This window comes from Eptesicus fuscus, chromosome 14 (genome assembly GCF_027574615.1).
Source record: "Eptesicus fuscus isolate TK198812 chromosome 14, DD_ASM_mEF_20220401, whole genome shotgun sequence".
Taxonomy (NCBI): Eukaryota; Metazoa; Chordata; class Mammalia; order Chiroptera; family Vespertilionidae; genus Eptesicus; species Eptesicus fuscus.
The window spans coordinates 8,120,941-8,190,162 of record NC_072486.1 but is presented as its reverse complement, the minus strand read 5'-3'; the positions used below and the strand labels follow the sequence as shown (position 1 = coordinate 8,190,162).

Sequence of the window (69,222 nt, the reverse complement as noted above, 5' to 3'; positions counted from 1 at the left end):
GGCACGTGCGCATGCGGCATGGGGAAGCTCACATGCCATCTCCTGGCAGGGAGGACCCGTGTTCTCTGTGCTCAGGCGCTTCCTTCGTCGGGGACCTGGTGGGAGGCACAGGCTTGGAGACCCCTTCTCCAGCCCCCACAAATCCCCCTGTGTCCTCTCTCCCTGGTCACGCAGACGGCCCCCCTCCTTTGCAGAGAAGTGGGGCGTTTCTGGAACACAAGAAAGAGCTAGAAGAGACAGTCTCCGGGTGACAGGACCATCGCTGGCTCATTGTGAGCAATGAGCGACGCCTCCCCCTCCCCCTCCCAAGGCCTAGTGTGAAACAGTGATGACTTCATCCCCTGGGAAGGACGGCAGCGGCGGCCAAGCAGCCTTGACCACGGGCACACGGGCCTTTGGACGCTGCTCTCAGTCTGTCCCGCCTGCAGACACGGCCGCGCACACAGCGGAGAAAGGGACTTCAGGGACGCTGGGATCAAGCGGAGTGGGCGAGCTCCTGGCTTTGCGATTGGGACACAGCACCTTCGGGCAAGTTACTTCCCCTCCGAGATGGGGTCTCTCTCTGTAAACCTGAGATACTCACAACCCCTCAGCATACGGCTCCAGGAACACCCGAGGAGCTGGTGAAAGCACCCAGCAAGGCGCCTGGCATACAGTCAGTGCTCAACAGTCGTCACTGTTTCAACCTGTCATCTGTTGCCTGGGGTGGCCTGACACATTCCTTCCCTTTCTCCGGGCCTCGGCTTCCCCACCGGACAATGGAGGTCGGAGCAGGTGACTCACTTTTTCAACCAATCGGTATTTCCCGAGCTTCTTGCCAAGCACCCGGGTGGAACAGACTGACACAGGCTCGGACCTCAGGGAGCTTTGCGCACTTGGTTGCCCCCATGCCGTCCCTCACCTTCCAGTCTCTATCAGTGGTTGGCAAACTGCGGCTCGCGAGCCACAGGCGGCTGGCGAGCCACGGTTTGCCGCTCTGTTGACTAATGAGTTTGCCGACCACTGGGATAGGGCCTTAATCACAAGGAACAACAACAGCCTGTAATTATTGGAATCGAGAGTCTAGGTCAGTGGTCGGCAAACTCATTCGTCACAGAGCGGCAAACTGCGGCTCGCCAGCCGCAAGTGGCTCGAGAGCCGAAGTTTGCCGACCACTGCTCTAGGTGATGGGGACTGCGGTGGGCAGAGTTCAAGGCCCAAGGTTCCTGCCGTCGAGTGCACAAACCCATGCAAGCCCCTCTCCCTGAACATGGCCAGGACCTGTACAGAGAAATGGCTCTTACATTCCCGGTGAGACCAGTTATGTGGCCAAGGGAAGGGTCTTTGCCGATGTTACCAACGTCCCTGATGGGTTCGCTTTAAATCTGCCAAACTTGAGCTGATCAGATGAGCCCTTTGAAGAGGGTCCGAGGTTAAAGAGAGGCAGCTGTCCCTCTGTTGGCCTCGGGGAGGTGAAGGGCCATGTGGTGGAGCGCTGAGGGCCCCGCCCAGGACCCGAGGGACAGACTCTGCCACCACCTGGGCTGAAGACCCCAAGCCTCACATGAGACCCCAGGCCCAGCTGACACACTTGGATTTCAGTCTGGGACACACTCCTGCTCTAGGGAAACTGAGAACATCCATGTGCCTCGTTTTCAGCTAAGTTGGTGGTGACTTGGTACACGGCAACAGACACCTGATTACAAACCCTGCCCCTGAGCGAATGTGTGTGTGCAAGGCCCCGGATCAACCCCATCTCACCATCTCCAGCTATCTTCCCAGCCCCTGCTCAGGGCTGGAGCCCCCCTCCCCCACCGTGCCAGGTGAATTCCTCACAGATAGTGATCCCGCCCGCGGTGGTGGCAAAGGATTGTCTCATCACCCCCAACCTGCTCCCAAAGTTGGTTGTCAAAGAACGTTCTATTTGCCCTACTTTTAATGTAATTATCAGCATCAGTGTTTGCACGACTCTGACTCCGAGTCAGGGCCCAGCCAGTTACAGGCCCCCTATTATCCTGAGCTGCTTTGATGGGAAGGGCTGTAGCCGTGCCTCATGCTTGCTGCCGCCTCCCACACGAATTATCTGTAATTTCCACACCTCCGTGCTGGCTGGAGCCCTGCGTTACAGCCAGGACGTGGGGCCCGTGCGCTGTCATTTTCAAGGCAGCCAAGTCAGGAAACTGGAGCAAGTGGGACCCGGACTTGACTGTGAGACCTGCAGGGGGAGGGGAGGGCAGGCCTAGGGGTGCAGGCAGCCACCCCAGCAGGAGCTGGGGCCAGATGGAGGGCAGTGACCAAGCCCCTAATAATCAGAGGCAGGGCATGTGAAACGTGGCTCTTGAACACACACCATGGGGCCCGTTTGTAGGATGCCCAGGAAGGGTCCTTTCCTCCTGCCTCCTGCAGTGCTGCAGGAGAGAAGACGCCTCTGTCTTGACAGAGAGGGTATCGCTTTGTACTGCAGAGCTGTGAATGGCGCCGGGTACGTGTGGGCGTGGGCGTGCTTACTCCCTTTGTGAATGCACCGCGGGGCACCGTATCGGAGGGAAAGGCACGTGTGTAGGTGTGCAGAGTAGACTCATGCACGGCAGTAACTGTGCAGAGTCGGTGTGTGCTGATCCGGCCCCGAGGCTGCACTGGAGTATTTCTGCACATAGTGAGGAGGCTGAGGGCATGGGGCTCTTCTCACGCATCTCTCCCCTTTCCTCCAAGCTTTGCCACCCCATTCCCACTCTTTCGAACTCCCTGGAAGCGTGTCTTTTCTCCTAAGAGTTACCATGGTGCAGGGCAGGGGGCACAGGTCTAAAAAGCCCAGAGACCGGGTATGCGGCCCTGACTCTGCCCCAGTCAGCCTGTTCACTTTGAGACAATCGTTTCTGTTCTCTGAGCCTCATTTGCTTCATCTGTGAAATGGGGTGCTAACCAGTCCAGTCAACACTTAGAATTTAGGGTTTCAAACCCCTGATCCCACCTCCCTTACTCGGCACAAGTCCTCCCCTTGCTCATCCTTACCTATCATCATACCCTGGGGAGGGGGGTGCGGAACAGGAAGACTCAGGACTCCCCAGCTCTGAGTAGCTCCCCGGTGGTTCTGAAGATGGGTCTCCCTTCCTCCTGTACCCCAGGTCCTGGTGGGGGGGGGGGGCGGGGGTGGCAGCTGCAGGGATTTCTAGAGCTCCTGGAACACAGCTCAAAAACCACGGATCTAGGCAGCCCAACATCATTGCCGTGGTTTCTGGGAGCACCCCCAGGGTTCAGGGCCCAGGTGCATGGGTACCTAGCGAGGCTCTTGATGGCAGTGTTTCTGATGAAGATGCAGCCTCCTGGATGAGAGGCAGGGGATCTGAGCCCCTGACCTGCAGCACCTGCTTCTGGAATGGGTGCCGTCCCAGGGCAGGGCAGGCTCTGCCGCCTGGAACGTCCCTGCAGCTGTGCATCTGGGGAAGGGCAGACCTCGATGGGGCAATGCGCTTACACACCTTCAGGGCGCTCAGCATTCCAAGCCTCCCTGACTCTGCCGGGTTGTGCTGGCGGCCCTTCCAGGGGGCCTCCCTCAGGTGCCTGGGCTCCTCGGAGCCGCCCTGGCCAGCTGACGCAGGAAGGGACCAGAGAGCCTTCTGAATCAAACTTGCCTCAGAGCTGCCCAGTTTCGGCCTGTGGCTCCCGCTGGCGTGAGTGAGAAGTGACCCGGCACGTTTCTTCCTCTGTGGCAAGAAACCCATTCTCCACAGCCTGGCCCTCAAGGCCCGGGACACTCTCCAGATGTGAACGACAGAGGCTAATGCACGTGAGGCAGTGAGTCCCCACCCTCTTCATGCCCTGGAGCGTGTGGAAAACACCAGCGTTTATATAGCTCCTGGGGACAATAGAACAGGCTGCCTATGATGCCACGGCCTGAGGGACAGTGTCTGAGGACCCCTCTCCGGGGCCCTGGGCACGTGCGCATGCGGCATGGGGAAGCTCACGTGCAAAGCCGTTAGTGGAGGGCCTACCGCAGCGCTTCTGAACGCTGGCTGCGCATTACTATCCCCGGGGAGCGTTAAAAAATACTTCTGCTCAGGCCTCACCACAGACCGATTGTCTAATGATCTTGGGTGGGGAGGCGTGTTTAGAGCTCCCCGGGGGTTCTACAGCACCAGGAAGGGTTAGAGTCACTGGGCCTAGACGCGGTGAGCATTCGGCAGATGTCAGCTCTTTGCCATGGACACCTCACGCCAGCTGTTTACAGGAGACGCCTCTGTGCCATGGGAGGTGCCGTTCTTGCCTGTGCAGGGGGAGGGCTGGACTGGGGGGGGGGGGGGGCGGTTGGCCGGCCGGACCTCACAGGGCACTGCTGTTCAGGAGAGATGAATGCTGGGTAGGGCAGCCTGGCATCTATCTCCCTCAGCCAGGTCTCAGCAAATTGAATTAAAACCCATATTTCTTAGCTGCTGCCCGCCTGGCTGGCTGGCCGGCTGTGGAAGGAGCCGAGGCAGTGAGCACCTCAGGGGAAGGAAAGCTGTTGAGGAGACCCCAGCCTCCCCCCGAGGGGGGAGGAGGCACGCAAGGGGTCCTTCTGGGAGACAAATCTCAAGGCTGGTCCCTCGGCCTCTAGTGGCCCTGAAGCCAGGCAGGCAGGCTGAGTAAGGGCGGCTGCCTTGGAAAAAGGGGGAGAGGCTGGCCCTGTCCTGGGGAGGCCCGGTCTGGGGAACAGCAGCGGCTGGAGTGCGTCCTGCCCAAGAAGAACCACGGTTTTTTGGAAGGACCACAGCCATAAGCCCGGCTGGGCAGAAAGTAGTCCAGGACAAGGAAGCCCAGCCTGGGCTCCAGCAGGAGGGGGGCAGCCCTCCAGGGAGAATGCTGAGGTGGGCACCAGGACACGGGCCTCAGTTCCCAATCCGGAAGTTACCTGTATGTCCTTGGGCTGGTCCTGGGCCCCTGGGGGCTTAGGCACTTCATTCCCAGGGAAGGGGACTAGGCAAACCCCTAGACCCCAGCTCTGATGTTCACTTTCACATCCCTGCGGGCCGATGTTACGAGGTGGGGCTCGCATGAGATCCATCTTTAAGAACTGGTGGCCTCTATAGCACCTTGGGGAGATTAGAGAGGTGCCACCCCCGCCCCCCAGAACTTACTAGAAACCTGTCCTTTTTGGGTGGACTCTGTGTGTCAGGACTGGTGGGCAGTGGGCAGAGCAGGAGCTGGACGTCTAACCCCACTCACCCCTTGGCCACATCCCTTTGTGTGGGGCACACATTGCACAGTGGTACCCGGAGCCCTGGCTGCCCCCTGCTTGTGCTCGGCCCGGATCTCACCCTCTGGCCGGGGCCGTGAAGCAAAGCGAGACGAGGTGACGGAAAGGCTGTGAGTAGAGCATGGCTGGGCTTCTGCCCCGGCCGGCTGCTGCCCAGGTAGACAGGAAGGCGTGCCCATGCCAGCCTGCTCACCGCCCACACCATGACATGCATCTGCGACGTAGGACAGAGTGCATGGGATACAGGACCCACTGTGGGACCTGGGGAACTCAGAGTGTGGAAAAGGGAGAAAACCTGGAACTGAGTGTAAACCTCAGAGCCAAGGTTGGAGTGCCTCCAGCCCCATGGACAGTTCCAGGTGGACTGGCCTGCCGTACGGGACTGATCTCCACCCTGCCTTCCACTCCGGGCCCCCCCGCGTTCCTCACTCCGCGTTTCCCTCCTGACTCCGAGGCCCCTGCAGCCTCCCCTCCCCTCTAAGGACCGTTCACAGTTTACAGAGCACTTTCACACTCCGCATCTCATTGGATCTCCACAATGCCAGGGCTGTCCGAAGGAAGGAAGCAGGCGCCCAGGGGTTAGGGCAGCCAGCCAGGCCCAGAGGCAAGTCCTAGCTGCGTGTCTGGCTCTAGCACAGCACCAGGCCCTCTTCTCCCCAGAAGGGGTGGTAGGTGGGGAGGGGTCCGCTCTTTTTGATGCAGAGGACTGATGTTCTCCTCCACCAGGAAGCGTTCCTGGACGGGAAGGCGTGTGAGTCCTGGTGACCAGCAGTGGGGGTACCAGCGCGGCCAGTGCTCACGATGCGGTAAAAAGAAACCATCAGCCCACTGTGTGGACCTGGGGAACTCCTTGCATCTTTCTGGGGCCGCAGGTACTTCCTTTAGTTTCCATCATGGACTCCTGCTCTGTCTTCCAGTCCTCTTTTCCTCAGTTGGATGGGGGTCCTTGAGGAAAGACCCCAGTCACGCATCCCCCCTCTTCCCCGAGACTTCCGCAGCAAGGTGGCCAGAGCAAGACTCGGGCCCACAGGGGGGGTGGATGACAGCTGATGTAAAGGGGGAAGGCCAGAGTCTGGTTGCAGAAGATGAATGTGTGTGTGTGTGTGTGTGTGTGTGTGTGTGTGTGTGTGTAGGGGGCTCTAGGGATGCTGGCATGTGGGGCAGTGACCAGAGCAGGGATGGCCGGTTGGGGTGGGCAGAGGGTGAATACATTGTCGGGAGGGGGTTCTCAAGAGTTGGCTCCATCACTGATTCTGGCTGCATGACCTGTTCGGTTCTCCTTATTAAGCCTCGGTTTACCCATCCGTACCAGGAGGAGGTTCATTCAGTAGGATCACGGTAACAGCAGCCATAGTCACTTGTTCTCCAGCGGATAAATACGTTCAGGGAAAACCTATGAGGTATGTCAAGGCACATGAAGAAGCTGAGGCTCAAAGCCATCCAGCCCGGGGGGCCCACGCTTACCGAGCTGGCCAGGCTCTGGGAACCAGAGCCAGGAGTCTGACTCCGAAGCGGCGTCATTTAAGCTGCGGGAGCCCCCCGCGGGAGCCCCCCCCCACCCCCACCCCCGTGTGTGCCCCTACCACGTTTCTGAAATAGAGGCATTCTCCAGGAGATCACCTTTGATGACACCCAGGCAGGCTCCCCAAAGCCAGCTGATATTTCAGGCCGGGCTGCGGGGACACTGACCCAGGAGAGTCAGGACTTGCCGGGTAAGGAAGGCTTCGCGGAGGAGGAGGAGCAGACACGGAATCGTGAGGGTGTGGGAGGGAGAAAGAACAGGGCTTTCACGCTCTGGATATCACGGGGAGGCTAAAAAGGAGGGCGGTGAGCCCTGGGGAAGGCCCCACTCGGAAGCCCCAGCGACAAAGGGGGAGCGGTGCCCCGCACCCTGGCCTCCAGGGTCTGCCTTGCAGCTATCGGCTCCCGCTGGTGTCTCTGCCCCGGCGAACGCGGCGGGCGGGGTCCCGCTCCCCACCTACCACCGCTCCCGGCCTAAGCCCTCCCCCGGGCGCCCATTGGCCTGCACCCCAGCCCCAGCCTGCGGAGCGCGTGGGGAGGGGGCGGGGAGGTGGTGGTCTGTCGCCTCCCTCCCGCCCGCAGCCTGGCGGAGGCGGCGCCTCTCCCGGAGGGCAGACCGGGCTGGGCTGCGCGCGGCGCGGGGCGGGAGAGGGACGGCGTGGGCCACCGCGCTCGGGCGGTGACAGCGGCGGCTTTAGGCGAGTGCGGTCCCCACGTACGCACACGCACACGCCTGCGGGCAGGGACCGCACGCGGGCACCCGGGATCGGCGCGCACTCCTCGGCGCACACGCTCCCCAGCCCTGCGCGGCGCCGGGCGCGGACTCGCCGCTGCGCGCCTCCCCGCGGAGTCTGCCCCGGGCCGACCCGCCGCAGCCCGCATCCCCGCAGGCCCCACCGGGAGCAGGTAAGGCCCGCCCTGATGCCCCTGTTCCTCCACACCCTGTCCACCCTCCCAGACCCCAGAATCCTCGCCCCTCGGGGACTTCGGACCCCCTCCTCCAGAGCGGGCCAGGGCAGCGCGGGGCCAGCCTCCGGATCTAAAAGGAAGCCCCCCTCCCGTCACTGCTCCCGTCCAGCGCGACAGTCTGACACCCCCACCTCCACCCCAATGTCTGGGCTGGGTTTGGGGCGACCGATCCCTGCAGCCCTTAGGGGGTGGGGTCGACTTAGCTACCTCTCGCCCCTTCCCCTTCCGGTGCCAGAAGAGAGGACCTCGGGTTGGGAACGCACTGCGGCCGGAGAGACCTATAAGAACCTTAAGGACCTGCCTCTCTACTCCCGAGGCACAAGGACGCGCTGCGTGAACTGGGAAGGTGACGCTGAGGGTCCCCGGGTGCTGGATGCCGCCGGTCTCGGGAGGTTTGAGGGCTGAGCAAGCGATGTGCTCGGTAGGAGGTGGGATAGGAGCCAGGACAGAATGCCCCGCGGTGGTGACACATTTGGGATCGTTGTCTCTCGGTTTCCCGCAGCGTGGAGGGGCTGGGTCAGGATGGTTTTGGTGGTCCCACTGGGAAACGCCATCGGGGCCTGTGGGAGAAGGGCACCTGCCTCCCAGGCTGAAGTGGGCCTGCCCGAGACCCCTGCTGCTGCCTTAAAGGCACAGGTTCCTGCCGCAGGGGTGGGAGGAGGGGGCCTCATCCTGGTGAGTTGGGGCATCAGAAGGGGCCAGGGCGCCAATGGATGGAGCTAGACGCTCAGAAGGGAGCCCAGCAGAAGCTGATTCTATGTCACATGGAGTTGGGGAGTGGAGCCTGGCCCCTGGAAGGAGCTCAGGCCTCCTTTGGAAGGTGCTGGGGGAGGGGGGTAGACCCCCCCGCTAATGCTCCAGGCCATGTGCATGCTTTTCATGCAAGTGCGTCAGTTCGCCTTTCTCCACCTCCCCCAGCCTCACAGTGCCCCACAAAGCCCTGGAAAACCCACGCAGGCAAAAACAAAAAACCAGGCACGCATTTGGCTTTTCCGGTGAGCAGCCCTGTGTGGTGGGGGGCTGGGTGAAGGGGGCTTGGGATGGATGGGGCTACACACATCTGCGGAGAGCTACCTGCCTTGAGGCTGCCGTTGGGCCCCGGCGGAGAAGCATCCTGAAGGCCAGGCTAGAGGCGTTTGAGTGGCTGTGGGCTTCAGAAGGGGATGCAACACTGTTTGAGTCTGGGGGTGGCCGTGGGGTGGGGGGAGGTAGCAGCAGCACCCAGATTTTCCCAGGAGGCCCCAATCTGAGTTGGGTGCTGGGTGCAGGTGGGTTGTGTTGGTAGAGCCCACAGGTCCAGATGAATCGGGCTCCTGATCCCCACTGACCTTGGAGAGGGCAAGCAGAGGTGCCAGTCTGGACAGAAGCCGAAATGTGAACGTATACATTCGAGACAGGCCCCGGGCCAGACCTGCCAACCAATCCATCAACAAGTGTGTGGGGGGTGACCAGGAGGCAGCCCATCCCTTCCGCCCCCACCATGGGCACGTCACCCGTGGTGCTGCGTCTGGGACAAGACCCGGGAGTCTGCCCCCCTGTTCACAATGAGGGGACATGGCTGTGGGGAGTCTCTGGAAGGACCCTTTTCTGCATTCTCAGGGCTAATCAGGCTAAAGACTGGCAGGGGGTTGAAACTGGAGAAAGCTTCAGAACCCATTTTCTCTCCTGCGGCCACCCTCTCGGGCATGCCCCTGCTTTGGGGTACTCTCTCAATTTGTGTCGAATAAGCAAACACACAAAATGGGTATTTACCGTCAGCATGTGGAACTAAGAGGCGAGGAGAGACAGGCGCTAAGGTGGCTTTCTTTCTGGGGACATGGCCTCAGGTCTCCAGGTCTCTGGCCTCCCGGGGCGGAAGGTTTCATTGACCAAGGGCTGGCAGTGGCTAAGGAGAGGACAGACACCTCGTGCCGTCTGCCGGAGGGCAGAGCCAAGGCTCAGCGCAGCACCGGGAAGGGCACCCAGCATGACCCCCACACCTGCGTGACCGCGGGTTTCTCGCCCCGGAGGTGTGTGAACCCAAGTCCGGTGCCCAGACAGGGCTGCCTCGGGGATGTTCTACTCGGGGAGGGTAGAGGAATCCGAGTCCGGAGTCTGAACGGCTGGGCCTAGTGGTCCAGCTGCCAGGCAACACGCAGGCAGCAAATCAACTGCGATGTGTTTGCACCGAGCCCTGGATGCCGTCACAGGCACATGCCGTCACAGGCCCATGGTGACAGCCACCCCCACAGTGACACACACAGAGGGGGTGACACACAGCCGGGGAAGCAGACAGGCTTCCCGTGACACCTGCCAGAGCGCTGGCACAGAACATGCGACAGCAGAAAGACAAAGGGACGCTGGGGCACACACCCTCAGCTCTCCATGTGCCTGGGACCCCGACGTTTGCCCTAGGAAGGTCACAAGAGTCCTCCTAATGCAAGCCCAGGTGCCCGGGAACGAACGCAGGAAGTGCGTGTGGCACGAGACGAGGACAAGGGCTGGCGACCTTTCTGCAAAGGGCCGGATCGTCCGTGTTTGCGGCTTTGCTGGCCACATGCTGTCCCAGCCACTCCGTTCTGCGGTTGCAGCGTAGAAGCAGCCACCGATGAGATGGAAACAAATGGGCATCGCTGTGTTTGATGAGCTTATTTATGGGCTGAGACTTTGAATTTCGTCGTTTTTCATGTGTCGTGAAATGGGAGTCTTTTCATTCCCCCCTCCCCCCCCCCGACCCTTTAAAACTGTAAACATCATTCTTGGCTCACTGGCTGTCCAAAACAGGGTGCCGGGCTGGATCGGACCCGCCGGAGGGGCTGCCAAGACCTGCGCTGGAAGGGAGAGGTGGTTTCAGAGGTTGAAGAATGGAGGAGCTGAGTGCTGAGGGCTGGAGCTTCCCCGGGACGTGGGGGGGAGCCTGGAATGCCACCCTCCACTCAGCCTGGAGCTCAGAGGGCCCCTCTGTTTCATGGGTCAGTGCCCGGAGAGGCTCCCCCCGTGGCCTGAGCGCCCCACCCCAGACAGGCCTCCACTATGTCCATGTGATGGGTCTCCCACTCTGAGGACCCCTGGGGACCACATTCAGGACTGAAAACAAACCAGCATCACATCCCTGGGGTTCACCGGAGCCTCCTTTCCCATTCACCCCGTGCCCAGGTTTGTGCCCACCTCCACCAGGAGGGCGCCCACAGGGAAACCTGTGCACCCCCCTGGAAGGGGGGATGAGGGGCTGCTCTCCCACTGTGGGGCGCCCAGGAGGCTAAAGAATGCCTGGGAAGACACATTGGAAAGATACTAGAGCTTCTCCCCAGGGACCTGCTGGAGAGGGGCGAGTGTCCCATCCCAGGAGCCGGGCCGTCTTCAGCTGCGGTGCTGTAGAGAGGGTGCTGCGGGGCGTGGGGCAGTGGGGGGTGGCTGAAGGGTCTCTGAGGAAAGTGGGGAGCCCGGTGAGTCACCACTAGCCCGGTGTGCTGACTGATGACGCTGTTTTCGTGTGTGTCTGGCAAAGTGGCTCATCCGAGGACTCGGCTGCTCTTGTCAGTTCCCCATCCAGGTCTGTCGCTGCGCTGATGGGGCCTGAGGCGGGCAGGCCTCCCCGAATCTAGATGGGGAAGCGGACTCCCTTCCAGCCCAGATATCTGTCACACGCCCGTTCCTGCCAGGCGGAGGGGGGGGACTTTGGGAAGTGTCGCCCCCTCTCTAGTCTGTTTCCCCACAGGTCACTCAGTACCACTGGGAGGTGGCTTTTAAAGTCCAGTTGAGGTTGGAAATGCTGTGCTTGGAGTCGCATCTTCCTAAGGAGAGAAGCATGGGCAGGGGACAGCAGAAGGCCTGACCCGTCCCCAAGGGCGTGAGAAGGGTCACTGGTGGGGTATCCGTGGGTTTTGAGCTGGTCTTCCTTTCAGCAGTCGCAGAGGCTGGCAGGAGCATAGGGGTGGAGTGCACACCTCTGGAGCCGGGTGGCTTGGGTTCACTTCCCAGCTCTACCACATCTTTGCTGTGTGACCTTAGGGAAGCTGCGTAGCCTCTCTGTGCCTCAGTGACCCCAGCTATCGAGTGAGGATAATGCTGGTAACTACTTCACAGGTTTGAGTAGGTGAGATGAGTTAATGAGCATTTATTGCTTGGAAGCGTGCCTGGCACATACTGAATGTTTAATAAATGTTAGTCATTAGTAAAGAAAGGTGCAGCTGGCCTGCTGTTTCCATTCTGAATGTGACACAGGGCTGAACGCAAGTGGTAAGGGAACAATAATAGTTAACATGTGGATAGTCCTCCCTGGGAGCCAGGCTAATCCTATAGACTCCATAGTTTCCCTTCCATAAGTGTGTTGATGTCTCACAGCAATATCGATGAGGTAGATATTACCATGATTCCCATTTTACAGACAATCCAACTGAAGCCCAGAAGGGCTAAGTGGCTTGTCCCTAAGGCCAACACAGTAAATGTCAGGAGACAGGGGTCCTTGTCCTCAGATCAGGTGCTAAGTTGCCCCAGCAGAGCCTGGACCCAAGAGCGAGCCTGGGCAGATCGGTGGCCAGGTCATCCTGACCACTGTGTGGCTGGGCCAGAGGGCCCAGGCCCACCCCGAAGGAGGGGAGAGTCCCACCCCAGGCTGCAGTAAAAGGGCCCTGATCTGTGAGGGGGGTCCCTGGCAGCTGGGGGGAGTCAGACGAGGGAGGCAGCCAGGACGAGGAGCGGCAGCCGCTGGCAGGGCCGTGACTGGCAGACCCAGGGGTGCATCTACAGGGCAGAAGAGCCATTCGCATGGCCCGGGGAGTACCGGGTTTGGGGCAGGTGGTCTAATATTGTAAACTCTAAGAGCGGTCCAGCAAGGGTGCTGGGAGGGGCTGAGAGGCCGCCGTCTTGGAGAGGTTGCAGGAGGTGACCCTTGAGGTCCCCAGTGGAGGTGGGGGCGTGGGAAGGCCAGGGCTTGGGAGCTTCTGCTGGTGTGTCCGCATCCAGTTGGGCAGGGGCGGATGTGGTGGGGGAGGGTGAACACGTGAGGACAACAGTGGGCTAAGAGAATAAATCATGAATGTTGGCATTACCAGGAAAAAATGGTATAACTAGGTGATGGATGTTTACCAGGCTTACGTGGCAATCACTTGCAATATATAGCTATTGGATCATGATGTGGTATGCTTGAAGCTCATATAATGTCCCACAGCGATTACATCTCAATGAAAGAAAGAGAGAGGGGCCAATAGTGGGAATGGGGAACCTGGCCAGGTCTGGTTCCACGGCAGGATCGTGTTGAGAGGCTCCCACCCGTCCACGCTGTGTCCCTGGGCTTCGGCCACACCTGCTCACCTCGTGGCCTGAGCAGCCCGGTGACGAAGCAGGGCCCTGGGGGAAGATTGGGTCCCCAGCGTGTGTTCAGTCCGCTGCAGTGGTGACGGCGGAGCTGCCCTGCCCGGAGCGGGGTGAGCACCTGCCTGTCCGCCTCCCCGCGTGAACATGTGTGTGTGCACGTGCACGCGCACAGGCCTGGAGTGCGTATGTCTGCGTGTGTCCCTCCTGCACCAGAATCCAGACAGATCTCGTTGCCTCTGCAGAGCGGAGTGCCTTTGCGCAATGCGTGTGCGAAGCGTGTGTTATGATACATGTCACTGGTCCGGTAAACACACCGGTGCGATCGCATCGGCACACATCTTTGTTCTCGGTTTGGGCGAGCGTGCTTCTGCATTGCTGGGAAGGCGTGTGTGTGTGTGTGTGTGTGTGTGTGTGTGTGTGTGTGTGTGTGTGGTGGTCTGTCAGCCCCTGAAGGCATCCCCTCCTCTCCTCCTTTGTGTATTCCACACAGGGCTGTTTGCATTTTGTATTGATGCTTTCAAGTGGGTGCCCTGGGGATAAACGTCTTTATGATCTTCTCTGTGGACCTGTGTGTGTGTGTGTGTGTGTGTGTGTGTGTGTGAGAGAGAGAGAGAGAGAGAGAGAGAGAGGGAGAGAGAGAGGGAGAGAGAGAGAATCGGGCATCAGCCAGTCCTCAATGCACTAACCCCTTGCTTGCCAGCTGCCACCTGCTTGCCTGTCGAGCAGCCAGAGCCAAGGAAGCCCCTCTCCCTTCGGGGCAGCACTCTTGGTGCTGATGAAGGTTGAACCTACATGAGAGTCGCCTGGAGAGCTTTAATCAGCCCCAACGCCGTCCCGGCCCTAGAGCGCCCCGCTCAGCTGGGCAGGGGTATTTTAAACACACCTCAGTGGTTCGGGGGGTCGGGGGTGGGGAGAGGGCAGGTTGAGCGCAGGGCTAATAGGTCAGAGCGCATCTTGGGACCAGAGTCGGCCCAGGCTGCTGGCCTCCGGGCCAGAGGGGCTGACAGAGGTACTGGCGGCCTTGCCTTGCGTGGAGGCCTCCCTGCCTTTGCGCCTCACCATGCTTTGGCCTACGTGCGGGAGAGTCAGCTCCAGATCTCAGAGACCTCTGCCTGTGGTTCTCCTCGGAGCCCTCTGCTGGCGGGGACAGCCAGCCTCCTGCACGTGCTGCGGGTGGGCCCGGCATTCCCGGGGTCCCGCCAGGCATGGCAGACAGGGCCTGGAGCTCTCCAGGGGTAGTGGAGGTGACCGGGCCTCCGGGGACCGCTAATGCCAGGTCATCCACAGGCAGCCTGTGACAGCAGGGATGGGAGAGCCCTGTGCACAGCTGGCACCCAGGGGTGCTGGCCAGGGACTGCCCAGCCCGGGTAGTCTTTCCTGAACCACAGGGCAGAGGCTGGGCCGGCATCCCCATGGCCACTGGGCTTCTCAGAGCATCTCTTGGGGGTACCGAGGCCTCCTTGAGCATCTCTGAGTGGGACCTAAGCAGGCAGAGCAGCAGGGGGCTAAGACGGCCCCTTTCCTGGAGCCTGCCTGTGGCTGTTTTTCTTTCACTGCTTTGGGCACTTGTTTGTCCCCCAATTTAGCTTGGAGGGGCTGAGGACAGCTTGGAGGGGCAGAGAGAGGGATGGAGGCATGGATGGGCAGAGAGCCTGGGCACAATGGCCCTAGGGCCGTGGTCGGCAAACTCATTAGTCAACAGAGCCAAATATCAACAGTACAACGACTGAAATTTCTTTGGAGAGCCAAATTTTTTAAACGTAAACTTCTTCTAACGCCACTTCTTCAAAATAGACTTGCCCAGGCCGTGGTATTTTGTGGAAGAGCCACACTCAAGGGGCCAAAGAGCCGCATGTGGCTCGCGAGCCGCAGTTTGCCCACCACGGCCCTAGGGTCACAGCAGCTCTGCCCACTGGTGGGGTGTGCAAGGCTAGTGGTCCGGATGTAGCCCGCATGGGCCTCCTGAACCAGGCACCTGTGGGCTAGGGGTGACCCTGACACAGGCCTACTCAGTCATTATGTAATTGAATAGTAATAAACACGCTTTTTAAATGGCTGTGTAGTGTTGCATTGCATGGCTGTGCCGGGCCTGTTAGCAGCGCCTGCGGGATGGAGGCCTTGTGGGCCCGGCTTCGTGGGGATGCTGTTGTACATGGCGCTGCAGTGAGTAACCTCGCCGTGCCAGTTTCTGTTCACGTGCAAACGTTTCTCCAGGAGAGACTTCCAGGTGCGGAGTTCCTGGGTGGACGGGACTCTGTGCTAACGACCACTTTTAGAGGCAGACCAGACTCATCCCCTGCGACGGGCAGGCCGCCCCAGCCTCTTCACCCGACTCCCCGCACACTGTCGGCCTCCGTCCTGGAGGACCGGGAGCCCCGGCAGTGCGGAGGCCCAGCTCCCTCGGCAGCCACTGGGCTGTGCATGTCGGAGGCGAGGGCTCTGTCCTGGAGGCCCCGCGGGCAGAGGCCAGTGCAGGAGGCAGGGGGGTTAGGGGACCAGCGCGGCAGCTGGAACCAAGCGGCCTTCCGTGAGTGAGCAAGTTAGAGGTTCGCTCCTTTCTCACGTAGCAGCCTGGAGCTGGGGTGGCCCCGCTCCACGAGCTCCCCCAGGCATCCTGGTTCCCCCCGGAGGGTTGCCCCCCCCCCCTCCCCCCGCTCAGGGCTTATCCTGGCTGCCCTGTCAAAGCGGGCGGGTCCGGCGCTGGGAAGGGCGTAGGAGCAGGGGGACAGCGTGTGATGCTGTATGGACAAGTGCACATGTCACTGCCGCCCCTTCCATAGGCGGGAACGTTCACATGCCCTCACCTGAGCAAGAGGGACAGGCGGGCACACGTGTGACAGCTAAAGCTGTCGTGGAGGGAGCTGGGGGAGGCAGCGCCGGCCGCAGTGGGCCAGGGGGGGCCTGCGCCGGCGTGCTCCCACCCTGTCCCCTGTGCCTCGCAGATGGGGGTGCTCAGCAGGTGGTTGTGGGACAGAGAATAAAGAACAGCCTGGACGAAGGCATGAGGGGCTCCCCGTGGAGGCTGAGAGCCTTGCCGCGGGAAGGGGAGGCGGTCGGGGGGAGGGCAGGCTGTCCCGCAGGACTCATGCCTTTCCTTTCTCTCGAACCCTAGGCACCTTGGGGCTGACCAGCGGCTGCTCTGAGTGGGAAGCGAGTGGTGCTGGCCTGAGCCTCCTTGTGGCTGAGAAGCGCCATGGCCAGCATCGTACCGGCCTCCCTGGCTGCTCTCCTGCTGCTGCCTCTGGTAAGGCCCCAGGTCCATACCCTGGCCCCTCCCACCTGCTGGAGCCCCCAGCTCACCTGAGCCCCCACCCCAGAGAACCCTGTCTTTGGCGTGCCCTCAGCTGGTATCTCTGCCAGCACCCCCACTGGACCATCCAGCACTTCTGTGAGTTAGAAAGGGTGTCCCATCCTCAAGACCTTCAACTGACTTGGCCAGAAATCCTTGCACAGTTTACGAATGTATCGCGATGCTGACGTGGGGCAGTCTTCAGAGCTGTGCATCCTGCGCACCGTGCAGGACCCCGGCCCGGCTGCAGAAGGTTCTTTGACCCCAGGCCCCTGCTCCAGGTCAGAGCTCAGGAGCCTGCTCTCTGCTCATGTCTCTCCCAGAGCGAGGGCGGTGGGGAGGGCTCCAGGCCTTGGCCCCCGCCCCGAGCTGGGACTTCACACCAGCACTGGCTCTAGCGGCCTCCGAGCCCTGGACCCGAGCCTGCCTCTGCCCTGCCTCACCGTGTGGCCACAGACAGCCTGTCCCCGCCCTGGAAGCTGTCTGCACCTCTGAACAGTCAGGGCTAGACCGAGCACGGCCCTTGCCGCTCAGATGCCTTGTGCCTGCCTCCGTGCTCCCGACATCCCCTTACACAACTGTTCCTGCCCCCACATTTTGAGTTAGAGGCGACAGCCACGTCAGGGCTTTGAAGTTACTTGTTCCTGCCCTTGAATCCAGCCTCTGCCACTAACCAGCTGTGGGACCTTGGGCAGGAGTTTCTTAACTTCTCTGAGCCTCAGTTTCCTCTTCTGTAAAATGGGGCAAGAGTAAATGGGAGTGGTTCACAGGCCCACTGAATGCTGCCACTGCTCCCTCGCTTGTATCTCCTTCCCCAGCCCCCAGAGGAGAGAGACAATGAGCTGTCAGCCCCTCCTCTCCCCCAGCCCCTGCTGGCTCCCTTAAAGTGCAGCAGTAGCCTTGTGGCCTCTGGAGCTACACTGCCTGGGGCCAAATCCTGGCTGTATAGTCTACTAAGCTGTGTGGCTTTGAGCAAGTTACTTAACATCTCTGGGCTTAAGTTTCACATGTGTAAAATGAGAGAAATGGCAAAAATACTACCTACCTTGTAGTCCTCTGGATGTATATGTACACACATATAGTATATGACAGAATAGCACATGTAGGTTGTAAAGTGCTATATATATGTGTTTGCTGCTGTTTTTATAAGACTTGGAACCTGAGGCCCAGGGTCAGGGTGGGATCCACCCAAGGCCACACATGGAGTTGGTAAAGAAGAACCTCATGGTGTCAGTGACAGAGCGGATGTCAGGGTCCCTGCTGGCCCTGAAGTCTCTGTCACTATCCTCATCCTGCTTCTGCCCCTCCCCCCTGGCCCCAGGGCTTAGGGAAAGTGCTTATGGTGAGCCTTGCTGCCCCCTCCCACCGTCCCTCCTGTTCCCTGCAGACGGCCGCCATGCACTCCGACTGCATGTTCAAGCAGGAGCAGATCCTGTGCCTGGAGAAGATCCGGAAGGCCAACGAGCTGATGGGCTTGAACGCCTCCTCCCTCGGTGAGTCGGCTGGCGGGGAGGACATGGTCTCCCAGCACATCCGTAGCCGTTAGAACTGGTGCCCCAGCCTGCGGCCACCTTGGGAAGAAAGGTGGAGGGGACGGGTCCCTGGGTCCTTCAGAGAGCCCTGTGGGGCGGGGGAGTCCTGGATCTGCTCTGGGCAGCGGCCCTGGGTTGCCCTCCTTGGGGACAGCCTGCCCGGGATGCCTCCCTGTGGGAGGGCTGTTCTGGGTGGCTGGGTATGGCTGCCTTAGATCCCAGGGGGCTGGGCTAGAGCTGGGGTTGGCTGTCAGAGAGCTCGTTAGCAGGCGGCCTGGGCCTGGCGGCAGCAGGGACACAGCTGCTGCGGGTGCCCGAGCTGGAGAGCATGTGGGCAACCCCAAGCAGGAGGTATGGAGCCCTTTCCACCTCCTCTGCCTCCTCTGCTCACTCCGCCAGAAGCTAGAGATGAGGCAGCAGTGGGGACCCCACCTCGGCCTGTCTGGGCAGTACTTCTCCTGGGGCTGCTCTTAGCCTGGGGCGGGGTGCTGCCTCCTCTGCGGGAGGGGCCCCGCACTGCAGGACAGTTAGCAGCCTTAGCTTCCCCATCAGATGCCACGGCTCCCCTGATCCCAGTGACAACCCAGAATGCCTCGTAACATTTCCAGATGTTCCCAGGCAGTGGCGTGGCCCTGGCTGAGAACTAGGGGTCCTGTGTGGCCCCCTCCTCCTAACTCCCTCGCTGTGCAGAGAGGACGCTGAGGCCCACAGGGAAAGGGCACCCTGGACTTCCTGACTCCCAGCGACCAGGGCGAGGGTCTGCGTGGGAAGCCAGGGACTTGGGGGAGGGGGCATCCCTGGAGGCCTGGCCAGCCTCACACCTCAGTCGCTGGAGGGTGGGGCTCTCTGCCCAGACTAGAAGGATCCACCTCTCCCTCCGGATCCTCCCTGTTCATAGGGAGCTCTTCTGAGCACCATCTGTTTAAATACTCGATTAATCTGCAGCCCAGTTATGTGTAACGGTCCCTCCAGGCCAAGCTCCCCGGCCAGACAGTGAACATTAACTGCTAATGGAGCCGCTCCGGCCATGCTGGACTCGCCCGCCCTCCAGCCGAGCTCTGGCTCAGCCCTAACCAAGGCTGGAAGTGGATTCTAGGCCTCACCAGCCAGGGAAACTGAGGCAGGGGCCCCAAACAGGTGCCCAGTTGCAGGAGACCAAAATAATATCTGGTCCAAGGCTCTGGTCTAGGGGATGGGAAATGGGGCCAATGAGGTGGACCGGGAGCCCAGGTGTCCTGCCTCCTAGCCCAGGGCCATTGTTCCTGCATCACAGGAGTCAGGGGCATGTGGGGTGGGGCCTAAGAAGCATCCAGGAGGGAAGGGTAGAGGTGGGAGGCGGGGCTATTGCACAGATGTTTGTGGAGCCCCAGCTGGGGGAGGGCAAGAAGGCTAGCCCACAGGGGCGACGTGAGCGTGAGACAGAGGTGAGGATGGACACCCTCCCAGGAGGGGGCAGGCAGGTGCTGGGAAGAGGATTGCACCCAGGTGTGCTCAGGAGAGGAAGCGAGGAATTCTGGGAGGGTTCATGGACAAGACGGTATTTATACTAGGTCCGTGGTTCTCAAACCTTGCTGCCCATCAGAGTCACCAGGAGCTTTTAGGACCATGTGCTCACGCTACAGTCCAAACCTGAACCGCAGCCCCTCACAGTCACCATGACTCTAAAGGCTCTGAGGCGGCGCTGACAAGCAGCTGGTCTGAGAACCGCTGCGTTAGGCCCTAGGGAGGTGAGTAGGCCCTGACGGCAGGTGAGAGCTGAGGGGTGGGTGGGGAGAGCGTCCTCGGTGGGGGCACCACAGCAGCAAGAGGGGAAAGGCTCTTCCCTGCTCTGTGCCTCAGAAGCTCCACTATGAAAATGAGCAGGTGGGACGAACCATTAGCCAGTACTTACATAGGTTTTCCATGTGCCAGGCACTTGACTAGTGCTTTCTCTCCCACTGCAGCCACCGAGAGGGCAGGCTCTGTTATTACCCCTGTCTTATAGACGAAGACACAGAGGCACCTGCACCCCTTAAATCCTTGTCCCTCCCTGGTCCCAGGACCTCCGCCCCCCAGAGAACTCCAGGTGGTAATGTGCATAGTGGCCTCCAGGGGGAAGCTGAGGGACAGGGTCACGCTGGGGAGGCATGGGAGCCGAGCAGGCAGGTGAAGGGGGAGGCTGCACCGGCAAGGTGGTGGAGAGCGAAAGCAAGCCCTCTGGCCCGGCGCTTCTGTCGGCACCATCCTCGGCATGTTCTGAAGATGTTTGTTGGGACCGTTACTGAAGAGCTGTGTTTAGTGGTTTTGTCCCTCATTCCAAACCTCTGAATGCTAAGTGGGACTCAAGACAACATAGAGTCCAGCTCTGTCACGTGACACTCAGAGAGGCGGAGGCCAGAGGTGGCAGGCAGTCCCTGGCCAAGTTACACCGAGGGCCCGAGCCAGCTCTGGGACAGGCCCCAGGCCTGCGGCCCCAGCCAGGGGTGCCCTTTGTGCTGCAGTGCCCTGTGCCAGAGAGAAGGAAAACGGACCCCTGGGCGTGGGAACCTGACTCTCCACTCCCGAGGGTCCCAGACCCACGCAGGTCACGGGCCCTGCCTGCTGGGCGGGCCGGTTTGCTCTCTGCTCCGCCCAGGCAGCCTGGCTGCCCCATGTGAGTCCGGCCAGAACCTCCCCTTTGCAGGGTGGCAGGCTTCCGTCAGCCTGGAGGCCTGGCCTGCATTTAAGCAGGGCCGGTCAGGTGTGGTCCTCGGGGGCCCCCAGACTCTGGAGGAGATGGGAGAGGGGCGCCTGCAGCGGCCCTGCCAGGGGCAGAGGAAGGAGACTTGTACAGAAGACGAGAGCCTGCTCCCTGCTCTTCTGACCCGGCCTCTGAGGCCAGTCCAGGGTGCACAGTGCCTGGTCCCAGCCACTCCCCCCTCCCCCCCACAAGAGGAGAGGCCTGGTCCCAGCCACAGTGCCTGGTCCCAGCCACTCCCCCCTCCCCCCCCCACAAGAGGAGAGGCCTGGGGAGGGAGCCACTGCAGGGCTGGGCCCAGGCTCCCATCCTTGGAGCAGAATCAGCCTCTTGCCTGCCCCTCCCAGCTGCTGTGAGACTAAACAGGCGCCCAGCGTGGGGGAGGAGTGGGGTCTGCAGGGACCCCTCGCCCCCCAAACCTGACTTGAGCCTGCATCAGAATCTTCTGGAAGGCTTGTTAAAACACAGGTGGCTAGCCCTAGCACCAGAGTTTCTGACTCGGTGGGTCTGGTGGGGCCTGGGCACCTGCATTCTGGTCTGGGGTCCCCGCTTTGAGAGCCGCTGAGCTCGAGGGGAAAAATAACTTTCAATCGATTGAAATCACGTGTTACCCCCGGACTGTGTGCTAAAATGGGGGGGCTCAGTGTACCCACGCGTCCTCGGCGGCTTCTCAAAGGGACGACGGCGCCTGTGTGAGCCCCTGCGGTGCCGCTGCTCTCGCGGTTTTGAACACACTGTGAAACTGGACAGAATCGTCACCATGACAACCCGGGATGAGCGCCGCGTTCTGTTCCAATTGAGGCTAATGGCTCCCGCGTCCTCTCTGTTCTGCCTGCCCGAGTGGTCTCTCCTCCCGCTGCTGTCACGAGGCGCTGCCTCTCCTTGCTGCTTTGTGTGGGCGGCGGAGGGGGAGCCGCCCCGGAGATGGGGCATCTCCCACCACTGGCATCCCCACCCCTGGCCTGAATCCCTCTGACCAAGTTCCAGAGAGGCTTGGGGGGGGGGGGGGGGGGGGAGAGGCAGAGCCAGGAGGGCACAGGCAGGCAGTGTAGAGTTGGGCTACAGCAGGAGAGGAGTAGGGAGGCGGGGTGTCCCCCGTGGAGAGACCTGCTCTGCAGGGGCGAGGAGAGGAGGGAACGTTCCCAGCCTCTCAGCAGTGGCCGATGCACTGGACCATCGCCGCCTGGAAGCGCGTTCCTGGCTGCTGTCACTCACCTCCCCTGTTTTCCTCCTGCCTCTGGCCTCCCCTCCCCAGTCCTCCCCGCCAGCTGCCCTTCTGCTGTTGGCATGCCTTGTTCTGTTGGGGCCAGGCCCTCTTTTCTCCTCTTCTTCTCAAATCTGTGCCTTCTCCTGAGACATATCAGCCAGGTCCACGGCCCCACATATTATAGCATCCCTGTGCTGACACCCCCTGTTCTCCCTCCTTTCCACTCCCCCTCCGCACTCCACACCGTCATCTCACGGCCTGTTGGGAGTCTGGGCGGATGTGCCTTGGGAGACACTTGTCCTGGCGGTGGGGCCAGAGAGGCGCCCCGGCTTCTGGGCATTGGCAGATCGCGAGTGAAATCTCTGTTCCTCATTGGAGCTCTCGTTGCTCCGAGTCTGGAGTACCCTCAGAGACGCCCAGCCCTCAGTGTGCACACAGGGAAACTGAGTCAGGGTGGAGGGGTAGAGACTTACCAGAGTCACGCAGTGAGCCCTGGGCTGCAGTAGACACAACTCCAGTCTCGTGGCCGACGTGCAGGCTGAGGGACACCCTGCCCTCTCCCACTCGGCCCTCAAATGCAAACTTCCCAAATGTCTTCTCCACCTCTGTAGCCCTGGCCCATGGGCCCTGGCACATGGCAGGAGCTCAGAAAATAGCTAAGAGAATGAATCGCCTGCCCTGCCTCCAGGCCTGGGACCCCACCCTGCGAGCCCCTTCTTCCCTGTGCCATCCTCAGCGGAGCCCCGCACCCCTCGCCGTCCCTCCGTCCCGCCGTCCCGCCATCCTTGTGACTGCTCACCTCCATCTGAAGTGCCCCGGGCCCTCAGGAACGTCAGCTGGCAGTGGCAGCTGGCTGTGCCAGGGCCCGCTGTTCCACGATAAGGGAACATCTGTTAACGGGAACCTGGGACATGGGCTGGACGTGACCATGCTCCGTGATGTTCCCGGTCAGCAGGGGCCCCGCAGCCCACGCTGAGCTGCTGGGCCCCCTTTCAAGTACCGATGTCACAGCCAGGCGTGTGCGGCTGGAGCCCTGCTGGGTGGGCGGTGGGAACCATCAGTGGCTGGCCTGCTGCTGTGAGACCTGGGACACGGTTCCTCTCCTGTGGCCTCCAGTGACCTTGCCTTCTTGGTTTGTGGTCCTTAGAACTTTCTTCTTTTCTTTAAAAAAAATATATGCTTTATTGATTTTAGAGAGAGAGGAAGGGAGAGAGAGAAACATCTACTGAGAGTGAAACATTGGTCAGTTGCCTCCTGCATGCTCCCTACCAGGGACTGAGCCAGAAACCCCGCAACCCGGGCATGTGCCCCTGACTGGGAATCGAACTGGCGACCCTCTGGTGCCTGAGACAATGCTCAACCAACTGAGCCACCCCAGCCAGGGCCCTCTAGGATGTTTCCAGCTACCAGGCTGGGTCAGTCCGGGAGCAGGATGCTATAGGTTACTGTGATGGGGGATGAATTCTAAAATAGCCAGGTCCCAATTCCGAGAGACAGACCACTTCTGGTCCACACAGCACCCAACAGAGCTCACGAGGCGGCCAGGCCCCTCTCTGCCCAGGCTTCCCCCGGGACCTGTCGGCGGCCCTCCGCTGGCCCTCGCCCCTTGCAGGCCTCGGGTCTGTGTCCCTGCCCAGGCCTCTCTCCAGGGAATGATTCCCAGGGACACCTAAGTGACGTGAAGTTATTGATGATAACAGTAGGGGGCGTGCACCGAGTGAGCTTGGCGCTCCGCTGGGAGCTTTACTGTGTGAACTCATTACTCCTCCCAGCAGCCCTGGGGGTCGGGGTGGGGGGTGAGAGGTGGCGGGGGGTGGGGGGTCAGTTCCACTGGCTGTACCTTACCTGGCAGAATGGCCCTCTCTGCACCCATGTGTATAGATCCCTCTGCAGCATGCGGACCCTCTCCCGACACTCCATGCTCTGCTGTCACTTCCCCCCTCATCCTCCTCCATCTCTCTGTTCTGATCAGTCATGGTCATTACGGGCATTTCCTCTGGCGTCCCCGCCCCAGTAAACAAAGTCCACAGGGTGCTCTCCTCCCCGTCGATTCCTGGTGGACTCCCATCCATCGCCTCCCCGATGCCCATGAAGCTGGGCCTAGGGGCCGTCCAGGGAACTGAGGGGACCTGCCCACTGAGGTGCTCGCGGCCAGGGCCTGGCTCACGGCTCTCTTCCCCACAGGCTGCCCCGGGATGTGGGACAACATCACGTGCTGGAAGCCCGCCCACGTGGGCGAGATAGTCCTGGTCAGCTGCCCCAAGTTCTTCCAGATCTTCGATCCAGACCAAGGTGGGTTTCGCCCGGGCCTCTTCCGGCCACGCTCAGCCCCGCCCGCTCCCCGGGTGGGCCCCAGACCTCCCTGGGATCCAAGCACCGCTGCCCTACAGGCTGATAGCTGTTCCCGGGGGCGCGGGGATGGAACCACACGCTCCCGACACACGGGGACACACAGGCTTCCCTCAGGCGTGGCTGCCCGGTCCACGTGGGGGTGTGTCATCGTGGGTGGGCACAGCTGGGCTCACACACGGCCTCCATCACTCACCCTGCCGCGGACCTTGGGCGAGGCCCTCACCCCTCTGTCCCCTAGTCTGTCCAACAGGAATGTGGTGGGTCACTGGGGACTCAAGTGATACATGGGGGAGTCACTTAGGGCAGGACTGGGCACGTTTTAATACTCAGTGGTAATTGTTAACTGATGTTCTTGCCATCATCACTCATCTGGAGACACGGAGAGGCCCGGAGAGACACACAGGGAGACACCCTCAGGCAGTGGACACAGGACGCTCCCCCACGTCCACACTCGCCCGCGTCCACACGCACACACCACTCAGATCCAGGCACAGGGCCCGGCCCTCACCGTCAGGCAGGTGCACTCGTGCGCATTAAGCAGAGTGTGTTCTTAGTCCTTGCTGACCGTGGGCAGCGATGCGGGCTCAGGAGAGGAGGAGCGGGGCTGCCTGTGGGAGGACACTGGGCACACGGGAGCCGGGTGACTTGCAGATGCCGGCCTGGGTGTCTGTTGGCTCCCTCCCTGCGAGGAGAGGCTGGGTGGGTGCAGTGTCGTAAGGAGCTCAGCCTGCGGCGTGTCTGTTCAGGTGTGTGTGTGTGTGTGTGTGTGTGTGTGTGTGGGCTACTGCAGCGCCCTGGAGCTACTCAGGGACCCCAGCCGATGTGGGAGACCTTGGGGTGGGCAGGGCTGGGCCCTGTGACTCAGGATATAGGGCGGCGGGGCGGGGAGGAGGCAGTGGGCTCTCTGCAGGCCCCAGGCCGTGGTGACCACATCTCTGTGGGGAGCGGTCTGACACCGCATCTCTCCTTTGGGTGTGATTGTTTCCGCCTTCCCTTGAGGCCTTGTGGGCTCCCAAAGAAGGTTGGTGTCTGGCCAGGTCACTGAGACCCAGAGAAGAGCCTAGAGCCAGGAGCCTGTGGGTGTCCAGGGTGAGCTGAGGGCACTGTTGGGGGCAGGGCTCCAGGCAGGTGGTTTTCTGAGAACGGTGCCGGCCGGTGCTGACCGCTGGGCCCTGGAAGGAGGGTCTGAGTCACGGGTGTGGTCATGCACAGGTCACTTGCGGCCTGGGCCTCGCTTCCTCCTTCACCCGAGGCTTCGGTTGATGTCCTGGAAGTAGAGTTCCCAGACCCCCGTCCACTACAGAGTCCTGCCCGCCCGTCCCCTGTCCTGCCTGAGATAGAGGCAAAGTCTGATTTTCCTGGAATCCTGCCAACCTTGACTCTGCCTGGATGGCAGGTGCCTGCGGGGGACGGTGGCAGCCTGTTGGGGTGCCAGGCCTGTGTCTCAGGGTTCCATCCTAAGACCAGAGAAGGCAGGGTGTAGCTGCAGTACCCCCCCACCTCGCCTCTCCCTTCCCCGGCTTCTCCTCCTGGGGCCTGTTAGCCACACCCCCCACCTCCAGACCTCCTGCCAGCCCAGAAGGAGGGTGGCAGACAAACTCTCCCATCCTGACACCTCGGGACTGGGCGTGACCACGTGCTGTCTAGAACAGGACAGGAGGTGAGTTTTGGAAGAGGAGCAGAGGAGGGAAGTGCAGTGTGAGTGGCATGTGGCAGCCCCGCGATGCAGCCCGATCTCTAATTCCTTCCTCTAGAAGCCAGGTTAGTCACATCCTCCGGTCACGGACTCCTGTCCTTCATTCATCCGCTTCAAGTTTACTGAACATCTTCTGTGGGTCAGGCACCATGGCAAGACTGCTTCTTTCCAACAATAAAAATAAGGCAACGTGAATAGGCAGCAAAATAAGATCTTCTTGAGATAAACTTCCCTTCGGGCGCCATCCCTCCCTCCCTCTGGCAGTTGCACAAGGAGTGTGTTATTTACACCTGACTCTTAAGAGCTCATTAAGGCAGGCCTTTTAGCACCTCCATTCGCACAGCTGAATTAGTGAGACTTGCAGCCAGCGACATGGAAAGTTGAGAATGGCATTTCGCATGTTTGCTCTGGGTTCCCAGGGCCGCCCCTGGCGTTCATGGGGTGGTTGCTGCGTTGCAGGCTATGGAGCGACAGGAGAACGCTGCGCTCTCACACGCCTCTGCGCATTTCTCTAACCGTGTCCTGTTCCCGAGGGAGAGGTGGATGTCTCCAGTGTCTGGCCGGCCCCCAACGTGTAGTCCTCATGGCTCTGGGCCCCAGCAGACCCTCGCTTCAGTGTTTGGGGGTGAGGTGGGGAAGAAGGAGGGGGAGGAATTGGGGCCCAGAGAGAGCAGACCCCACTTCAGCCCTTGCTCACCTCTGCGTTCTCTCCCTTTCTCTGTTTCAGTCTGGGAGACAGAAACCATCGGTAAGAGGAACCCTGGAGAGGACAGACTGCTGCTCATCTGTCCATCTGCCCACCCAGCTTGATAATCTGTCCATCTGTCCATCCAGCTGGAGCCCAGCTCTGACTGCTGGGAATGGGTGGGGGTGGCATGAGAGGCTTATCAGGGACCAGGTTCTCCCCCCCTCCCCCTTTACACCTTGGCCATCCTCGAGTGGGGTGGGGGCACACAGGAAGATGGAAGATGCAGCCCTTGGCCTCAGGGTGCTCATGGACTTGTGTGGGAGGACGAGACTCACTCATGGAGGGGTTAACATGAGAGGCTTATCAGGGACCAGGTTCTCCCCCCCTCCCCCTTTACACCTTGGCCATCCTCGAGTGGGGTGGGGGCACACAGGAAGATGGAAGATGCAGCCCTTGGCCTCAGGGTGCTCATGGACTTGTGTGGGAGGACGAGACTCACTCGTGGAGGGGTTAACAAGCCCGCCACACACATATGTGCAGGCCTGAGTGTATGTGTGCGCCCACACAGATACTGACATCCCCAAGTGGCTGCAGAGTTGGAATGCACAGCAAGCTCTAGAACAAAAGAGATCTAAGGGTGCCGCATGCGGGCAGAGCCATGTAAAGGTCCAGGGAGAAGTCCTGGGGGAGGTGGCATGTCAGCTGGACCTTGGGGACAGAATTTGGAGAAGTAGAGGGGAAATGGAGATGCACTGCTAGTAGGGGAGTCAGCATGGGTGGGGGTGGGAAGAAAGAGTCGGGAAAGAGAAAAAGGCCTGAGGATCAAGTCTTTGAAGTTCTGGGTTCTCTTTGATGAGAGTGGTTTGGAGGGGTGAGCGTCAAAGAGGAAACCTCAGGCCCAGGACGTGGGTGGCTGTTTCTTGCCTTGTCCTTGAAAAGGCCCAATCATCCCCTTTCCTTCCTCTCCCACTCCGGGGGAGGCCCTCTCACCAATGACAATGTCCAATTTCCACTTCCTGTGGTCCAGGGAGGAGAACTGAGTCATCGGCATCATTAGATTGCAGAAACACAAAGCAAATGGGATTGCCGGTAGGATGCTCAGTGTGTCAGGAAGGTGTGGGTGCAGTGCTAGGCTGCCTCCTGGCTGAGACCCCGCCCCTCGTCCTCCAGACCAGGGGAGCTTGGCCTTCCCGCGTGGAGGGCCAGCAGTGAACAGCCCTGGCAAGCTGGTGGCTGGGTGTTCTGACTCATGCCCATGTCTGTGTTTTGCAGGAGAGTTTGGTTTTGAAGACATTAACTCCTTGGACTTCGCAGGTACGTTGGGATCAACCACCTGCTGGCTAGAGGTGGGGCATCTGCTGACGTGTGAGCAGGGGGACCCCTCTAGCAGGCCTGGCTCTGCCTCTCTGTGGCTGTGTGGCCTCTGGCAGTTCCTTTTCCTTCTCTGATAAGCTGTGGATCTTCTCCGTGGACATTTGTCCTCAAGTGCCAGACAGAACACTGAGCATACGATTTTAGGGGAACACAGATCTCTTGAAGCCCCATCGTGGACTCCAAATAAAAACCTTCTGGTTTAAGTGGCCCTGACAGCTTGGAACTCCCCTGTGTAGAGTGGTGGTTCTCACACTTTCATGGTGGCCATGACCCCCAGTGGGCTTGTGAAAACCCAGATTCCTGGGCCCCCACCCAGAGCCACTAATCCTGTGGGGTGGGGTCTGAGAAGGTTCATGTCCAGGCAGTCTCCCAGGTGATGCTGTTGGGCTGGTCTGGGGAGGCGGCCACTTGGAGAAGCTGGGCCCTGAGGTCCTGTGCTCCGTGGAATCGCTGGGGGGGAGAGCCGGGTGCAGTCATGGGGAGTCACTGCGGTGCTGACCGTCTGGAGGGCAGTACAACAGAGTGGCCAGTTCATGGCAGAGTTCGGAACGGAGAGGCTTATGCTGTTCTGGGCCCACGCTGTGTTATTCAAAGGAAACGTAAAGAAGGAGAATAAGAGGAAGGAAAGAGCCTATACCTCTAGGACACTTTTTAAAAAATTGTTTTTTTGAAGCAACTTCCCTTTCTTCTTCCCACCACCCTGATGTGGGCAAAGCGGAGAGGCGACGAGGCCCAGGCAGGGGAGGAATGTGGCCAAGGCCATGGTCCCAGGGACACGTGGACTCTCTGAAGAGGTGGTCACGGGGGCTTGGGAGGAGCCCGCCAGTAGCAGCGGAGCTGGGTGTGCTGGAGCAGGAGCAGTTGTCTTGGAGTTGTGAGCGGAAGCGATTCTCTCCCTGGGCCTGGACGCCCTCCTGCCCTGGGTCACAGGGCTCAGAATCCCAGGCACCGTGGAGGCCAGTTCCCTCTCCCCTTGTTAAGAGAGCAGCTTGCACCTTCCCCGATCCCCACGCCCTTTGTAAAGGCCCAGCTTGCGGTCATCAACAGTCACTATCTCCCCCCCGCACACACACACACACACACACACACACACACACACACACACACACACACTTAGACAGTGGAGGATTTCAGGAACCTAGTGCCATGCTTCCCAGGAATCCCTACGTGTGGAGTAACTTTCGAATAAGGATTCAAGGCCTCTTAGATCATCTCTGTGCCTGCGTTCTTCCACCGCAGGCATGAGGGTGGTGAGCCGGAACTGCACGAAGGACGGCTGGTCGGAGCCCTTCCCTCACTATTTAGAAGCTTGTGGGTTTGATGAATATAATGAATCTGAGTCTGGGGACCAGGTGAGTGTCTGCCCCCCCCCCCCCCCCCCCACCCCCGCCCAGAGTCAGTGAGTGGGAGTGGGGTTGTGGAGGCGGTGGAAGGGTGTCCCCAGCAGAGGCTGTGACTCCTGGTGGGATGATAGGCATCTCCGGTCCCCAGGCAGCACGCATGAGCACCCACCGTGTCCGGGTGCACGGAGGGTAGGACTCTCATTCACTCATTCTGGACGGAGAAGCAGCCGGTTTGCTGCCTGAGCTCCTGCGGCGCTCACCACGGGCCCCCACCTCCCCGGCTACTCCTCTGGGACACCCAGCCTTCCTGTGGCCCAGCAGCAGGAGGGCCATTGCTGGGCCCGGCAGGGGGCCTCCTGGACCCTTTTCCAGGCTAAGGGGTGACTGGATTGCTCAGAGCTCCTGCGCTCAAGCATTTATGGAGCATCTGACGAGAGCAGACACACTACAGAGGGGAGGAAGCCACTCAGTGGGGGATGGGGGCTTGGGGAGGTCTCAGAGGTAGAGGCACTGAGCGGGGAGGAGGTGAGATCAGCCAGAGGAGGGAGGAAGGAGGGGCTGGGCGGCGGGCCCAGAGGTGGGAGACTGGGCTGGGGGCCGGCAGACCCCACATGGAACCCCACCCATCCTGTGCCCTGCCCCAGAATTACTACTACATGTCGGTGAAGGCCCTGTACACAGTTGGCTACAGCACGTCCCTCGTCTCCCTCACCACTGCCATGGTCATCTTGTGTCGCTTCCGGTAAGCTCTCCAGCAGTGATCCAGTGAGCGTGCCCACCCCAGTTCAGAGCCCTCGCCACGCCCCCTGGACGTCAGCTCTGGAGCTGGTGGGCAGGGGCCTCCCCCACTCCAGGATGAGGGATGGGAAACATGACCCCAGAGAGGGCAACTGGCCTGTCCAGGGAGGAGACCTACTTGCCTCGCTTGTGCCTTCCTGGTCTACATAGAGGGGTCATGGGCTGGGTGCTGGGGGCCTGCAACTTAGAGAGCAGGAAGGAGGGGTGGTCAGGGTGGGGGCCCATAGCATCCCCGAGTGCGCCGCCGTGCTGTGGGTTCCCGCCTCAAGGCCTCTCCCTCGCTGGGCAGGAAGCTGCACTGCACCCGCAACTTCATCCACATGAACCTGTTCGCGTCCTTCATGCTGAGGGCCATCTCGGTCTTCATCAAGGACTGGATCCTGTACGAGGAGCAGGACAACAACCACTGCTTCATCTCCACCGTGAGTGCCCGGCCAGGGACATCCCCGGACGGCCGAGGTCCGGGGCTTTCCTGCAGGTTAACACACAGTCCAGAGATATCCAGGAGCGATCACCAGGCCACTGGTAGCCAGGGACGCCCCTGCCTGAGGCCATTGCCTGGCCCTCGGCACCGGCGTGCACTCGGCAGAGCAGTCAGAGGTCAGGTGGAAAGGCCGGGTCCCACTTGGCTAGGATGCGCACAGGCTCACAGAGGGCTTGCCTCGGCTGGTTACCGACCGCCCAGGACGGAGCCCAAGGGCTGTGGGCCGGCATCTTCCTAGACCACCTCCCCCGACCTCAGACCGCAGGTCAGCAGAGAAGATGGGTTTGGATGGGGTAGGATGGCAAAATCTACCTAGAGCCCAGGGCCTCGGCCTGGGAGGCACACTTAGAGCAGGCCTCTGTGAGATTTCTGGGGGGCCCAGGGGTACCTCCTCTAGCCCTGTGATGTCTAAAGCCCTCATTTGAACAAGGGGCCTCCCGCAGGGACCTGCCTACTCACCTAGCCTGTGGGGCCTGGGAAGGGGCAGGAAGATGCGGAGAATGAGCCTGGGGGTGGGGCTCAGTGCTCACCGCCACCCCATCCTTTGCTGACATGGGCAGTGTTGACTCCGTGGGTAGCTTTGACTCCGAATCATGGGCTGCTGCAACTTTAAACTCTTCGAAGCCAGGAGTGTTGAGTGTTTCCGACCCATGGGGTGTGAGCCTGAGCAGGCCAGAACTAAAGGGCCCTCGGGATTCTCCCTGCTCCCGGGGCTGGATCTCAGGGCTCGGCGGGGCAGGGGATGGGGGCTCACGTCACCCTCCCTCTCCGGCCCCCCGCTCTCGGCAGGTGGAGTGCAAGGCCATAATGGTTTTCTTTCACTACTGCGTCGTGTCCAACTACTTCTGGCTGTTCATCGAGGGCCTGTACCTCTTCACCCTGCTGGTGGAGACCTTCTTCCCCGAGAGGAGATACTTCTACTGGTACACCATGGTTGGCTGGGGTAGGTCTGCTGTGGCCTCGGGGCCAGGCATGTCCTCGGGGCCCCGTGGGGGAGTGTCAGACCAGAGGAGGAACTTCCCTGTCTCCTCCTCCCCCCTTGCCCCGATGCCACACACCTGCGGCTTGCACCCTTTCTTGCTCTTCCTGCCCCCAGAAAGCCCACCTTCTGAGAGGACATCCTCTGTAAGGCGAGCTAGCCCGTGGTCTGGGGGAGACCTGGGCCTCTGGGTACAAGGGACAGTGAGGGTCCACAAAGCTCCAGGTCTGAGAGGGAGCCGTGCCTGTGGGTCAGAACCCCATGTCTGAGTGGGGATGATAGCCACAGGGAGCCCCAAGTTTGAGGGGGGGAACTGGGCCCGTTGGCGTTCCTGTTGTTACGGGGCTCCTCGTGTTGCTCTCACAGGGTCCCCAACCATCTGTGTGTCGGTGTGGGCTGCGCTGAGGCTCTACTTTGACAACACAGGGTGAGTGCGTGCCCGAGAGCTGGGCTGGCTTTCTGTGTGGGTTCTCCATGGGGCCCTGACCCCGCTTTACCGGCCCCAGACAAGCGATACCAGGCTGGGGCACCCACTGCGCCCTGCACTGCCCACAGGTGGGTCCACTCAGCTACACCTCAGCCAGAAGGCAGTGGGAAGGAGCATGGCTCAGAGCCCCGCTCTGCTCCTGGGCCAGAGCTGAGCATCTGTTTCCTTTCAGGGAGGGGAGGAAGAGAGAAGGGGAAGCTCCCCCCTCTCCCCCAAGAGTCCTAGGTGTGAAGGGGGAAGGTGGCCTTTGCCCAGAAGCCCTGTGGTGACCCTGACTCTTGGGCTGCAATCCCTGCTGAGGGAAGGCCCCCGGCACCCGAGACCTCTCCTTCCAGCCGCCCCTCCTCGGGGAGCTGCAGGGGAAGCACCAGCCAGGGCCAGAGACATGGTCCTGCAGGGGCCCTGTCCCTGAGCATAACCTCTCCTCTCTCTCTCTCTGTCTTTCAGCTGCTGGGATATGAATGACAGCACTCCTCTGTGGTGGGTGATCAAAGGCCCCGTGGTTGGTTCCATAATGGTGAGTGCCCTTGGGACAAGGAGCAGGGAAGAGGTGGCGGCGGCTTGGGCATAAAGGCACGAGACGGGAGAGGAAACCTAAACCAACCTCCTCCCTTCTCATGGCTGCATTGTATTCTGCAGCATGGATGTACATGTGCTCTAGCTATCCTGAGAGTACTGGCCATTTGTATGCTCCCATTTCCCCTCATCACAAAAGACACGACTAGAGAGAGTTCTGTGCATAATTGTGGACAGTCTTTGGGGGGTGGGGGTAATGGTTGCTCGATGCTTTAATGTGCATTTTTCCATGTTGCTAGTGCCTCAGGGCATTTCCCCAGATATTTGTTGACAATTTGTTTTTATTCTGGTTATTACCTTTTTATTTATCTTTTTTCATGCTTATTTTTCTAGCCCGTTGTTGTCTGTCTTATTGTTTGAAGGATAATAACCCTACATTCGGTACACATGTTGTAAGTGTATTTCCAAGACGCCATAACTCTTATGCGGTCAAACCCTCAGGCTTCCTGTTTCCACATTCCGAGCCTTTTTTCTTGCTTAAGGAGGACTTTCCAGACCTATGACAGAAAGATATGCTTCTTAATTGTTTTGTCACATTTTTGTCGATTGGGTTATTACATGCTTTAGTCCGGCTGAAATTTTATTTCCTTGATCTGAAATGATACCTAAATTTATCTAATTTTATTTTTTTTCCCTAGTGGATAGATGTTCCAGTCTCTCAATTATTTCTATTGAATAGATTATCCTTTCTCCATTATGTTGAAATGTCACTGTATCTTAAGCACTCACTGTATTTTATTTGGTTCCAGATTTTCAGTTTGATGTTACTAATCTACTAGCTTCTTCCATGGTCAGTACCCCACTGGGCTAGTTACTATAACACTGTAGCATGTTTTCATATCTGGTATGCTAATTTTCCCTTCTTTATTCTTTTTTTTTCCTTCAAAATCTTCTTGTATATTTTCTTTTTCAAGTGATTTCAAATCCTTTGGCCAGTTGCAAGAAAATAGTCTAATTGCAATTTTTATAGGAATTAAACTGAATTTATAAACTAATTTGGAAAATGTAGTCCCACCCTTCCCCCAGCTATCCACCGTTTTGCTTTCTAAGTTTTTAGCTCCCTACAGTCAACTGTGGTATGGAAACCAATTTTTTTGAAAATATATTTTTATTGATTTCAGAGAGGAAGGGAGAGACAGAGAGAGAGAGAGAAACATCAATGATGAGAGAGAATCAGTGATCAGCTGCCTCCTGCCTGCCTTATACTGGGGATCGAGCCCACAACTGGGCATGTGCCCTGACTGGGAATCAAACCGTGACCTTCTGGCTCATAGAGGTCGATGCTCAACCACGGAGCCATGCTAGCCAGGCTGGAAAAAATTTTAAAAGAAAAATTCCAGAAATACACAATTCATAAATTTTAAATTGGACACTATTATGAGTAGCGTGAAGAAATCTTGCGCTGTGTCACACTGTCCTACCCCAGGATGGACCATCTCTCTGTCCAGTGTATCCTCACTGTATAGGCTACACACCTGTTAGTCAAAGCAGCCATCTTGGTCAGTGATCAGATTGATTATCATATTTTGAGGGAGAAAAAGACCACATTGACATTTATTATAGTATATTGTTGTTATGCCTAATTTACAAATTAAACTTTATCACAGATATGTTTTTATAGAAAAAAAACAACATAGTATACGTAGGGTTTGGTATTCTCCACGGTTTTAAGCATCTGCTCGGGGTGAGGAAGGAGGGATAACTGTGACTGATATTCTTAAAATATCGAGTCTTCCTCTCCAAGAACATACATGAATCTCCATTTATTCATTCTTTCTCATAGAGTCATTTTGTACAGTTTTTTCAGTTGTCTTTGTAATTTACCTCCAGGATAAATCCAGCCAGTCTGGATTTATTCTTTCATTACATTTTTTTTAGTAGATTACTATTGATATAGAGGGAAGCTTTTAGTGTTGTTTTTTTTTAATTACTTTTTCCCCCTTTGAATGGACTTATGCAGTTAGCATTGTTTACTGAGCTAAATGCCAGGTGCTGATGAGAGCGGTAGAGTGCCTGAGGAACAGCACCCTGCCCTCACACGGCATGCTTTATAATCCCAACAGCTCTGTGAAAACGCACAAACAAGACCTCACATGGAAATGTATTTTTATTGACCCGGTCTACCTTTTTCCCCCTATTTTTTTTTTAAAAAATAATGAAGTTTGGTCTTGCTTAATTTTCTTGTCTACGTTACATTTGTGGTACTCTTTCCCTAGCCTTCGATTTGCATGCTTAATTATTTTATCTTCAGCATTTATCATGTTTTAGCAAGTAAGTGTTGGGCTATCGTTTTCCTCGGAGCGCTGCTTTGGCTGCATCGGATGTTGCCGTGCTCTCCTCCTGCGGTGCCTCATTTCTATTAATTTGCTTGCCTCCCTCCTTCCTCACCATACACACTGCTCCCCACTTTGACTAGAGAGCTTCTGCCCTGGTCTGTACCTGCAGGTAAACGCTGCTGTTCCCATTCCCAGGCCTTGAATGGATAATGGGTGTGGTTGTCCATCCCGGCCCCCCATATTCAGTGACTGTGAACTTGGCGTTCCCAGAGGCCAGCTCTCACCTCTGCAGCAGCCCCTTCTCTTTCTGTCTGGCGTTGGAATTATTCCATCACGCCGACCCTGTCTGCTCTCTCTCTCTCTCTCTCTCTCTCTCTCTCTCTGCTGGAAATGGCTCACTTTCCTGGCTCACTAATGATACCTTACCCGTTTCTCGGTACTCCTGTGGAATTCTTCTGTGTCTGTCTCTTCTGTCATCTCAACCATATGAACGCCATCCTGAATTCTGAGTCTAGCTGGGATCTCGGCTGGATGGGGGTGGGGGGCCCTGTTCGGGGGGTAGTAGCGTATGCAGAGGCAGGGGTGTGGACAGGCTCCGCCCAGCATCGTTTCCATCGGCTTTCCCCTTGCTCCTCAGGTGAACTTCGGGCTCTTCGTGGGCATCATCTTCATCCTCGTGCAGAAACTCCAGTCTCCGGACATGGGAGGCAATGAGTCCAGCATCTACTTGTAAGTACCACTGTGTGAATGCCATCGTCCCCTCCGCCAGCCGAGGGGGCCCTGACGCAGGCACCGGAGGACAGGCCTGGGTTTGGGGGACAGGGTAGCCTAGCGTGGGCTCTTGCAAGATTTCTTTCTGATTAAAGTGCCTTTGAAATCTAGTTGCCCATCTGTCTTCAGCCAGGCCAGCAGCTCCTAATCCACCTGGTGATGACATGGAAGGGAAGAGAGATTGGAGGAGACTGGCCGATGACATGTCACCCTAGGAAATCCAGACGGAAATGGCCAGGTTCCCGAGGGTAGCTAGGGTCTTGGTTGCTCAGAAGTTGGATTTCCTTTGGGGATCTTGGTTCTTTGGGATGCTCATGAGCGCCACTGGCTTGCCTGATGGTCCCCGCCCAGCCCTGGTGTGCAAGTTGCCTCAGCCCCACCAGCAGGTCATGTGGACGTTCTCGTTGGTCCGGGTAATGGAAGGAGGGAGTCTTTTTCTTCTCCTCCCCTTGGGGCAGCTCTACGTTGGGGTCTGGTCCTCCCCCTAGAACTCCCTCTTCCCGGAGCAAAGGAACATCTGATAGGTTTTGGATTGATGGGGTTCGCAGGCGACCTCTTACCATTGAGTGTAGGGTTTTCTTCATTCACTTCCACTGCCATGTGGTTTGTTCCCTACACGTGTTCCTGCAGTCGTGTCCCCAGCAGCGTATCCCTGCTTGCTGTGGCCCACCCTGTCACCCCGTCCCAGCCTGTCCCAGCCCTCGACCCACCCTGAGTCAGACTGAGCAGCTCCTCCTGACTCTTCTTGCCTGGCGATCAGAAGCATGACCAGCTAGGTGTGTGGGGCGTGGAGACGCTTCTGATGCTGGGGAGGAAGGTCAGTCCCCTGGGGGTGGCTGGAGGGGCGAGATGGGCACAGAGAATCTGGGGGCAGTCTCTGGGGTCTGTCCGTGGGTGGGGTATGAGCCACAGGTGTTGCTTCCTTGGCTTTTTAAGAGGAGAGCAGGTTAGAAGGAGCTGAGGTATTCTCATTGCATCCGTGGGGGGCTTTGTCCTGCCTTCATCAGAGACCCCAGAACGTTAATAGCTGCCCAGTGGACAAGTGGGGCAGCAGAGGGCTCCCCCACCCAACCATTCTTCTGAAGAGAGAGAGGGGTGGGGGGAGCGGGGAGAGAGGCAGAGACTGCTCAGAGAGCCATCCTAGGTCCTTCCCCCAGACTCCGCGGGGCTTCCCTTGTCTGTCGGTGCAGCCCAGGCACCACCCCCTGTGGAGCCCTTCCCCTGGGGTGGGGACCAGCGCAGGGCCTGGCGGGTGAGCTTTGTTCCGTCCGCATGGAGGGTGATTCCATTACATTGGGAAGGAACCCCCTCCTGTTTTCTTATTCCTTTACTGTTTTTTCATACTTTTGCAAGTTCCTACCAACCTCTGCTTATACGTGTACGTCATGTAGTAAAACATTATCCCCCCATCACGTCATTCAGTCTCCCAGTCCTGTCCTCTGCAACGCACTGAGTGCCCTAGAGAGGCCATTCCTGCCTGTCCCGCGGCCTGGCCAGCGCGGCCCTGCTGCTCTCCTCCCCTCCTCCCTGTCCGGCGTCAAGATCTGTGTCCTTGTGTCTGGTCCCCGTTTCCTGCTCGAGGGCGGATTGGCTCTCCCCGAACTAATCTCAGATCCCTGACGCCAGTGTGTAGCTGAGTCAGCCTCATCGCTCCTTTGAGCTCTAGCAGCCTCGGCCGCCCGGCCCCGGGTCCTGGTAGAGTCTGTCTCTTCTTCTGAGGTCCCGGGACCCCTTCTCTCGGCTTCTCCCCGCTCCCCCTCACTCTGCCTGTGCGGAGACACACAGGCCCAGCCACAGCCTGAGTAAGGACACACGTCCCTGTCGCTGTGTCTTGGGGAACAGGGGCCCGAGGAGAGGGAGAGAGACGGGAATGGGCAGTCAGAACACACTCGGCATCTGTCCATTGTTTGTCTTCTATGGGCCTGGCGTGTGGTCTCCAGAACAACTACCATAGTCACACCAAAGACCACCGGCCACAGATCACCACAACCAATACAATAATAACGACAAAGTGGAAATATTGCAGAATTATCAAAATGTGACAGACACGAAGTGAGCAAATGGTACCAATAGACCTGCTCAACTGAAATCAATAAAAATATGTTAAACAAACAAACAAAAACCCTTTAAACTGTAAAAAAAAAAAAAAAAAGCACCATCTGTGAAGTGCAAACAAACGAAGTCTGCCTGCACATGTGAGCACAAACGCTTAAAAAGCCCACTAAGGGCTTGCTTCTCTCGTGAAAAAAATATCCCCTCAAAATCTCAGCAAATCCTTTTTACAGAGAAAGTGCTCGTCTCAAGCCCTAAGGGTTAAACCCTCGGATGGATGTGGTCTGCACACCGGGGGATACGTGGGGGGTGGGGGGTGGGGTAGGACCCACGCAGGACAAGGGTCAGCTTGATCCTGTTCAATTCAGTGAGGGTTTGAGTCCAGGAGGCCCGCTGTGGAAGTGAGGGGGAGTTAAAGGGACGGTGCTCCTGAGAACTCAGGGCGCTGAGAGTCACCTGCACTTCAGCCCACGCACCTTTAATGCTCAGGAGCACCCCGGGGCCCTGGCGAGCTGGGCGTATAAATGTCTGCGTGCACATGTCACCCCCGTGCCGCGGCCGCGGGAGCTGGTTATCGGTGAAGGGCAGTGAGTCCGGTGGGAAAGTGAAGGCCTAGCTGCGCTGCAGGCAGGCCGGCCCTGCACCCCAGGCTCCACTGTTCCCCCATTCCCGGCCTCAGGGACGTCCCAGGCAGAAGAGGGTGGTAAGCAAGTGTATAAACAAGGCTTCCTGGAGGAAGAGGCCCCGGGTTCCAGCTGGTGTAAAGCTGCCCGCCGGGGGGCATTGAGCTGCAAGGCGTCTGCTGTGGGCAGGGAGACGGTGGGGCTCGGAGAGGGCAGGCCTGTGGGAGAGGGTTTGAGGGCGGTGCCCGTGTCCCCTTGGGCCACCAAGTATGTGTTGGGCTGAGAAGCCCTTCAGACCTACCTACAGCTTTTTGGTTTTTTCCTCTGTTTCCAGAACAAATATAAGCCTGGGAGTCCCCAAGAAAGCCCGAGAGGACCCCCTGCCTGTGCCCTCAGACCAGCATTCACCCCCTTTCCTGTAGGTTGGTGCCAGCGGCTCAGCTGATAAGGGTGTGTCCTCCGTAGACCAAGACGGCGCTCTCGGCCCAGCCTCCCAAGGACCGGGGGGCTGGGCGGGGGCACTGAGCCCCCCACACTCTCTCCCTGGTGCTCCTCGTACAGTGAGCATCCGGGGTCAGGGCTTGGGCGTGGAGTGCGGGCCTGGGTCAGGGCTCGGCTTGTGCTCAGGCTCGCCCTGGTCTTGGGCAGGGGTTAGGGCTCAGCCCGCCGGGGTCAGGGTTAGCCTGCCTTTCCCTGGGGACCAGCGTTTACCTCTGTGAGAAGCAGGGGCTCCGAAGGGGCGGGGAGGCTGCAGGGCAGACAGGATTGTGCTGAGCGGCTCAGGCCTGGCCCTGAAGGAGGGCTTCATTCCCGGTGGGCTTCCCACGGCACGTTGGGCATCGGAAGCTGCCTCTTGGGTCTGGTGTGGGGGAGGGAAACCCCATCTGTGTCCCCCTCGGGGGCCCCACAGAGGGTCTCCACGGCCCCCGGGAAAAGGAAGGAGCAGAGAACAGACACGGTGATGTCCTGGGTGGCTCAGCAGGGCCGTCATGGACCCAGTGTCAGGAGGACAGCATTTACCTCTGCAGACAGGCCTTTCCGGGCTGGGGGAGTACATCCAGGATGCTTCCAGTCGGGGACTCCGGCACCCCCCAAGGCGCCCGGTTCTGATGGGCTCCATCTTCCACTACTCAAGCACCCTCTCCTCTGTCTCAGAGCACCCCATCATCCCAACTCCTGTTAGGGATTGGCAGCAGGGCATGGTTACCCCCACTTTGCAGATAGAGAAACTGAGGCCTGGAGAAGGAAAATGGCCCCCCCGAAGGTCACCCAGCGAGTCAGTGGCCAATCAGAGCCTTGAGCTCAAGTGTCGTACCCCCGAGCTGGGCTTCTGGTAGGGGTACCAGTGTGGGGTGGAAAGCCTTCCTGGGGACTGGGTTGGGTTCTGGGGGTTCCCAGCCTCTTAGCATCAGGGGGACCCTCTAGAGAATGTTCAGTTCAGACCACGACATCCTGAGGGCTGGGCATATCCAATGCCACACTGGTCACTAGGATCAGGGTGACCAGACGGGGCTGCCTGCTGGGGTCTCGTCTAGCATCCCGTCAGGTGTTGCCTAGGCCTACAGCCCGGCAGCCCCGCCCTCTGAAGGCACCGAAGCATCGCGGAGTCTGGCCCGAGACCAAACAGGGGCCCACGACACCCGGTGCTGCATCCCTGGTTATAGATGGGAGAGCCCAGACCTGGACATGGCTTTGACCTTCCTGCGGACGGACGGCCAAGCCTTGGCAGGCCCGGGCCTGGGAGCCGGGCTCTCTGACTTCCTGCGACGGGGTCTCCCCTCTGCGACGGGCTGGCGCTGCTCGCCAAGAAGCCCCACCCAGCACCCTTGTCTGAGTTTCTTATCTTCCCTCGGATCCAAGTCAGAACGGAGTGCGTCCGTCGGCCTGGGTTTCTCTCTTCCTCGTGGTTAAATTCCTTTCCCTCCTTCACTAGTCGCTGTGACCGGCAGGGAATCTGACGTCTCTCACGCCTGTCTCTGGCTTTCCTGCCGCCCTCTCGTGTTTCTTGTCCATGGGTCCTTGTGGACAGTCATTGGGGATTTGAGGGAGGGGTGTGTTTGGGAAAAAGAGCCCTTACCTTTGTCCCTAGATCCTTCTGAGAGCCCTCCCCGGTGCCAGATCCCCCCATTGCCCCCTGCGCCCCACTCCCCATCAGAGGCACACGTCTCCCAGGGGCTGAGTTCCGGCCTCGGGCCCAGGAAGGGGGGACCGTGTGGGAGCGCCAGGAGAGACCTCAGAGGGGAGCAGCTGAGGCTTTGGAGTTCTGCGTGCAGGTGCGTCAGAGGCTCATCTGAGGTTCGGGCTCTCGGGCTCCTGGACCCCGGTTTCTGTGCCACACGTAGGCCACTGACCTTAGGAGAGAGTCGCCACCCTGTCAACCTGGGGGAGGCAGCAAATACACGTGGAGACTAGGATGGCTTCATTCCTGAGAACCTGGCCAGCCTTTAGAATTACACTTACATGTGTATGTGATGAGAAGAACAGCAGCGCACGTGTGTGCACCTGTCCGTGTGTGCATACGAAGCAGACCTTTGACATTCACTGAGGACACAGGCGGAACCGTCTCCCGTGCGGGACTGGCCTTGGGCCACCGGGGGATCTTGTGAAAGTGCCGGTTCGGAGCCGTGGTCTGGGTGGCACCCGGATTCTGCTTCCTAAGGAGCTCTCAGGCGGGGCTCCCCACTGCTGCTGGTTTGGGGACCCCGCTCTGGGTAGCTGAGCATCGTGTCCCACAGCATCGTGTCCCACATCCTCATCTCTAAAATGGGCCGTTCTGCCCACCTCACAGCGCGGTGGGAATTGAGAGATGCTGTTTATTAAGTGAGAACCCGCCCCCCCCCCCCCCACACACACACAATGGGGCACAGACGCTGGGGGACCTCGGCTGGTTCCATCTTTGAAATGTGTGACTCGAAGGTTTGCCTCAGGAGAATGACATGTCCCCCAGGCCAAGGACCCTCAGACTTGCTGTCAGAGAGCTGGACTCACCAATGACGAAGCTGTGAGCCCCGTCCTGCATTTCTGTGGTTGTATCCGGCCCCTCAGATCAGCAGCCACGGGCAGGTTCCCGGAGCTCAGGCCACGTGGTACCTGAGGAGGGTGTGTGGAGCGGGCGAGTCTATTGCAGCCTTAACCCCCCGCGTCGTGTTTGTCCGAGAAGGAGAAGAAGTGTCCGGGTTTGTGCCATCCCAAGCACCCCCCGGGCAGAGAAGGGCTGGAAGAGGTGGGCGTGCCACGTGAGCCTCTGCAGAGGGAGGCTCGGCCTCGCCAGTGGCATGTCCAGCTAGACTGGACCCCGGGCCCACACGTAGGGGCCCCTTCAGATGACTTGTTTCTGCAGGCAGAGCAACAGTGCCCCAAAGATGCCCCTCAGCCTCAGCCGCTGCCCATCAGGCTTCTCTCAGGAGGCTGAGCCCGACCAGTGCCATGTGCTGGAGCCCTCGGCGGCGGCGGATGCCCGTGATCTGTGCTGACCGCGTGGCACCCGCTAGCACATGTGGCTGTCGAGTCCTTGCCGTGTGGCGAGGGTCTGGGAGGAGGTGGCTTTTTGATTTGATTTAATTTAAACTCAGCCACGATGGGTAGTGGCTGTCACGGTGGATAGGTCGGGTCTGGACTAACCGTCTGTTCTGTCCAGGCCACCTCTGTGCCCCCGTATGCCCGCACCGAGGTGCCTGGGGGCTCAGATAGGAAGGCTCGGGTGGAAGAAGAGAGGTGACGAGGGGGAGACGGTGGCCATCGAGTCGGGCTTCGTCATGAGCCCACAGCTGGCCCGGTTCCAGGCTCAGTCCGCCAGGGCTGGGCACCTCGAGATCCATGGTGTTTCCAGTTGCCCAGCTCTCGGGGTGGCCTCGGACAAGGCCGCGCCCTGAGCCTAGCGCTGCCCCGGGAGACAGCTTCTGGCTCAGAGACCCAGCCGAGGCCCCGCCTTCTGAACACGTGTTCTCTTCGAGCCCCACCCCCACGTCGGTGGTCCCAGTGTGAGTGCGCATGTGTGTGTGTGCATGTCCATGCACAGACGTGTACACGTGTGGGTGTGTGTTTCCCTGTCCTGAGCTGACCCTGTCTTGGCCCTCGGCTTCCTCATTCTCCATGTCACTGCCCGGTCCTGTGTCCACACCCTCGGCTCCTCTGCCCTCCCGCCCTCCCCTCCCCGTGGACTCTGTGGCTCTCAGTCCCACCTCGGTTTCTCCATTGCCCGGTGCCCCGGCTGACACCAGTGCTGATCTTGTCACACCAGCAGCTGCGTGCAGAAATGCTACTGCAGGCCAGAGCGGGCTCAGCAGCACTCTTGCAAGATGTCAGAACTGTCCACCATTACTCTGTAAGTGTGCGTGGCTGTGGCCCGTGTCCTGGAGGGGTGGGGGGGCGCATGCCGCCACCGCCTGGAGCCCGCGTCCTGCCGCTGGGCTGGGGAGAGCAGAGCACAGTGCCCCCAGCCCCGAGCCCCCCTGGCTGTTGCATGTTGACCTCTGTGTGTCTTGTGAGTTCTCTGCACTCTTGGGGGCCGTGTGGCACGGGAAGGGAGGCCGTGGGGATGGAGCCGCGGGGGCTTGGCTGTTGCCTTGATGTGTGGTCTTTCCCAAATGTCTTACTTCTCTTGGTCGAGTCGTTGGAACTGCTCACTGATTTCTGCTAGCCTTAGAGCTTGAGTTCATAGGGCTGGTTCCTCCACCCGGGACAGGGACCCTCACCGCAGCAAACCTCACTCACATCCCCGTGCCCGGTCTGTGTTCACTCTCTCTGAGTTCCCACCACAACCTTATGAGGTGGGTACTTGTTGATCCCCATTTTACAGATGTGAAAACTGAGGCATAGAGAAGTGAAGTGACTCACTCCACGTCACTTAATGGGCAGGGTGAGGACTTGAACCCAGGGAGTCCTGTCACCTGGCCCCTCGGGTGTCTCTGGCCCGAGCAGCCGCCTCGTTGGACATCCTTCTAAGTGCGGATGAGCATCTCTGACTGTGGGAAGCTGTTCTTGGTATTTCTCTGCCACGGATGCCCCTTAGGGGCAGGGGACAGACGCCAAGGGCCTGTGTCACTGTCTGTGGGTTAATCAGATCCGATGGTGATTCTGTGACTGTCCTCAGAGGGGCGTCCCGAGGCTCACACCCTGTGTCCCCATGCCAAGGCCTCTGGCCAGCTCTGAAGGGCAGAGGCCCCAGAACTCTGGGCCCTAGGGATCTCCCCACCTGCCTCCACTTCCCCATCTGCCAGAGGGTGCCTGGCACGTGCTGGGTCCCCAGCAGAGTCCCCGCCTGTTCCGGGCAGCCTCAGGGCTGCCAGAGGGAAGGTGTATCCCTGGCTGTGCAGCGGGCACCCCGATACCAGTCGCCACACCGGCCAGGGGCTGGGCCGGGCCGGAGCCCATTCCCGAAAGGTCACTATGTTTCCAAAGGTCATGGACCCCTGGCCATCCACCACCACCACTAAGGCTGGAGAGGGTGGCCTTTTGGTGTCCAGGGCGCTTCCAAACTGCAGGGAAGAGTCCCAGGGAACGGGCCCATTGGTGGGAGGAGAGCTGGAGGGAGGAAGACAGGGCCACAGGCACCTCCCAGGGCACCTTCCCTCCGGAGGCCCCTCCCCTCCCCCCCAATTAAGCTGCTCTTGTAAAGTAGCCCCTTTAGGGAGCGTCACCGAGGGGCCCCCAAGATGAACACATGTCTGCATTTCCAGGCCACTGGCCTCTTCTTTTTAAATTTTCATTCATTTTTTTGTTTTAAGTATCTTTGTTATTGATTTCAGAGAGGAAGGGAGAGGGAGAGAGAAATAGAAACATCAATGATGAGAGAGAATTAGTGATCGGCTGCCTCCTGCATGCCCCCCACTCAGGATCGAGCCCGCAACCCGGGCATGTGCCCTGACTGGCTCCTAGGTGGATGCTCAGCCACGGAGCCACGCCAGCTGGGTGTACATTTTCATCCTTTAGCTAACACTCCCTGCTGTCTTCGGTGCCAGGCTCCCGTGCCAGCAGAGGAGCAGGACCCGAGTGCCCAGGTCACCGTCAGTGTAAGGGCTTTCAGACCGGCTGTGCGGCCATCTGTTCCTCCATGGACAGGCCCTGGGGGTGGGCGCTGTGCCGGCACGTGCTGCCCCGAGGCCAGTGGGGATAGTGAGGTGCCAGCCGCCTTCAGGAGCCGCAGCCTGAGAGGGAGAGAGCAGGCGATGGAGGCGTAGACCCTGCAGCCCCGTGCCTGGGCCCAGAGTGGGCGCCTGCCCAGACCCTGCTGGCACCAGCCCTGGTCTGAGGACGCCGGGTCTTGCAGAATGGGCCGCCTGCAGGGGGAGAGGGGTGGGCGCCCAGCTCTCGAGGGGCTTCGTCCTTCCAGGGATGAGCCTGGTCCAGGGAGGTCTCCCCAGGTTACCTTCCCTTTTCTCCATCTCTCCTTCCCTCCTTCTCTTTCTTCCCTCCCTTCCCTCCTCCCTTCCCACTGGGAAGCCAAGGGCCTCGCTCTTGACTCCAGGGATTTGCTTCTGCGATCCCGAGCCCAGACTCCACAGAACATTCTGCCCCAGAAAAGCGGGGATGGGGAAGAGGAAGGGACACACGGTGTCACTGCCCCAATTCCCATGGCAGCCCCCATGCCCAGCTGCCCCCCGCGGGGACCCAGGGCTGCAGGGAGACACGGAGGCTGAGCCTCCCGCTCGCCCCCTGACTCAGCCAGTATGCTGGGGTGGGCGGAGACGGGGTCCCATGCGTGGAGACCCTCTGGGAGCCCCCTTTTCAGAGCAGGGCCCACAAGGGCACCGCTGTGCACACTCTTGAGGTCTCACGTGGCTTCTGTGCCCCACCCCTCAGAACAGAGCCCCTCCCACCGGGCCAGGAGCCAGGGGCAGGCGGAGGAACCCAGAATTGCTGGCTTCTGGGCAAGAGGTCTCCACCCGCAGGCAGACAGCTTTCTCTCCCTTTGACTCAGTTTCCGGGTGGCAGGTTTCTCCTGCTTGAGTGGGAATCGTTCATGCCCACGGTCAGTAGGTCCTTCCTAGGACCCCGCCCAAGTCTCTCCTTCTGTGGCCCACTCCCCCCACTCCCCACCCACCGCCCTGCCCTCAGCACCTCGCTGTCACTCCATGACTAGCCCAGACCCTTTCAGACACGGGAGCTCCCTTTGCAGCAGGAGAGCGTGGGCTTTGCCGAGGGCCCATCACGCCGTCACTCCAGCCTTCCAAATCCCACCCTTGTATCTGCCTGACTTCGCTTTCCCCCTGGGGGTGTCTGTAAATCACATGCTCACATGTGCACGTTCACCGGGTCTGCAGGATGTGGCCTAGAGGGACAGGAGCCCTGCAGACCGGGGGCTGTCCCCCAGAACCTCCCAGGGAGCTCTGGGGTGCGGGCTCTGTCAGCCACCTCCCCTCCTAGGCCCTGCGTGCTCGGGGAGAAGCCTGAAGGGGGGCTCAGGGACAGGGCTCTGGGGAGAAAAAAGGGCTGGGACTGGGGTTCTCTGTCCTCCACGGCTCTGGCCCAAGCTCTGGTGGCCCCCAGAGCGGATGTCCTCCTCTCTCCCAACAGGCGGCTGGCGCGGTCCACCCTGCTGCTCATCCCGCTGTTCGGGATCCACTACACGATCTTCGCCTTCTCCCCCGAGTACGTCAGCAAGAGGGAGAGGCTGGTGTTTGAGCTGGGCCTGGGCTCCTTCCAGGTACGTGCAGGGGGCAGAGCTCACAGGGATCCAGGGCCCTGGCCCTAACCTGCTGGTGGTTCTAGAAGCTTCTTTAACCTGAACTGGGCCTCCAGGATTCCGTCTCTGCTGTAAGAGCACTAGACCAGCTGGGGCTGGGAAAGCCCTTGCCTGCTGCCTGCACTCTGGCTTCTGTGAGAAGACACTGGTGTCTTCCTGTCACTGTGGCCGGGTGGCGTGAGCCAGGCCTCTCTCGGGAGATCTAAGACGGTGGCTCCCCATCCCTCATCAGCGCTCCGGGTGCCGACAGGGTGGCCTCAAGAGACCTCTGTGTCCACGTCCTGACTCCGGTCTGTGGACTGTGCACCCCGTGAGCGCTGGGGCTCTGTGTTGCCCAAGTCAGGGCCCTAGGACAGGACCCGGCCACAGAGCGCCGAGCGAGCGGGACTGGTGGGAGAGCACGCGGGCATATAAATAAGTGACCCACGGGAGGAGCGTGGTGGACTGGGGACTCCATCTGCGAAGGAGTCAGAAGGTGGGTGTAAACAAGTGAGCGACGGAGAGGTGGTGTGACAGTGCAGGTGGGAGCAACTGAACAGGTGGGAGCACGCGTGGGCCGGGCAGGCAGGACTGGCTCCCCGGAGTGCCCCCAGGTTACAGCAGAGAATCTGTCCTGAACCCACGTGTTTAAACATGTGTTTGACTTTGAGGGTCTGAAAGGTCCTCTGTGTATCTGCCTTGAGTCTCTCCCTCCCCCCATTTTAATTCTTACGCTGATGACACTGCTGGTTAGAAAGACCAAGCCTTAGCTTGGGAGTCAGGCCGGGTCCTGTCCAGGCAGAGCATTCCATAAAGAACGTAGCAGGGCGCTGGGCCCTGCTGTGTGCACGCACGCGCTCACGGGTGTCTGGGTGCGTGTGCAGAGCGTGTGGCCTAGGGAGGGCTGCGTATAACACAGGGCCGGGCTGTCCTGCCGGGTCTGCCCTCGGGGGGCCTGCGGGCTGGCTGGGGAGCCCAGAGAACATTCTGGGGCATTCAGGGGAGGCCTCGTGGAGGAAGAGGGATAGAGCTGGCCTTGGGGAAAGGGAAGGACTTGACCAAGGAGGTGTGAGCTCGGAAGCCAGGTGTGTCCGTGGGAGGGGCTCCCTCCTCAGCCAGGTGGCTCCGTGGCTGTGGCCGTCTCGGTGGAGCAGAACTGACCTCACCCCAGGTTCCCGGGCGGCAGGTGCCCTATCCGAGTGATCGTGTTATCCTGCTCCCTGGTCACTCCTGCCACCTCCCACGCGCCCTGCGCGGAGGTCCCGGCGGGCGTGCTCAGGTTCCTTGCTCTCTCTCCCCAGGGCTTCGTGGTGGCTGTTCTCTACTGCTTTCTGAATGGGGAGGTAAGACCCCGCCCTCTGGCTTCTCCGCAGTGCAGGGGGGCTCTCTGGGAGCAGATAGGGTGCCGCCTGTACAGCCGAGGCCCAGCCTCTGGAGCAGATCCCCTCGCCCCCCATACAGGCATCAGCTGCAGGGCAAACCCGCCTGGGAGGGCTCTCATAGGCTGTGCCTTAGGAAAGAAGAACTGACAGCGAGGAAGGGCAAGGCGTAGGGTGGTGCCTGTCGCCCAGGAGGCTGAGATGGGCAGGCGTGCTGAGCGGGGAGCTGCCCAAAGTTCAGCCCAAACCCCCCCCCCCCTCTAGAGAGGGGACTGTGGGGACTTGGCAGAGACCACGGGGAGAGGCCCGGCACCTTCTAGTGATGCTCACGTCCAGTGCTCTGCTCTGGGGTCCCCAGAGCTAACCTGTTAGGGTGACGCTTTGAGCGGAGCCGAGACCAGAGGTGCTGAGGTGGGGCTGGGTGGGGGGGTGGGTCTGAGTGTGGACGGGACTCGTGGCACCAGGCTTGGGTCTTGGCTGGGAGACTCGGCGAGCCTCCCCACTCTGCATGTGAGAAAGAAGATTTGGTTCTGTGGTCGCCGACGCCCTACAGCAGGCGTCCTCAAACTACGGCCCGCGGGCCACATGCGGGTGTTTTTGCCTTTTTGTTTTTTTCACTTCAAAATAAGATATGTGCAGTGTGCATAGGAATTTGTTCATAGTTTTTTTTTAAACTATAGTCCGGCCCTCCCACGGTCTGAGGGACAGTGAACTGGCCCCCTGTTTTAAAAGTTTGAGGACCCCCTGCCCTACAGCAAGGCCAGACCAGGCCAGACCAGGAGAGGCAGCGGGGAGACGGGGAGTACACGGCTTGCCCGGGGCTGCTGTGGACGGGGAGCTGGGCTGGAGGGGCGCCAGTACCGTTTCCAGTTGTGCAGTCTGTGCACCCCACCAAGGTTCTGGACGGGAGGTGCACAAAGGCAGAAATGGGGTGTGCCCCCCCAAACACCAAGCTAAGAGCAAAAGTGGGGGGGTGTTCACCCAGGGGGTGCATTATTGTGGTTCTCAGCCCGGACTGCATCCTGGAGACCCTGGGAGTTTTCAAACAGGCGCAGGACTTCCCCAGAGATGTTGATGTGCTTGTTGGGGGGTAGGGTCCGAGCGTCTGGGTTTTGAAAGCGCCCCACACGGGTCTAACATGCAGCCCACGGTGAGGGTCAGCCAGAGGGCGCCTGCCCCCGATCTGTCCGCCCAGGGCCAGCGCCGTAAAGCTTCCTGAAGGCCCCTAGCGGCTGGCCACTGGCTGTGGACACGAGCGGCCACGGACCCCAGGAAGCCACTCGTGGGCCTGGCTCCGCAGTGACGTGGGCTCGGGGCTCGGTCAGATCCTCACCGGCCTTTCTTTCCCACCGGGGCCCGGGGCTGCCAGCTGCAGTTTGGGAGCGGGCGGGGCGCGGCTGGAGGTGGCCGTGCCAGTCTGGGCGGGCCCCGGGGCAGGAGGCAGGCGGACGAGGTCGGAGAGGACGTTGCTGGGAGGTGACGGCCCTGTTGCTCCCTGCAGGTGCAGGCGGAGATCAAGCGTAAGTGGCGGAGCTGGAAGGTGAACCGCTACTTCGCCGTGGACTTCAAGCACCGGCACCCGTCCCTGGCCAGCAGCGGGGTGAACGGGGGCACCCAGCTCTCCATCCTGAGCAAGAGCAGCTCCCAGATCCGCATGTCCGGCCTCCCGGCCGACAACCTGGCCACCTGAACCCCCTCCACCCTCCTCTCCTCCACGCCAGGCTGGGCTGCCGGCGGGCGCCGGCCACGCATGTTGCCTCTTTTCTCCCTTCGGGCAGGCCCCGGGCCAGAAGCCGGGCTCCCCGAGGGGGGAGGAGGATGCAGGTGCAGAGGGTATTTCGCCCCCCTTCCAATTTTGGCGCTGGCCCCACCCACCACGGACCCCTGGGCCCTGACCCCAGACGTGTAAATACTCCTCAGATGTGGAAAAGTTGTACCATCCCGGTCCCTTCGTCCAGTGTCCCTGCCCACTCCAGCGGGTCCCAGCTCCACCTCCCCCCCCGCCCCCCCGCCCCAAGCCTCAGCGATCGCCTGACCTGGTCCTGAGGCCGAGAACCTTGCTTTGCGGGTTCTGGTGGGCCCCACCCAACAGCCTCTCAGAGTATCTGACTCTCAGCGTGGACTTCTCGTCCGTCGGGGGCCCTTCTCAGGCCTGCCCGTCGCCGAGGCCAGCCCGGGTCCCGCGTGGATGCCAGCGCAGCCTTCAGCGCAGGCCAGGCGTGAGGTCCCTCCTGCTCGCCCCACGTCTCGGTGGCCGGGTGCCCAGCTCCTGGGCATCGGGCGGCAGGACCGCTCCAGGGCGCTTCATTCCGAGACTGCCGTCTGGGTGCGGGGCTAAAGGTCGGGGAATGTTCTGGTGCTTTTCATTTGGCCCATGGAAGATTGCCAAGAGCTGGAAATGCGCATCTGATGGGAAGGAGACGGCCGGGGGGAAGGACCCATGCGAGGCCTTCACCATCTCCATGATTTGCCCCAACTCATGTGGCAGGGGTTCGCCCGGTAGCCTCTCCTCTGCCCCTCCTGCCCAGGCATCAGCTGTGGAAGGAGAGATGGATGCCTGGCAATAACTGCTCCCCAGCCACGTCCACCTCACAGAACCCCCAAGTCCTCCCCAGCTCCCCTCCCCCTCAGTCAAAGCCATGGCTAGGATGAAGCACCTTAGCCCTCCGTGGGCCCAATTCCAGGCCCAGGACCCCCCTCCCCCCATCACCTACCCTCACCGCCACCCCGAGGAGCCCCAGCCACTAGCTCCTGGGGCTGGGCCTCAGCTAGGAAGTCTCTCTGAGACCTGGGCAAAGACCCCCGTGTCTTCATGCCCTCGAGTCACAGGAAGGACGCTGAGGTGTCCTCGATGCTGAAGGGAAGCCACCCCCCCGCACACACACAGGCGTCTTAGGAGAAGCTGCAGGTGGAAGGAGTTGGGTACCCCAGCGCCCGTCCTGGCCCCCTACAGTGTGAGGAAGAAATGGCCAGCCCAGGTTCGGGGTGGGGGTGGAGGACAGCGCTGGAGCGCCATGCACGCCCCGAGTGTGGGGACACCGTGTGGGGCTGGCGTCGTGCCATGTCAGCACTGGTGTCCCCGCCTGAGTGTGTGGACTGGCTTCGTGGTCGTGGTCTGGGATGCTTGCGGAGCTTGGGTGGACGGTGAGGGTGGCTTTGTCCGGTTTGAGAAGGAGGAAGGGGCCTGGGGCTTGTGCGCTGCTCATTACCGGAGAGGCCGTCGGAGCGGCCGGCGAGGGCTGAGCTGTGTGGGTTGGAGAACTGGAGGCCCTGGGTCTTAGGCAAAATCGGAGGGCGAAGGAGCTGCCTGCACTTCCTGGGCACCTGGGCGACGCAGGCTGGCCGTGGGGTGTGCCGCGGTCCTCCCGTCTGGCACCTGCCCCGGGGCCCCCTCCCCTGCTCTGGGAGGCAAGTGTGTTCCGCAAAGGGGTGTCCACTGGACATCTGGCGCTTCGAGGGGCCGGAGCGGCTTGGAAGGGGCCACAGGCTGGGACTCAGAGACTTGGGGCCTCCCCTGTCAGGCTCAGACCCCTGGGCCTGGGGACAGGGCGCTCCCTGCCCGGGCCTCAGTTTCCCCATTTGGGAGATGAGGGGACTAGTGCGTCTCCAGGCTCTGTACCTCCGTGACTCCCCAGCTCCGGGGGAGAGTGGCAAAGGGGCGTGTGTCCCTGTGTGTGCGTCACCCAGGCTTGGATGTGTGAGTTGGCATAGGTGTGTGGGCGGCGCCGTTTATTCTTAGAAATGGGACAGCTGCCTCTTCCACGCGGATGCCGCAGTGGGAGCTGGTGGGCTGGAGGGAAGGGTCGGGCCAGGGACAACGGGACCAGTGCCTTGGGCCTGATGTGCAGGCCCAGCCCTGACCCCGGCCGGGACAGTGGTCCCCTCCCGATCGTGGGAGGGTCCCCCGAGCATGGACCTTGTTCCTCACCCTGCCCCCTCAGCGGGTCTGCGTCACTGTGAGAGAGAGGCTGTGACTCTCTATAGACCACAGATCAGCAAAAACAAAACCGGCCCCGCATCCCCCGTGCTGCAGCCTGAGCCCGGGCCGGGGTCCTCGTGGGCCCCAGGTTCCCGCCGGTGTGTCGCTTTGTTTTTCTCTCTGAACCGACGATTGCCCGTCCTGTGGGCCGAGGCCCCGGCCGCATTTGGGATGTCCCAGGAGGTTAGGCAGCTGGCCTTCAGGGGCACAGGCCGTCGGGGGCGAGAGCATGAGGTCCTGGGAAAGCCTCGCCCTCCAGTCCTTTGTTTTCAAATCTGTAAAATGGACAGTAAGACTAGATGATTTGTCCCGTCCAATGCACCCCTGGATTCTCTGTCTAAACACCAGTCATCTGCGGGGAATGGGCCCTGGGCAAGGATTTCAGTATTTGCCTGGTGCGGACAGGATAAGAAGCCGCATTGAGTGAGGAGGGGGGGACCTGGGGAGTGGGGAGGCTGGGGAGGAGCAGAGTTCCCGACTCCATGTTCCTACAAGGTCGTCACCAGGAAGGGTGCGATTCTTGCTCTGTGCAACCTGCAGGACAGAGCTCACCAGGGGAGGCCGAGTCCTCCTGGGGACGAGGTGGTGTCGGAAAGGCCCAGCCCTGGGGGCAGCGGGACTCAGGTGGGGTTGCGGAGGCTGTCAGGGAGCCTGTGAGGGGCCAGAGTGTGAGATTTGGGGGTTCAGAGGCTCTGGTGGTCCCTAGAACAGAGAGCTTCGTGACTGTCCCTATGCCTGAGGCCAGGCCACGTTCTCTGTCTAGTGGGCAGCTCTGACCCATCCAGGGGCCTGTTGTGGTTCCTCCTCTGACCCCTCCCCTCCCTGAACTGGCTACTCTGGGGGACAGGGCCGGGAGCTGGAGCTGCCCCGAGGCCTGACATCCCCAGGCCACCCCCACCCTCCACCCAGGGTGCTCTCACCTCCTCCTGACCTGCCCTTCCGGAAGGAAAGCTGGGAGAGGCTTCCTGTCATTCTGTGAGTCCCCTTGACCCCCTCAAGGCCACTCCAAAGTGAAAGCAGTGAGAGCTTTGACACTGTAAATTCCTACCTGAGCCCCGTGACCACGGCTGCCTTGGGGGAGCCCCGAGCAGGGACCTGGGATCTGGGGTTCTCCCAGCTTTGCCGCTGGCCTGCTGTTTGGCCCTGACTCCTTGGGCTGATGAAAAATGCAGGTGGGCCTAGCCTGGCCCTGCACCCCTGGGATCCAGTGCAAATATGCGTGAGGAAAGGGCCCTGCACGGGGAAGGGGGGGCGGGGGGGGGGGGGAGACTCTGAGGGAAGCTTCTGTTCAGAACACGTTCCGCCGGGCGCAGGGCAAGGCTCTGGCCACAGAAGTTGTTAGGACTCCAGCGTGCAGGAGGGGTGGTGGGGTCACCATGAGGTGGGGGACCTGTGTGCCACCCCGGGCTGCCCTCCTGGCTGAACTTCTCTGGGCCGCTGCTTCCCGACCCGGGAAACGGGAGGACACGCTGTGCGTCTGTCCACGGGCCAGGGAAGGAGCTGCAGTGAGACCCCTGTGAGAAAGGGCTTTGGTGACCACACGCGTGTGGGAATGGTTACTGGGGGGAACACCCCCGAAAGGCTCCCTGTGCTCTTTGTCAACTGCCCCAGCCCTCCTGGGGTGACCTTTGTCCCGCCTGTAGAAAGCTACCAGCACTGGGGCGCGGCGAGGCAGGCCCCGATGGACACCATTGCAGGTGTATCTCCCTCCGTGGGTCAGGCTGTTCTTGGGTTAGGACAGGGGGACTTCCACGTGGGTGCCGTCAGCGTCCCCTGCCACCCATGGGAATCCCCCAGAGATCTGGGACGGCCCTCGAGTGGGCCGAGTGCCCATTCCCTCTCCTCCTTTGAACTCCAGTCCTGGGGTGTGTGTGCTTGGTCACGTGTGTCTTGTGCCGTGTCCGTCTTCCGTCGCTTTGCCCCTGTGAGGACCAGCGTGGGACCACTCCTGGCATCCCAGACGCGGCTCCAGGACCCCTTGTGGGAGCCGGGTCGGCCTGGGCTCCATCTCGCTCCGTAAAGACCAGCCACACAGACCCCCGCTACCGCTGCCACTATTAGTGCTGTGCTCACACCTCGTCCGGGATGTTGAGGATGTCAAACTGCTGTAGATGACTCAATAAATGTCTTCTCGTTTTTCCTGGTGGCTCTAACTTGGCGATTGTATTACAAAGCCCTGAATGATGAATGTGTCCGCTGCAGGCCTGGGCCAGGGCAGAGCCGGGCCCTCCGGGGATTCAATGGGGAGTTAGCGCGGTGGCCCTGCAACCAGAAAGGCCATTGGCCAAAGGCGCCTCGTGGGGCTGGGAGGCTGGAGGCTGGCCGGCTGTTTCAGACACAGGCCCGGGGAGATGGAGGGGAGGCAGGTGATCTCTCTGGTCCAGTCATTTCTCTTTAAAGAAGCCTCGCATCGGCTCACGTCTCATTGGCCAACAGGTGGTCACATGGCCACACGTCACTGCACCCCTATAACACTGGAAGGAGAGAATGGGATCTGGCTGGCAAACAGTAGTTTGTGCCACAGCCTCAATCCCCCAGATCTTTAGGGGTGTAGGTGATGGTCCTTTGCCACTGGGAACAAACCAGGGGTGCAGTCTCCATCCTGGATCATAGAGTCCGTCTGGGGGTCCTCAGTGAGAACTGAGGGAGCGGCTATGCCCACCCACAGGAACCACTGCGGGGGGAGGAGAGGAGGGCACGTTCACCCCCGCTGGCTGCCTCCATCCCTCCTCTCTCGTGACTGCGTTTCCTGGGTGCCTTCTGCTCCCTTGTGGCTTCTACAAACTAATCTCGCTTTCACTTGGGAGGTTATCGGAGTAACAATGTCGTTCACCTTATTTTTTTGATCTTTTAATTTCTGTCGGGTGCCTTCCAGAGAACTCGACATGCCTCGATGCCTCTGAGCCTTCAGCTTGGTTAGACTGGCCCCTGGTGGACGCTCACTGCAGCTCGTTTCCCTGCCCTGTCTGGAGGCAAAGATGATGATTGCGCCTGTGAAATTCAGGCACCAAGAGCTCTCCCAACTTTCAGGACGCAGTTTTGTAAGAGGCTAATGTAGAGATGATTTTTCTTGGCCTCTGAAAAAGTTGTTTCCTACATTTCTATAAAGGAGAGGCTTAGGGGTGTCAACTTTGTTAGAAGGAGGATGGTGGCAAGAAGGCATGTGGCTTTCATTTATTCAACACCTGCTGGCTGAGCATCTAACTCCTCATTTGTCAAGTATTTCTTGAGCACCTACCAGGTGCTGGGAGCTGTTGTGTCACTGGTGAGCCTCGGGGATCAGGGCCCTGCTGTCAGGAGCTTGCCTTCTACAGAAAGGAAAGAAATGAGGCGATTTCAGGTAGAGAAAAGTGTCAGGAAGACAGTAAAGCCATTGATAAACAGTAAGTACTGGGAGTGGGAGGGTAGGCTGAGACAGGGCAGCCAGGAAGGCCTATCCGAGATGCAGGCATTTACGCATCTGGGCGTTCTGCCCCCACCTCATTGGCCCATCCTGGGGGGATCCCTGCAAACACCTCGGGGAAGAGCATTCCATGTGGAGGTACAGCAGGAACAAATGCACCGCAGTATGGAACGACCGTGTCCAAGGAAGGGCGTGCCTCTTTCCTGGGGCCGTAACAAATCACCATGAACTGGGCGGCTTAAGGCAGCAGAAATCCATTCTCTCAGTTCCGGGAAGTGCAAAAGCAAGGTGCTGGCAGGGCGGTGCTCTCGGAAGGCCCGAGGGACACTCTGCCCCGTGCCCTTCTCTTGGCTGGCAGTGTTGCTGCGCACCTGGCATTCCTTGGCTTGTGGACGCATCCCTCCAGCCTTTCCTCAGCCACCGCTGTCTCTCTGTGCCTCCCTGTCTTCTGCTCCTCTTACAGGGACACCAGTCATATAGGACGTAGGACCTGCCCTAGTCCAGTATGACCTCATATTAATAAGATCTGCAATGACCCTATTTCCAAATAAGATCACCTTGACAGGGAGTTAGGATTTCAACATGTCTTTGGGCAGGGCGAGCATCTCAACACACAACAAAGGGCGATTCCTTCGGAAGGTCCGCTGGCTGAGCTGACATGCTTTGCCTTAGCTCATTTGGAAGAGGTGATGATGGATCATGGTGCAAAGGGGGGTGACAGGAGGCAAAAGGGGGTCACCCCTCTGCCCCACCAGTGTGTTTCAGTAGAAAGGCATGTGTCAGCCCTGCCCCTCCCTGGCCCTGTTATGGTCCCTGCTTTTCTCGTGTTTCTCACGGAAATGGACTCCTAAGACTCCATTGCCTGCTACATCACAACTCCCAAGGCGGCATCCGCATCCTTCAGGGGCCCAGTCTCAGCCCGTGAAGCTGGATGAAAGTCATTCATGGGGCCTGGACCCTGGCCTTCTCTCACTGTCCAAACACCCCCAACTTCCCATGAAACTGAGTGCCCACCTCAAAGCAGAGACCAGATTCTGACAGTCAGCCACACATCCTCACGGATGCCGGAAGCCAGTATAAACCCATCACTTTCATCTATTCTGACTCAGAGAGGCTCTCCCGTGGGGATGCGGGGGTGAAGTCTCAGCGTAGTCAGCGTGTCCTCCACAAGCTCGATGGGAAGGGTCTGTGTTCTGCCCCAGGGCTTCCTCTCAGGCCACGCCCTCCGTCATCCTCTCTGTCCTGCAGACAGCGCCCACCCCAGTCTAGCCTATTCTTGCTACTCCTCCCTCCTCACCAGGTCCCTCCTCTCCACCCTTGGCCTCCACTCAGGCATGGCTTGGCGGTCAATGTTTTCTCCAGCTGATACCCTTTGGGGCCCCTGCCTTGTGGGTTTCTCTGACTCTTGGGAGTCATCTGTGGTTTTCTCTTAAACTCTCTCCTCTTTTTATATCACTGCACGGGCCAAGCATCCATTTCTGTGCATGAACCATGACCTCAGTTAAAAATCCCGACTCTTGGTCTCTGGGCACAATTTATTGGCATAGACAATCTTACTCAGGAAGTACCATGGAGAGAGGCCAGTGAACTAGGGTTCCAGCACCACAGACAGTTCCAAGACACCGTGCCTACTAGAGCGTGGGCTCAGTGTGGTCGCTGCATCTGAGGTGAACAAAGGCAGATCTAGGTTGTATTTGTTCCTGAAACTCATAATTTTGGGAGTGTCCTCTTTAATAAAAAAATGCAAACATTTACATTCAAAATTGGTTTACTAATGAGGGATTTTTAAGAATGAGAAAACTTGACAACCACTATAAGTATTATAAAACCCAGACAAATAACATCATATTTGTATTAATTACTCTATGATACCTTTTGCCTGGCTCCATACGTGGAAAACTTTGTCTCTCCATCACTGCTCTGACACTGCAGGACATTTTCATGTGATGACATGATCTCTGGCCCTCTGCCTTTGTGTGCCATGCTGAGTACATACAGGAGTATTCCTGGATGGGTGTTAATAATCTAACAATATAATGAAGCAACAGTACAGTATGTATTTGTAACCCCAAATAAATGTATCTCTAGCTTAACTTCCCCTCAGCTGGGTCCCCAAAGTGCTCCTGGCCCGATCAGCACTCCCCGTCACGGGAGATGGTGTTGGGTTCTCAGCCTCTTGCCACGTATTGTATCTTGACTGCTGGAGGCATCTGGTATACCTGGGAGGTGGGGGTGGGTAAGGCAAGTTTACTTTTCTTTGCTCTTGAGCCCAAATATTAATGAACAAAAAGGATAAGAAAAGAGTAAAGAAGCAACATTAGAAGCAGGGAAAGTAGTTCTATGTGCTTTGGATTCCTGGGACTAAAACCACGAGTTAAGGATAAGATATTTTTTCTTTTTTTTTTTCTGGAAAGAAGTCCTTCCACTGGAGTGAAAGGGGTATGCAGAAGGGATGAGGTTGAAGATGGAATGAGTTATATCTTTAGGTGAGTTTAAGGAAACTGTGTCTTATATGACTCACTCAGAGCCAGCCCTGGCCCCGGACTAGCTGGAGCCCCACGCCTGAGGGGGCCGCACGCTGAGTTCTGGGGAGCCTGCATGAGACCTAGGCTGCCCTGAGCCTCCAGGTGACAGCCAGGCCGCAGGGCAGGCCACCTGCAAAGCCCCACTTGCAGAAGGTAGGTCTTCTCTGCTCTGCAACCGGCCTGGCCAGGGGTCCAGCCTCCTCACTCATTTGCATCACAGAGAAATACGTAAGACAGGTCATGACACAACCGGTCATTTAACTGAGCCTCCAGCTGCTGAGGCAGCAGCAAATGTAAGAAGCCTCAGGAGCTGAGAGCAGATTCTCTCCCCAGTCCAAACGTGCAGGCACGTTCCAGGTCCTGACTTCATTGGGAGGAAAATCAGTGCGTGGGTCTGCACTGCCCTCTGCTGGTCACCGGCTCACAGGAGCTCTTTGTTTCCACACGAGGACTCATAAATGAGATAAGGAGGGAAGAGAGCAAGTTACACCATTTCCTATAACTAACACCAGGGGAAAACTTATATCTTACATTGTTTGTGGAAAGAATGTGGCCCAGACAGGATTTCACAGTGGATTTAACCCTTTGCATTTCCTGTAGATGAAAAACACACACCCCCACCACCCCCCTCCCCCGATTGCAAGTAAGAGGGTCCAAACCTGTAGAGGATCTTTATAAGGTTTTATTTGAGCCACACCGCCCACATGCCTGGGAGCAAGGCCTCCAATGCTCCAGAGAATGACAGTCTTGCAGTTTCGTTCACACGTTTGGAATGAAGGGGGGATACGGAAGAGTACAGGAAGGTGGGCGCAAGCGGGGTGGGGGTTGGATTACAGGATAATTAACAGATTAAGGGCTTCTCTGAGGGTAGTTACACCTAGAGGGGTCTGGAAAGAGGATTACTAATGGTGTTTCAAAGGTGTGTGTCCACCTAGACGCACAAGAACAGTGGACAAGGCTGGCTTAAAATTTTACTGCCCTGCCCGGGTGGCTCAGGTAGTTAGAGGGTCATCCTATGCTAAACAAACAAAACAAAACAAAACAAAACAGGCTTCTGGTTTGATTTCCACTCAGGGCACAGACTTAGGTTGCTGATTGGAGCCCCGGTTGTTCGGGGCACATATGGTAGGCAACCAATTGATGTTTCTCTCACATTTCTCTCTCTCTCTCTCTCTCTCTCTCTCTCTCTTCTCTCTCTCTCTCTTTCCCTCTCTCTCCCTAAAAGAAAGAAACAAAACAAAACAAAAAAAAGCACAAGAAATCCTTTTCCTAAAGAAGTAATAGGCCTGAGGTGTGAGTGCCCACCATGACCCGTCCAGTTAGGAATTTATAATCAGCTCCTTGAAGCCGTGGGCCACTGGGGGATGAGGCAGCACCATTCCACCCTGGGAGGTTACCTTCGGGCACTGAACTTGTACATATCTCCCCTTTCACCCACGCCGATCAAAAATGGTTTCTGAAGGCCACATACATGTCAGGAACATGTCTGGTGTCATTCAAGCAGCGAACGTGTGTGTGAGGATTTTCACACTCCATTGCCAACACGAGTATACTCAGGGAGCCATGCATTCCTTCCCCGGATTTCCAAGGACAGGTTCGCTCTGTCCTCCCGCCCCTGCTTCGGGAGACAGGAAGGGGAACGCGACAAGGATCTGGATCTCAAGGAGGGTGTTGTTTGTAGGAAGAAAATAAATCGCTGACAGACGGCAAACGGGGATGTGTCCCAGCAGACGCTGTCGTGTCCGCCAGGGCTCCTTCGCCAGCCCAGCCGCGGCAGGGGTGGCTGCCCATGGCGTACACCTGCCCCCTTGTCCCGACCACCACTGAGGGGTGCCTGAGGGACACCACCCTCCCTCCACACTTCCCACCCTGCCTGGCCCGTGGCTGAGTGACGCCGGGCTCCGACAGGCAGGCCCCTTGCTCTGGCTGGGACAACCTCTGTGGGGCAATGCGCAGGCCAGAGCTCCCTGCAGGGCCCGAGGAGGCTGGTTCTGCTGCGAAGACCTTCGGCACTCCCTCCTCTCCTCTCCCTGCTCCTCTCGTCCCCTCCGGTGTCTCCCCAGGGCACCCCCTCCATCAGCGGCTTGCTCAGAGTCTCCTTTTTAGGCCCTGCTTCTAGGAGATCCGGATGGAAACCTGTGCCACATAAGAGGCCCGGGAAAGAGGATGTCTAGTTTCAGGTGAGGAGAACCGTACCTTGAGGTCAGGGTTAGATCCGAGCACATGAGAGAAATTCATTCATTCCACAAACGCGTTGTTGACAAGTACCTCCTCGGACCGGGCGCTCGCTCTCCCGGGCCCCGGGTCCACAGCAGCCAATAGCACAGCCTTGTTATTCCTGCTACCCACGGTGCTCTATTGGACAACACGAGCCAGCCCCAGCTCCAGGAGCAAACGCAGGGAAAGACAGAAATGTGGCCATTTTTTATAAATAATCAACGTCAGGGGCTATCGTATAGCTGGACCTAAGGTCATTTTGTGACATTCCTTGGAAAGAAAAAATCTTAGGAGCCTTCTGGGAGTTGATGGTGAAAGGCTTACTTCTAAGACACCCTTGTATTAGATTCATTATTGTTGGATCTGGGGCCCTTAAAATCGGACCGGAATCACCATCTAAAGTGAGGTCAGTATGAGAGTGAGTCGGAATAAATGTAATTGTAGAAAATGAATCATTGTTCATTGGGATCCCAACTCTTGTTATTTGCCTCCCGCAAGGATAAGAAAACAGACACACTGTTAAGAGCTGCACTTTGCTGCAAGTATGAGCTAACTGCCGTTGACCCTCTCTGGGAATTTCCACTTAGTTATTTACTGGAAGCTGTTCCCGTAATTTCCAACGTGCTGTTATCCACGAGATGATCTTTCTTGTAGCTGTGCTGGGTTTCCAGAGGCATTAATACAGCTGAATATCTCTTCCTGTTGCTTCTCTAATTAAAAGCTTGTTGGATTTCCAAATAAGAAGCACGATATCCAGCACTGGTAATAAGACCGCTAATAACCAGGACGAAAACATCAGCAAGGGATGGCATTAAGGACCCTAGGGATCTTCGAATCAGGCAGAGGAGAGGGCCAGGGGTCCGAGGTTCTGAGAAGCCAGCCTCCCTAGGGAGGGGGCGCTGCAGACCGAGCACCGCCAATGGGCAGCCAGGGGCCCCGGTCCAAGCCGAGTGCACGCATCCTGGGTCCCAGAAGAACGGCTCTCGTCTGGCTTTCCAATCATTACCTCCCACCTCCCTTGCTTCCTTAAACGCCCCCATCGCGCCCCTCTGGCGGCCTGGGCCTGCTTTGGTCTCCACAGCAGGTGGCAATTCCACTAGTTACAAGAGTCAGCCACTAGGTGGCACCAGGCGTTCAGAGGAAAGTGCTTGATGGCATGGCCGCGCAGGTCCTTCCTGGGTGAGTGAAGGCAGGTCCTTCCCATTCTCCCACCTTCCTCTCCATCCCCACCCCCTTTCAAAGTTAGGTTTCTTTTACGCGATTTTGAAGGTGGAGGAAACGTGTGTGCGTGCGTGCGTGCGTGCGTGTGTGGAATGGTGTGTGTGTGGGATTTGTGGGATGTGCAAGAACTTTGAAACTACAGGCACAGAGTGAACTCTGGGCAAGAAAGAGGGACGGCAGCTGTTTCCTATTCTCCTCTCTTGAGCCCTCACCTCTCTTGAGCATCTCCCTGAGCTGTTCCACAGGCACCTCCAACTGCCCTTTTAAAGACAACTCACTCCTCTCCATCCTCTCCCAGCCCAGTCTACTCTTGACTGGATAGTTCCCTCCTCATTTCCTACACTCTTATAACCCAGGCAGTTCCGAACCTAAAAACCATCCTATTTTCCTACACACCCTCACCCTCCCAGCTCACCTGCTCCCAGTGAGGGCTGCTCCAGATCACCTGCCTCCAGCACCCCTCCTTCCTCTCCGTGTGTACTGAGCCTGATCACCTGTGTTTTGAATAGAGTGGAGGTATGGACGCTGGGGATGCAGCAGTGACGGTGAACCTGGCGTTTTAAGGATGAGCTGAAGTTAGCCAGGCAAATGGGAGCGAGTATTCTCTGTGGAGCAGTGATGTGTGTGGGTGAACAGGCACAATTTCAGAACTGGCTTGAACCAGGCCTTCCTGTCCAGAAAAAAATATTGGTATCCTATGATAATTCTGATTTTGTTGTTGTTGCTTATCTAAAGGAATACAATTAATTTGTGCATGAAACAGTTTTGTTTAATGTGTTTATTAACCATTATAAATTATCTGTAAATTTTTAAAAAATTTCTACAGGCAATCATGTCATCTTCAAATGCTGACTTGTTAAAACGGAACATAAATTAGTACTTTTACCATTTCTCTGTTAATGCAAAGACCCTGGAATGCTTACTATACATTTTGATTTTGTATACTGATTAATCCCTATGAACAATTATTAGTTTTATACAATTACATTTATTTTGACTCACTCTCATACTGACCTTTCTTTTGCTTTTTATTCTTTTCTGAATTTCCCTTGATTAATCTGGGATCATTTTCCTTAGGTACTTTAGTAGTCCATTTATTGTATATCTGCTGCTGCTGAATTCCCTCAGCTTTTTATGTCTGAAATATCTTTTTTGTTTTTTGAAGAATTTTTTTTTCTCTGGGAAGAATTTAAGTTTACCAGTTATTTTTATTCAATACTTTGAAGGTGTTATTCCATTATTGGCTGGGTTCTGTAATTTTCATTGACAAGTAAGCATTTTTTTCTTATTTTGCTTTATTGAAGGAAATGTTTCCTTCTCCCCACTAGTTATTTTCAATGCACTTTTCTTGTTTATATTTATTTCTCAGAAGTTTTACTGTGATAAATCTAGGTGTGTTTTTTTTTTTTTCTTTATATTTTCCTGCTTGGAGTTTATAGTGTTTCTTAAACCTGTGGCTTGATATCTTTCATCAGTTTAAAGCATTTCTATCTAGTATCACTTCAAAAATGGCTTCAGTCCCATTTATGTGTTACATTCTCTCCTAGAATACAATTACACATATTAAAATTTTGGATATGACTTATACATATTAAATGTTTGGCTATGTCTCTTACTCCACCCTTCCTTCTTTTTTCATGCTTAATTTTTAATATTTTCTCCTCATCCTTCCCCAGTTAACACATTCTCTCTCTATCTCTACCTACATCCATATTTATTTATAATCTCTATATACATAATATATAGACACATATTGCTGTTAGACACATCTGGGTTTTTTTTTTGTTACATTAACCCAATTATTATAGGTTGGCAATATTCAGATTGTGGAGCTTCTACTGGTCTTTCAATTCCTCAGCCTTCTGATGACAGAAGTGGTGATGTAGGTCCAGGCACATCTGTTTTCAATTTCTGTTTTACGTTTTATTTTATTGTAAAATTTTCTAATTAAATCTACCATCTTGTCATCTAATTTCTTGAACAGCAATAGTCACTTATTTTAAAGACCATGTCTGATAAAGCCGTAATTGAATGACCTGTGGCTCTATTTCTGTCCTTTGTTTCCCCCCCATGATTTAAGCCATCTGGTTTTATTTCCTGATGTAACCATTTTTGACCAAATCCCCATATTAAGTATATCTTTAGAGATGCTCTGGAGGGTGTTACCTATGCCTAGAGCTGGTTTCTTTTTGCCTCTGGTAAGCAGTTAGGCTAGGATATAGTCATTTCAATACAATCACTTTAGTTCCATCACATATTGAATTAACTTAAAGCTGGGCTTCAGTCTTTGTAAGGGATGGTCTATTTCTGGTTCATTTCTGTTACCGCAGTGTCGTTCCTGTAGGGCTCTCAATGGAAATCCTGGGGTGTTTGCTAGGACACCTCCTCTATATCCCCTAAGTCTTCTAAGAAAGCAGGAAATCCTTGCTCAGCCTGTCTCTTGGCCACCACTTGTGACTCATCAGAGTCCTTGACCAGGAAAGCAGTAGGAAGTTAACGTCAAGCTCACCTTTTTGTAAATGTCCTTTCTCCAGGATTTCGCTTCCTCAAGTCCTCACTGCCTTTGTAATTCTCCAATATCTTCAAATACATATTTATATTCACATTCCCAGGTACTTCCAGGTGATTTTAGTGGGAGAGTTTGTCCGAAACCAGCTGCTCTCTGATTATCAGAAGCATAAATCTCTGATTACAAATCTTTAAAGGATATACAATGAGGTTTTGACCAGTGGTTTCTGTAGAAGAATATTAAGGGCTCTGTGTAAAGTGAGGTAAGGCTTTTCTTATAACCCAGGGTATGGCATATAATTTCATTTAACCTTTGTTTCTTTTCTATGAACTGGATAGACATACGTGGGATTTTTCTTTCTTTCTTTTTTTTTTCTACAAAGAAAATGTTTGTAGTTTCTGTGCTTATATTTCCAATTGTTCTTTTCACTTTACAAAGATTTCCAGGGAGATAAAGGGAAAAATTTTAGCTTTATAATGCCATCTTTAAATCAGAAGTCTGATCTCATTTTCATTTTAAATGTATCACCTTGGCTATTGCCTGGAACATTATTTCAAATAGCAAAAGGCTGTAATGAACCTAAATGTACATGAATACAGGATGGTTAAATAAATTATGATAAATTCATATAATAAAACATCATAACCATTAACAATAATTAGATAGCTTTCTGTGTAATGATATGAAATTATTCCAAGAGATATTGATGGAGAATAGTGAGGTGTGGAACAATGTGTGTGCTATTACTGCTGCCATTTGTATGAAAAAAAAAGTATATATATTTTTATAAATTCATAAACAGTCTTTAGAACAATATACAAAAACTAGCAAAAATTTGTACTTTCTATAAAAGTTATTCTCCTAGGAAATTGAACAAGGTCACTGGGGGACAGGTCCAAGGTGAACATTGACTTTTCAGTGCATATCTTTCTGTATCTTTTGGATGTGCTACATTAAAAAATGTAAGTAGGCTCTGGCCAATATTGCTTAGTGGTAGAGTGTTGGCCCATGCACTGAAGCGTGTGGGTTTGATTCAAGGTCAAGGGCACATACCTGGGTCTCAGGTTTGATCCCCGGCTTCAGTCAGGGCATGTGCAGGAGGCAACCAATCAATGTGTCTCTCTCACATCTGATGTTTCTCTCTCTCTCTCTCTCCCCTACCTTTCCACTCTCTCTAGAAAAGATAATCAATGGCAAAAGTATCCTTGGTGAGGATTAACAACAACAATAACAAAAAGTAAAGTAAGAAAACATGCACTTTACTGGATCCTACTGAAATAATTTTCATTTCTGGGCATTACTAAACTTTTCCCTTCCATTATTAGTCTAGTGACATACATATTTTACATAATTATAGTCAGAGAATTTTATGTTCTTTTTCTTAATTTGATAACTTTTTCACATTTTTATAATCTTCAGGATTATTTAAACATTTTTCATAATATTTTGTTTAGTGCATGTACCATAATTTACGTATCCTTCCCCCAAGGTTGGTTATGGATATATTTACACGTTTCCTTGTTACGTGTGACATGATGATAAATATCTTGGTGAATGTGTATTTGTTTGGTGTCTATAATGAGCTCTAAAACTTTATGGTTATTTGGTAAGGCTGAATGACAATAAAACGAGCACTCTATGGAGTGGGAGAAAGGTCAGAGATGATTATAGATGATCCTTTGAGATCCCCACAGTAAGCAAGGCGGTCTTCATTCATTCTAACATTTGCCTACATGGGTAAAACGGAGTTGTTGCTCTTTAAATAGACCCACAGTGAAAATGGAACTCGTAGGAAATAATGCACTTAAAGAATCATTAATTATTACCTAATTACTTGCACCACTGTGGCATGGACAGAAAAGTGCTCTGCGATGATGAAGTTGTCAATTACAGTTCATAATTAAGGGGCCAGGTGCATGTTTAACTTAACAAGATAAATATCGGCCCAGATGTTGTTTGTCTGCTGCTTCATTACCAGGTAGGTTAGAAGATTTCCATAAACTAGAAAGCCTATTAAATGCAAAACCTTCCTATGTTAAGAAATCTTTAACAAACTAGTTACTGTAGCTAATATTCATTCAAGAAGACTGCTCGCCAGGCCTCCTAGGGAGCTGAAGAAGGAAGTACGTGTATATAATACCGTGTTTGTACATTCTCAGTGAAATGGCCATTTGAACGTAAAATAGGGCAAAAATACGATGGCGTGGAAACCGGAGAAGACGCCTCCCAGGGCCAGGACATGAAGGGGTTCTATGCAAGATTGAAAAGGCCGGATCGTAAGAAGACAACAGAGAATCAGCCCATGTGTGGACCATTCCACGGAACCCAGGATCCTTGGGTGAAGGAGATGGAGACGCTGGTAGAGTTATACGTTGTAAGATAGCCTAAGTCGAAGGGGCAAGACTGGGAAGAAAGGACTGGTTGGAGGAAAAATGGAAGTCGGATCATGTCACACCTTGTATTCGTTTGCTGGGGCTTCCCTAACAAAATACCAGATTGGATGGCTCGAACAACAGCGTTGTGTGTTCTCAGAGTTCTGGAGGCTGGATGTTCAAGATTCAGGTAGCAGCAGGATCCGTTCCGCCGGAGAGCCCTCCCCTTGGCTTGCCCGTGGCGGCCCCTCGCTATGTCCTCACATGGCCTTTCCTCTGTGCGTGCTTCTCTGGTGTCTCTCTTCCTCTTCTTACAAGGACACCAGTCATAGTGGATTAGGGGGGCAGTGGGGGGCAAAGGGAGACAGCTGTAATACCCTCAGCCATAAAGATATAAAACAATAAAATAAATTTCATCACTTTTGCTAAAGTGGTCCATGTATAAAAACTCTTTGGGGGCTACTACTTATTTAATCATTTGCATTTGTTAAAAAATAAGAATGAAGTCTGCACCAACACATTTGTAAAGCACGTAGTATTGCTCCTCTTTTAAAAATTTTTTTAAAATTTAATTTTCTTTTATTTTTAACATATTTTATTGATTTTTTACAGAGAGGAAGGGAGAGGGATAGAGAGTTAGAAACATCGATGAGAGAGAAACATCAATCAGCCTGCAACCAAGGTACATGCCCTTGACCAGAATCGAACCTGGGACCCTTCAGTCTGCAGGTTGACGCTCTATCCACTGAGCCAAACCTGTCAGGGCATATTGCCCCTCTGTTTATAGTCAGGCACATAGAGGCAGGTAGTTAAGTAAACTACAGGGGACTACATATGAATATGTGATAGGAAGAGAAGTTGACATCAGGCCTGTCTGAATCCAAGTCCCACTCTTTCCACTGCAGAACACAGGGTGTTTGGGAAATTACTATTTAAAATCTCTAACGGCCTGAATGGTTCACGTGGGCTGATGTGTGCGGCTGAGTTGAAGAGCTGTTTTCTGCGGCTCCGGTCCTCCTGACGTGGCACAGGCTCCTCATCACGCCCAGTTGTAAGGGTCCCAGGAAAGAGAACACTCCTCATGCAGGAAATCACTGTGTAGAGTGTCTCCGTGCAGCGCGACCTTCCGGAAGATCCGTGCTTCGCCCTTCAGCGGCCGGCCTGGGGTTCCCCTCTCAGCATCTGCCGATGGCAGGCTCTTGGTGTGGCAGATGCCCACGCCAGGGTACAGGGTCCCACACACCTGGGGTCCACTTCAGTAATGGTGCTGAGTGGGGGTGCCTCAGCCCACAGCCTGGCCTCTGGGAAGAAGAAATTGGTTTTCGATATTTCTGTCCCCGTTTTGGAGATCAGCGTTTCATCTATAGGCTTCTGTATTTTCTGTTTGATCAGCTTTATTGAGGATTAATTTGCTTACTTCTTTGTATTTTGGTAGGCCCCCTTCCTTCCCTTTTTCTGATGATCATAATACATATTTATTGTAAAACTGCAAATAATACAGGAATATATGACAGAAAGTAAAAGTTTCTTTTGTTTTTGAAAAAATCACTGCTTGCTGGGTACTTACCATATCCCACATACTGTATGTACATACTCTCATTCGTTTCTTGCAACAACTCTACAAATGGGCATTATTATGCCTCTTTTACAAAGATACTGAAGATGAGACACACGGTTGAGATCATGTCTCCAGAAGGTCTCCCCGGTAACAAAACCCTTCTCTTAACCATTGCACTGGGCTGCGTTCAGCTCTCGCTTAGCTGATGGTAAGCTTTCTCACTTCAGCTCTGTAAAGTGTCGTCTTTGCTCCGCGGGATCTTTATTAGAACAATTTTTTTTTCCTCCTCTTTGACTTCAGTTCTATCTCTTTCTGATATGACATGTGCTCTGGAGAGCTCACCAGCTAACAAGCTTTTTAAGAGCAGGAAGTAGTTACGTGAACTCACAGGGCTGCGCTGCCTACAGCACGGGATCTGACGTGGCATTGCTGAGCGGTAAATCTTCATTGAATGAATGAATGAATGAATGAATGAATGAACAGAGTTTTAACTAACATGCTTTTTGCCCGTGGCGGCCCCTCGCTCATTTGGTCCCATTGAAGTAAATTCGTGTTCATTGAAAGGGACAATGCTTTCCAGACTGAACATAAGTCATGAGTTTTATACCATCAATGGTTTACACAGGATTTAATAAGAAGAATGATATTAAGAGTTTAGGATTCTTTATGTGTTCTCTAAAGTAGCCAAATGTTCTTCCTTTTGTACATGCTCATGTTGACTTGTCTTTTGTTGTATTCTGTGTTTACCATTTCGTGTGGGCCCTTTTCTCTCTTGCTCCATTCAGACTATTTTGCCAAAAAGGTGTCCTCAGTTGTCATGGGAAGCGCTCTGCCTCAGGCCAGGAGCTGCCTTGCTGACATTGTAAACCCACACAAATGATCTCGCTGCCCACTTCCCAGCCTCCTTTCCCTCCCAGAGTCAGGACTTTCTAGGGAAAGAGATGAAGCGCCACCTAAATCCCCTTCTGTTTTTTTACTCAGATTCCCCAGGGCTGCACCCAGGTTTCTCCTGGGTTTGCAAAACTGTAAGTGGGAATAGTCCGTGCATCTGAGGTACTTCAGTAGCTTCTCCCTCCCGGTGGCCAGACTCTTCTTATGCCTCAGATCCCCAGCGGCCCCACAGAGGGTCACCCTTGCCATACCCCTGATGCAGCCACAACCACACAGAGGCAGCCTGACTTCAAATCTCCCCCTGGTCTGTGGTGTGACCTTGAAGAAGTTGGTAGACCTTCCTTGATCACCTGGGAATGGAACTTCAGAAAGAGGCGAGTGAATTGAGAGTTGTGGAATCCAGGTCTCAAAAAACAGCAGCAGCTAAGAGAGATCATTATGCGGGTGCTTCTCTACCCACTTTGTTGATGAAAGAGCTTCCACATCATGACCTGTCAATCTGATCCTTCAGATGAAAGACTCTCCCTTTGGAAATAGGCATCGTATGAAAATCCGAGAGCCAGTATCAATATTTATTAGGCGACACCCCCCTCCTGTCCTGTTGTATCATGGATTTAGAGTACAACCAGCTATCCCGGGCTCCCTGCGCTCCTCCGAGGACCGTGCTGAAATTGGACCTGTCGGCTGTTGCTGTGGAGGAACACAGAGTTTCAGACATTTGTGTAACTGACTTGCCTGCAGAAGTATGGAAGCGGTGCTTTGCTTTTAAAAATCTCTGCTTAGTGCCCGGCTGGTGTGACTCCAGGATTGAGCATCGATCCATAAACCAGAAGGTCATGGTTCGATTCCTGGTCAGGGCACATGTCTGGGTTATGGGCTCCATCCCCAGTGTGTGTGTGTGGGCGGGGGGGGGGGGGGGGGGGGAGGGAGGGGTGGTGGGAGGCAGCCAATCAATGATTCTCTGTTATCATTGATGTTTCTATCTCTCCCTCTCCCTTCCTCTCTAAAATCAATAAAAATATATTAAAAACAAACAAAACCACCATCAATTGAAGTTATTAAACCAATTAATCCCAATTGTAGGAACCATCTAGAGTCAAGCTTTAAGGATTTGCTGAACAAGGTGTTTCAGACTCAGGAGGAGGCATTGAGTGGCTGTTCCTTCGTCCCTAAAGGAAGTTGCGGGTGTGGGAAGAGCACAGGCCCAGCCTCAGAGGGGGGAACGAAGATTACTCACTGGCTTTTCAGAAGATGCTCCCCGAGAG

The 69,222-nt window shown here is 56.9% G+C and overlaps 1 protein-coding gene across 3 annotated transcripts; it reads left to right on the top strand.

Annotated features, from left to right (window-relative positions):
* The first annotated feature begins 16,164 nt into the window (after positions 1 to 16,164).
* Positions 16,165 to 48,972, top strand: ADCYAP1R1 (ADCYAP receptor type I). Of its 3 annotated transcripts, XM_008147506.3 has the most exons (16): positions 16,165 to 16,241; positions 17,674 to 17,779; positions 23,926 to 24,033; positions 26,517 to 26,537; positions 27,750 to 27,791; positions 29,091 to 29,203; positions 29,839 to 29,936; positions 30,282 to 30,414; positions 31,266 to 31,419; positions 31,822 to 31,882; positions 32,390 to 32,459; positions 35,432 to 35,523; positions 42,481 to 42,564; positions 45,756 to 45,885; positions 47,205 to 47,246; positions 48,784 to 48,972. In XM_008147506.3, exons 1-16 carry the CDS (start codon positions 16,191 to 16,193, stop codon positions 48,970 to 48,972), a joined length of 1,494 nt encoding a protein of 497 aa, XP_008145728.2. In that variant the 5' UTR covers positions 16,165 to 16,190. The 3 variants fall into 3 exon arrangements, with proteins under 3 accessions (XP_008145728.2, XP_008145753.2, XP_054582238.1); XM_008147531.3 differs by lacking the exon at positions 42,481 to 42,564; XM_054726263.1 differs by lacking the exons at positions 26,517 to 26,537; positions 27,750 to 27,791; positions 42,481 to 42,564 and having other exon boundaries at positions 16,191 to 16,241.
* The last annotated feature ends 20,250 nt before the right edge of the window (positions 48,973 to 69,222 follow it).

What these genes read in the sequence shown, in the direction of transcription:
- ADCYAP1R1 (XM_008147506.3), top strand. Translation starts at nt 16,191, where the DNA reads ATGGCCAGCATCGTACCGGCCTCCCTGGCTGCTCTCCTGCTGCTGCCT. An exon ending in CCGTGGTTGGTTCCATAATG is followed by an intron (nt 32,460 to 35,431) that starts GTGAGTGCCCTT and finishes CTTGCTCCTCAG; the next exon opens with GTGAACTTCGGGCTCTTCGT. An exon ending in TGGGCCTGGGCTCCTTCCAG is followed by an intron (nt 45,886 to 47,204) that starts GTACGTGCAGGG and finishes CTCTCTCCCCAG; the next exon opens with GGCTTCGTGGTGGCTGTTCT.